Source organism: Nothobranchius furzeri, chromosome 1, assembly GCF_043380555.1.
Source record: "Nothobranchius furzeri strain GRZ-AD chromosome 1, NfurGRZ-RIMD1, whole genome shotgun sequence".
Classification (NCBI taxonomy): domain Eukaryota; kingdom Metazoa; phylum Chordata; class Actinopteri; order Cyprinodontiformes; family Nothobranchiidae; genus Nothobranchius; species Nothobranchius furzeri.
The window spans coordinates 93,644,710-93,705,657 of NC_091741.1; the positions used below are offsets into that span (position 1 = coordinate 93,644,710).

Sequence of the window (60,948 nt, forward strand, 5' to 3'; positions counted from 1 at the left end):
ACAGTTACATTCATATAAAATATACATGATACACAGTTACATTCCTATACGGCATACATGATACACAGTTACATTTATATAGGGTAAACATGATACACAGTTACATTCATATAAAATATACATGATACACATTTACATTCACATAAAATAAACATTATACACAGGTACATTCACACAAAATATACATGATATATATACAGTTACATTCATATAAAGTATACAAGATGCACGGATGTATTCATATACAATATACATGATACACAGTTACACTCATATTTGGTATACATGATACACAGTTATATTCATATAAAATATACATGATACACAGTAACATTCATACACGGTATACATGATACACAGTTACATTCATATAAAATAAACATTATACACAGGTACATTCATAAAAAGTATACATGATATACAGTTACATTCATATAAAATATACTTGATACACAGTTACATTCATATAAAGTACACACATGATACACAGTTATATTCATATGCGGTATACATGATAGACAGTTACATTCATATTCAGTATACATGACAGACAGTTACATTCATATTCGGTATACATGATATACAGTTACATTCATATAAAATATACTTGATACACAGTTACATTCATATAAAGTAGACATGATACATAGTTATATTCATATATGGTATACATGATAAACAGTTTCATTCATATTTTGTATACATGATTTACAGTTACATTCATATAACGTATACATGAAACACATTTACATTCATATAAAATATACATGATACACAATGACATTCATATGCGGTATACAAGATTTAAGAGTTACATTCATATAAAATATACATTATAGACAATTACATTCATATAAATTAGACATGATATACAGTCACATTTATATAAAATATACATGATACACAGTTAAATTCATATACGGTATACATGATATACAGTTACATCCATATTCGGTATACATGATATACAGTTACAGTCATATAAAATATACTTGATACACAGTTATATTCATATAAAGTAGACATGATACATAGTTATATTCATATATGGTATACATGTTAAACAGTTTCATTCATATTTTGTATACATGATGTACAGTTACAATTCATATAACGTGTACATGAAACACATTTACATTCATATAAAATATACATGATACACAATGACATTCATATGCGGTACACAAGATTTAAGAGTTACATTCATATAAAATATACATTATAGACAGTTACATTCATATGAATTAGACATGATATACAGTTACATTTATATAAAGTATACATGATACACAGTTAAATTCATATACGGTATACATGATATACAGTTACATTCATATAAAATATGCATGATACAGTTACATTCATATAAAATATACATGATACACAGCTACATTCATATAAAGTATACAATGTACACATTTACACTCATAAAATTTACATCATACACTTTTACATTCTTATGTGTATACATGATATTAAGTTACATTCATATAAAATATACATGATACACAGTTACATTCATATCAAATATACTTGATACACGGTTACATTCATACACGGTATACTTGATACACAGTTACATTCATATAAAATATACATGATGCACAGTTACATTCATATATGAAATACATGATATACAGTTGCATTCATATAAAATATAAATGATACACATGTTCATTCATATATGGTATAAATGAAACACAGTTACATTCATATAAAATATTCATTATTCACAGTTACATTCATATAAAATATACATGATACACAGTTACAATCATATAAAATAAACATTGTACACAGGTACATTAATATAAAGTGTACATGATATACAGTTACATTCATATACTGTATACATGATGTACAGTTACATTCATATGCAACATACATAATACTCAGTTACATTCATATAAAATATACATGATACACAGTTACATTCATATAAAATATACATGATACACAGTTACATTCATATAAAATATACATGATACACAGTTACATTCATATAAACTATACATGCTATACAGAGTGCTATGCTGGTATTTATTTTTTTACATTTTTCAAACAGGGTTTAAGGTTACTGCTGAAACGTTGTCTTTGTTCTTGGCACTACTTTCCCAGTCTCCATAGTATTTCTGATGAATGTATGACAGACAATAACATCATCCTGTTGAACAGTCAATTAAAAATGGTTCGCAAACACCAAATGCTATTTTTGTTTTTTGTGTTTAGGAACTATATTTAAGGCCATCATAAAAAGCAGTTGTTCCCAAACTTATTTAGCCGCGCACCCCCTTCTATGTCCCGACCATGTTGACTCACCCCCCAGCCCCACATCAGGGCATATATATATATATATATATATATATACATATATATGTGTGTGTGTGTGTGTGTGTGTGTGTGTGTGTGTGTGTGTGTGTGTGTGTATCAGACGTCACGCTAAACCAGGGGTCGGCAACCTGTTCCCATCAAAGAGCCATTATTACCTGTTTCCCACATTAAAGAAAACACCGCAGCAGCCGCGGCGTTGTGGGCGGGGCCTACCCTCAGACAGCAGAGCGCTGCTCACAACAGGTGACAGCAGCCGGTACCGGTCGCTCGTGTACATCAAATCTATCTTTCATAAGAAGATAATCAATAAAACGATTCATATAAATTGGATCCAGAAGTTGTAGCCCGTCTCTGCCTACAGTATTTTGATATTTTTCACCCTGTTGGTGGTTTTACTGAGCAGGTGCCACTTTTGTCATATGTTTCTTTTTAAAACATGTTTAGACTGTTCAGAATACAAATGCAGGCTCTGTCACGTTTGATTGTTGTAGTTAAACTTTGTAGGTGGGGAAGGTCAGAAAAGGATCCGATCAATTTGTTTTTCCCTCATTTACAGTGACGGAGACAACGGCGCAGTGCGCCTGGCTCTGGTGTTAATCAAGTTTAATTTGTAACAATTTTCACAAGAAAACAGAACAGTTAAAAGCAGGGCTTGTGTTGACCGGACAGTTCCCGTATTTGGCAGTTTATTTTAACGGAGAATGAATAGAAAGAATTACCCCGACGCATGCAGACGAACTGACACTTTATTCGTTTCGCACATCGCAGATGTAGCTAAATCACTCAAGAAAAGACTTCCTTCTGAACATCTGAGCTGGACACTGCTCAGCGCAGCTCACTGTCAGCACGTACATAAGGTGCACAGCGAGCTGAAGATGTGGAGAGGGGCTTGGAGCGCGTCGCAGAACCAGAGTGCATGCGGGAAGATTCCTTCCACTGAAGCAAGAGTTTTCCAAACCTTAGAAAATGTTCCCTGATGATGAAACTTTGGCTGAATAGTGCTTGTTCCTGTCTCCAATGTGGCGTCTGAAGAAAGTCCCAGAATCTCACATCATCTTCAGCTCAGAAAGCGCCTATATGATTACGCACAAGCGTGACGCGTCAACCCGGTCTCACAGTAGACCGGGTTGGAACTGTTCAGGTTTATGCAGACAATCTTTACATTTAGAATTGGCATACAGATGTAAAATTAATGCAGTAAAATATAAAGCATTTTATTTAAATATCCATTCATTATTTTACAAGCACAGAGAGCCGCATCAGATGGATGGAAGAGCCGCATGCGGCTCCAGAGCCGCGGATTGCCGACCCCTGAGCTAGGGCATATGCGGAGGACACACACACACACAAGCAAAATAGATTTGTTTTCAATTACATTTATTGGGCCCACTTACATTTTCTTAGGCCCACCCACAAATGAGTTTCTGGCTACGCTAATGGTGACTTTTGACAGACTTCTCTGAGCTCCGCAGCCATTACACTTTTCACCTCGCGCACCCCCTAGCGGCAGCTCGCGCACCCCCAGGGGTGCACGCACCACACTTTGGGAATCCCTGAAAAGCATTCATCTACAAATGAACAGGTTCAGCAACTGAAAGTTTAAAAAAAATATACAATTAGAAAAAATTAGATAAACATTTGATCAAGACCAAAAATATGAAAGTCTTACTTCTTAAAAGAAATTTAAAAACAATTAAAGACTGACTCACAACTGTTGCACACTGTTCATCCCTAGCCTGTTTCGTTTGCAACACCCTTTTTCCAAAGTATCACTATTTAATCCACCTTTCCACTTCCTCAAGGTCTGTTCCTTTTAGCCTTGTTTTACTAAACCATCAGCCGCTCATTTCAGACGCTTTTTTCCTCCTCTCCTCCCCATCTTATCCCAAGGCTCTTTGTCTGTCTTTGGGTGTATGGCACTTGTGCATTTTTTCTGGAAACTGGAAATTATTAAAATGGACCTGGTCAGTTGGTCTCTCAACGCGATTGACAAAATTTTTTCAGCGATGAGAACGGGAGAAGGGGCTCCCGGATGCCCCTCTGGGACAGAGCCATCTGGGCATATCATGGACTCCTGGAAACAGTGGAATCTGATCTGCCTCTCTCAACTGTCTGCAGAGGATTCTGAAGACGTCTGGATATTCGTGGTGTTGGTGTCAGGTTTTGTGCTGTTTGGCCTGAGCGGTTACCTGGTTTATCGGAAAATTAATGAGCTGTCGAGGAATATTGGCTCAATCCCGGAGCTCAGGGAGGGATTACACCGCTCTGTGAATGCACAGACTCATATAATTGTCGAGATGAGTCGTAAGCTTGGAACTTTGGCTGAGATTCAGACTCTGGCACAGAAGGCTGATGCCATCAAGGATACAGTTGACGGATCAGCACGGATTGGGATAGATTAATTACGCCATTATTGCATTCAGAGGGGTTGGAGACTACCAGAACTTAAAGGCAGAGAGGAAATTATCTCTGTCTGGCCCCAAAACAAGTTCTTATCTGAAACTGGTGCCCTTGAGCCTGTGAGGCTGAAGTGAAAACTCCCCCTCAGAAGAAATGTGGAATGCTGCAGTCACCATGGTAACTCTGTCTCCCTATCCCAGCCTGGGTGGGACTGCGACCGGTGAAGGCCGTTGAATCGTTTATAGGAGTCACTGTGCTCTCTAACCCAAATACCTCCTTCCCCTGTCCAAACGGAGGTGACGAGCGCTGCTTATCGCAGCTGCATGCGCTGATGTGAGGATAGTCCCCAACCCTACCTCCCCACCTAGTGGACACGTATGTTGTGTAATGTCTGAAATCTGTTGCACTTCTGTCTGAGGTGTTTTTTGCAGAGCAAAGCTGCCCTTCCTGTAGAGGGTAACTCTGAAGTGCCTTTTTATCCTCCATTTGACCCAATCCTCATGTAAACCCTCTGATCTCTATTAAGGTAGAGCGACTCGTGTTGCGAATGACCACAGTCACCAATTCTTGTCATGTGTCTATGCCTATGTAAGCATGTCTGATCAGAATTGTGTGTGCTGAAACTCTAATTTCCCTCTGGGATTAATAAAGTATCTTTGAATTCAATTTGAATTGAATCACCATTTAGCAACTTTAAAGCAAGGAACAGGTTTGCACATAAACACATTGGTCAGCTTACAGAGAGCTGCACAGGCACAACATGAGCAGTAATCAAGAAAACATGCAAGAAGGGGGGAAAGGTCCGCTGTGACGAAAGCTGTTTGCAGAAATTATTAATTTCCCCTTATTTTTATGTTTTCCTTGTGCTCACTGTAAACACCCCCCTTCACTCCCAGTCTTTTTCCTCTTGCACATTCCACTCCATTGTGCATATCTCTGACTCCCAACAACCTAACCCACACACACCTCACTTTAAATACCCTCCTTTTCACTTGCTCTCTCCCTCTCTTCTTGATTTTGTCATCCCCCTCACTACCTGATGTTGTGGCTCGATGCCCAATGAGTCACACCTCTGCTAAAACCATCAGAGAGATGGAGGGAGGAGGGAGAAAAAGAAAGAAATCATCAGGCGGAGAGAAAAAGCATGAGAGTGACAGAGAGAAAAATATAGAAAATAAAAATGGGAGGAGAGAAAAGTTAGGGAGGCAGAAAGAGAGAGAGTCTCTGGGGAGAGAAAAGAGCATGGAGTGCATTTAACTTTTTGACTCCGGTAGTCAGTGTGTGTGTGTGTGTGTGTGTGTGTGTGTGTGTGTGTGTGTGTGTGTGTGTGTGTGTGTGTGTGTGTGTGTGTGTGTGTGTGTGTGTGTGTGTGTGTGTGTGTGTGTGTGTGTGTGTGTGTGTGTGTGTGTGTGTGTGTGTGTGTGTGTGTGTGTGTGTGCATGCGTGCACAGGAACATTTGAACAGAAAGGGAAACAGATTATGCATATACACAACAGTTTATGGATGAAGCAGCTACACATGCAACTGCTTACAAACTCGTGGGGCTTTGGGAGGTGTGTGACCCATGTACGTCCTCTCCTGACTCCCAGTGTTGCCCAACAGGGAGTGTTTGTATGGTTTCCAAGGGCAACGGTTAGAGAGCATGGGGGAGGCTGACTGATGCAGAGGGGCAGGGCTGCAGCAATGCTCGGGGTTGTTTGCACATTTGATTGCTGTGTGTGTGTGTGTGTGTGTGTGTGTGTGTGTGTGTGTGTGTGTGTGTGTGTGTGTGTGTTTATTGAGGATACAGGTGGACTCACTGCACAATGTCACTGATTAGCTATATGTTTATGCGTGTGCTTGTGTATTTGTACATGCAGCGTTGAATATGTTGTTGTCAACTGGCCAACTGTTACTGACACACACACACACACACACACGCACACACACACACACACTGGTAAAGAAAAAAAAAGTGAAGGCAGTGCTCATTTCCCAAAATGATGGATGAAACATGTGTGATGAAGAAGTCACAAGAGTGTGTGAAAAGTTCAAGAAACGAGGACTCAAAGAGATAAAAGCTGTCTCACCAAGAACAAAAAAATAAATCTTAACGAGGCTGGTGATGAGGAGGAGAAGTGTTGTTTACTACAGAGAGTCTCTGTGATTTTACTCATGATGTCCCTCACCCCCTGAACTGTGAACTTGGCATGCAAATTGCAGCGGGGGCGCTGGCTTTAACGAGGCTTATGTTTTATGAACCCTGAGGGATCGTAGCAGGCTGTGTGGATGCTGCAGCATGCCACGTGCCTGTCATCATTCAGCAGTGTTGTTTTTGAACACATCTCTGCATCTTCTGACAAAACACTTTCTCCCTCCTATCCTGTAAATCAAGAGGCTTTCTGAAAAATTGACGACTCAACCGATGAATGATTCCTCTGTGTTTTAGATCCTCAGGTTATGTTATCACCACACACCCAGATGGAAGCTGGTTTCATGGGTCTTTTATTGTTCTTGTTTTTCTCTGAGGGATTTGCTCAGATTTTAAGGAGACTCTTAGCACATGTACAGAAAACACAATCCACTCCTGTTTGATGGGGTCAATCCTGACTGAAGCTCTGGGCTTAGGAAGCGGAACAGACGTCTAAACTTTAGCTGTAATGTTTTCAAAGCCATACCAGCCAGCCACAAAGCTCATTCTGCCCTTTGTGCTGAACACACCAGACAAAACCCTGGAAGCCATCCACTGCAAAGCACATTCCCAGAGTATTTCTTTTTCTCTTCTTCTTTTTTTTTACAAGTGTGGGATGGGGTCGAACAACAATTACGGTAAAATGTGACTAATATGTCACAGACATGTGTGTTTTTTTCTGACCTGCTCCCCCTCTTTCAGTCTTTCTCTCTTGTTTCCATCAACTTCTCTCTTCTTGAAAATTCTTCCCTTTCACTTCAAAACTCTGTAATCACAAACAAGAGCTCTTACTTTTCTCCAGCTGAAACAATGACAATGATGGAGAGTCGTATGTGTGTGTGTTCATAAAAGCAGCGTTGACGTTGATGGGTGCTCAGAAATGTGCGGAGGACAGTAAGGATTAACACAACCCGGCCATGAAGCTGCGTGTATGTGCATCTGTTGACTGTGTCCAGATAGCAACGATCCAACGTGCAGCTGCTTTCTGAGCTTGGCATGTAAATGAGGCAAACAGACACTTTGGGAAAACGGAATGCAGACCAAGGTGGTGACAACACATCGAAAAGATTTAAGGACAAGCTGCAAACTTGAGAACAGGTTGCACTTAAACATGAGCTACAACGATTGTAAGGAACAAAAAATGGATGTTTTTGGAGACGCTGATTTTATTTGTGAACTTTCAGTTAGAAGTAACAACAAATATCTTGTTTCTGTGTGCTGAGTCGAGAACAGAATGTGCGTGGAGTTGTATCTAGGCCACATGTATGGATGGTTGCGAGGTAGAGTGTGTACCGCCTGGTTGTGTTTGGATTCGGCCCAGGCCAGAGGAGCTCAAAGCGTTGAATGTCATCATCAGGGCTGTCGAAGAGCCAAGCAGTAATCACACCCAGATCACCTACACACTCACGCCAACTTACAACACCAGTCACTCCAGAGTGGTGTGTGTTTGTGCAGAAAAAAAGTGATGGAGAAAATGAAGAAAAAAGACAAGAAGTACATGTCCATGCATGAAGAATGCAAAGACTGTGCATGGACAACCACTGGGTCATAGAGAAAGCAGAGGGAGGGAGTGAAGGCTCCAAATGTGTGGAGAAGAGAGGGTGTATTTTTTCTCTCTTCTTTCTTCCTCCCTCTCTCCGTGTCAGTCTCATATCCCACCCCTCTATTTTCCATTTTTACATGCAGCTCCAGATGTGAAGGGAGTGAAATATTAAATTACCAAAATGGGCTTGTTTCTGCACTTTGGCTACATCAAAAACAACCCAGCCTCTGCACCTTTCTGACCTTAAACACACACACACACACACACACACACACACACACATGCACGCACGCACACACGCACGCACACACACACACACACACACGCACACACACACTTGTAAATGACTATCAGTTCCTCACAGGTAACTTGACAAAAGCTAATCTCCTCGCTGGTGTTTTAACTTTTTCTGGACTGCAGTTTGTTTAAACACAGGTTCTTTATGGCCATATTTTTCTTAAATGAGAGTCACGTTTCTGTTGTGATGATAAGAAAAAACTTTAACCTGTTGTGGTTTCTATATCTGCACTTGGTGGCAGTGGCAAAAACACATGGAACCATCTCAAACATATACTCATTGGCCACTTTATTGTGTATACCAGCTCATATCTTATAAAAGATCTCAAATTATATTAAAAACATTAGCAGTGATCTTTGGTTTACATGTATTTATTTATTTTATTTAACCATAATTTACCCAGATGAGTCGATTGAGAGATTGGCGCGGAGGTGTTAACACTCCTCTCTCTCTCCTCGGTCCAGATGTTAAAGTCTTTGTTCGAAACCTAAGTGGTCTTGTTTTGTTACTTGAGTGGTATTTGTACTTGCAGTAGTTCGTGTGTCCTCATTTCCTAAGAGACTAAGCTCACCCTTTTGGTGCAGTTTTTGTGTTAATTCGTTTAGCTTTATTCCCAGCCCTTTTTCGCTGCACCTTTTGTTTATCAGAATTCATTTAGTTATTTAGAGACCCCTTTGTTTACTAATTCCCAGTAACTGGATGACCTTTTTGTTTCTTATTTCAGCCCAGAGCGCTGTTTTGTTTAATAAACTTCCTTCTAAGAGTTTAAATTTGGTTTGTTTCATTCACAGACATCTTTTCTTTACTCCCTTAAATTAAATCGTGCTCCTAGCGAAGCCAAGGGACGTAAAAGAGCACATGTGGCTAGTGATGTGCAGTGATGCTTACGCTGAGTCGATCTGTCGTAGTGAAGAGGGAGCTGAGCCAGAAAGCCAGGTTCTCGATTTACCGGTCGATCTACGTCCCAATCCTCACCTATGGTCATGAGCTTTGGGTAATGACCGAAAGAACGAGATCGCGGATACAAGCGGCCAAAATGAGTTTCCTACGTAGGGTGGCCGGGCTCAGCCTTAGAGGTTGAGGAGCTCGGACATTCGGGAGGGACTCAGAGTAGAACTGCTGCTCCTCCGGATCGAAAGGAGCCACTTGAGGTGGTTTGGGCATCTGGTCAGGATGCCTCCTGGACACCTCCCCGGGGAGGTGTTTCGGGCATGTCCTGCTGGCAGGAGGCCCCCGGGTTGACCCAGGACACGTTGGAGAGGTTACATCTCCAATCTGGTCCGGGAACACCTTGGGGTCCTGCTGGAGGAGCTGGTGGAGAAGGCCGGGAGAGGACAGTCTGGAGCTCCCTAGTTGGGATGCTGCCCCCATGACCCGGACCCGGATAAGCGGAGGAAGACGACGACGACGAGTCGATTGAGAACTCATTAACATTCACAATTACGATCTGTCCAAGAGGCAGCAGCAACAGACACAGTTATCTTTACATCAAAGTAAAACAGGTAAGATAAAAACAAACACGATCAAAATAAGATAAAACAATTAGACATAAAGATACGTTCTTCTTTACAATATGTACACGCAATCAAAACAGACTCAAAACAGTCTTTAAGTACTCAGAAGCACATTGATTAGAACTATTGATCGTAATGAACTACTGAAGTTAGATAATGGAATGTAGGTTTTTGAGCTTCAGTGATGTTTGCAGCTCATTCCAGTCGTTGGAAGCAGCAAACTTGAATGAGGCGCAGCTAAAGGAGGTGCGAGCTTTGGGAACATCCATAGAGATTAAGTTACTGGAACGTAAATTGCACTGGTTGTTGGAAGTGATGAGTAACGAGCGAAGATAAGACGGGGTTCTACTGATGATTGTTTTGTGAATGAACTGATACCAATGAAACAACCTGTGGGAATGGAGTGATGGCCAGTTAACGAGTGAGTACAGATCACAATGATGAGTAGTGAAAGGGCACCAGTGACGAAACAGATTGCTGAGTGATGAATGACATAGAGTTTATGGAGAAGTTTTTGGGAAGCAGTCCTATAAATGATGTCACCGTAATCTAAGTTGGGAAGGATTGTCATTTTGACCAAGGTATGCTTTGCACAATGAGTAAAGGATGACCTGGTGTGGTGTAGAAACCTAATTCTTGACTTAAGAAAGTTATGAATTCAATGCATGTGAATGTCAAATGAAAATGTGCTGTCAAGCCAGATACCCAGATACTTAAAAGAACTGACAAGTTGTAGTTCAGTACCCTCCAGGGAAACAATACTAGGGTGGCATGTTGATTGTGGTGAGTTACGGTTGAAGATCATGAACTGTGTTTAAGGCTGAGAGAAGGCATGTTGAAGACGATTAAAGTTGTGTTGCAAGGAGGACAAAGCTGCAATCAAGGAAGAACTGCATGCATATAAAATGGTGTTGTCTGCATATAAATGTATATGAGAACTGTCAACAGCATGAACAATGTTATTAATATAGATTTTGAATAAGGTTAGGCCCAGTATCGACCCTTGAGGAACGCCCATAGATAGAGGTAGAGGAGCAGATTGGTTACCCTCTCTTCTCACTGTTTGCACATGACCTATGATAAAACTTCTAAACCATGCCACGGATGCCTGAGAAAGTCATATATGTTTGAGTCTGCTATGTTAAGCAATGTCTAGTGAGGCAATCTCTGTGGGGAAAAAGTTCTAGCGCTCCTGTTTCAGATCATAGAAGTGAGCCAGAAGAGAGGAGCAGTAAACGGCAGGATTTCCTGATATTCTGTCATCTCCCCTCTGATTGGGTAATGGCAATGTGACTCTACCACTGACTCCATTTGCTTTGCAATGTTGATGTTTTATCTCTACAAATAACACAAGCTGGAAGGAGTTCTATCATGTTGTGGAGTTGCTAATGCTAACATTTAATCAATTTCCCTCTGGGATTAATAAAGTATTTTGGAATTGAACTGAATTTAGCTTCTACTAGCTGACAAGTGCTCTGCTCTCTCCTGGATGCTAAATCAACAACAGCCTTGCCTGACATGAGCCAAGATGGATGAGTCTATGAATTTTAATTTTCAATGTGATGTAGACCTGACTGACGTTTTCCAACTGTTTACTATCAGCGGCTAATTCTGGAAACAGTGGTAGAAGGCCATTTTCACATTCAGTTTGCATGTTAAACTGAGAGTGGTCAATCGTATTTTGAAAATAACAAGTAAAAAACAGTTTCTTTTTTAACTTGAACTTCAACACAAAGGGCTGGTCAACCAATAATATGGCAGCAACTCACTGATTCAGAAACTGTTGATCTACTGGGATTTGGGAGAGTGGTCTGGCATTTGTCTGGACAAAATGCCTTGTTGATGTCAAGGATCAGAGGTTAATAGTGGTGGAACATGACCACGAGTTCACTGGACTCACCATTGTTAATCACCATTAATTAAGTTCTTCTAGATCATTTTAATTTGTCCATAAAAGACTGATTTATTTGTCCAATAATGATGTTTACAAACAAATAAATATAGTGTTCTACCTTTTTAAAATATCGTTCTGAGGCACAAAAAATGCTAGAGCAGCAACACGCTAATGTCTAAAAATGGATCTACATGTCCAATAAAACTGTAGGATATTTTATCACTTTTTAGAGGTGTTGCACCTTTACATATACATTTTTCAAATCAAAATTAGTGTTTAGATACCTATGAATGTCTCTAAAGCTTACAATAAAGCTGAACTAACAGTTGATGGGCATTTAATAGTAATCAGCAACTTTTCACACTTTTATTAACTCAAACTAAACTTCATTCAGATTCAGAACTACAGTGGTTAATAGAGATGTTCCAAATTGTCTTTTTTAACCATTATCCGATATACCAACATAGCCTAACGCTTAACTTCCTTTATAAGCCCATACTCATATATGATATACCAATATCAGATATCTCTTATACGTTTAAACTTTGAACATTAGCTGTGCAAAATATGACAACTACTTAAATTTAAGTTTGGCCAGTTGTGCCAAACAAGCAAAAATAAACTACTAGATCTGTCCTATTCTGACATTTTGAATGAGAGGAGACAAAGCTGAAACGTTTGATGTGTGTTGGATATGTACATGGTATGGAAAATTTATGTATTTCAAACATTCAAACTCATCACTAAAAATTTCCAGTATTACGTTTTATTGCCAATGTTGGTCGATAATAGCCAGGCAAGCATCCTATGAGTCTTGCCACGACCCCTAGACATAGCTCAGGCGTAGTGCTGAATCTACAGTTGTCTTTCAAACTGACTCTGCATGCAATTGAACAACAGGACCAATCAGATTAATTAACAACGTATTTATCTTTATGGTAATCAGTCAACGCGGCAGTCCACCATCCAAAGAAAAAGATGAAGTCACTATAATCTTTTTTTTAAATAAAGTGCTTAAGTACCTCTATCTGCTCGAGTTTCAAAGAAAACCAAAAGTCCTAATAACCAAAAATAAATTCCAAAGCCAATTCAAATGAGCACCGTTCCTGAGCAGATGCCATCTTTGTAGTTTTTCTCCCACACAGCTCTGGTGCTGAGCTCGCCCAATGAGTCTCTTCAAACATGAGCCCTTATTACAAGGCACACCATGCGTAATATTACCGTAACAGTGTGTCTTATAAACACGCCATGCTGGCATGGAGATGTGCGAATTTTGCGGCATTCGTTCTGGCTCGCTTGGTAGAAATATAGCAGTAATTGTCTGTCTTATCAACGGCAATTGCACCTTGGCACAACAGAGGGAGGTGTCATGATGATGAAGGGAGTTACTGTCATACTGGCAACTATTTTGAAAATGAAAGTAAACACAGCCATAAATGTTGCTTTTGTAAACAGAATCAACTGAGACGGCAAGCTGGAGCAACGCAGTGCTCCTGGAGCTTCTTTCTGTTAGAGCTACAGCTCCGATCACCAGAGACTGCAGAGGGAATGTGGAGGACAGACACCTTCAGGAGTGGCTTGTCAAAAAACACTTAAGGAGCACGGCTTTGATGGCAATAAAAATCAAGTTATGTCCAAGATAAACGGAAGCCCCATAACCCCTTTAACCCTAACCCTAGACTAATAATAACAGCTCTCTTTTGTATTTAAATGTGTTTCAAACAAACATTCACCTCTATAGGTGTCATGGAAATGGAAGAGCTGGCAGCTATGACATTATGTCACTGAGAATGTGTTCCTGTTCCATAAAAACCAGAATAGATTTTTCCAAATGTGACTAAAGAGAAAACATATTATGACATCACAGATCATGTTATACCTACATACATTTCATTACATCAATATTCATATTGAAATGGAAGTGATCTATAACACAGATCCTAAAATAAATTGGTTCAAATCCAGCATTATTGTTTTTGCCTTTTTTCACATAACAGCGCAGTTCAAAAACAATTGCTTGAAAGTTTCTGATAAAAACAAAAACTGTTACCGGTAAGTCATGGGTGGTAAGCAACCGTGTGTGAATTTAATGACGTTACATCAGAGGCAAACATGATCTTGTTAGCCACCATTAAAACCTTACAACAGCCTCAAAAATCTCCTTCTGCACATATTGTTCTGGAGGCGAAGACCCCCTGCCCACCTCCTTCATAAACCCTGAGAAATCCAGGGGATACGCTTGACTTACTGATTGAGTGTAGACAACCTGAGAGCAGTTTAGGATCACAGCAGAGTTAACACACTGTCAAATGCCCGGCAATGTACACCCTGACAGGGGGACCGATGAGAGTAATATGTGAGCGTATGTTGGGCGTGTGTATGCTATATGTAAAGAGTAAGCATGAAACGAGTGTGTATGGGAATGGAGTGTTTCATATGTGTGTGTGTGTGTGTGTGTGAGGGCTACCCTGCTCAGGGCATTGACTGAATTGTTTCCACATGTGTCTTAACACAGAGTTCTGGGCGGGTTTGCAGGACAAGAGAGAAGAGGGGGTGCTGCTATATAGTTGGTGTTGAGGAGTGTGTTGGTGGGGTGGAGGGGGGGGGGGGGGGGTCGGATTTCATAGCACCGTGCAACACATCTGGGCTGCAAGAGGAGAATTAGAGTTCCCACGACAAGAAATATATAGTCTATGTTAACTCATGTGCCTTCACACACCTTAACAGACCACTGTTGGTGCACACATCTGTCAACGTGTGCACATCCTCCATCAAAAACACAAAAGGTGTGTGCACACACGGTCAGCTACCACACACATTGCACAACAAGTGACTTAGTTTATCATTTGAAGCTGCACAAGTGCTGCTTATTATCACTACATCATGCCCTGCTGCCTTTTAATTCTGTTACACACTGTCATGCATGCCCAAACAAACATACTAACATACACACACAAACTCAAAACACCACTTCTTCACCAGCACAGCTGTCCCAAATGCTGTGGGCACACGGCGTTTCACTGGCACTGGTGCTACACGTGGAAGGAAAAATTGAATGCATTCTTACTAATCAGTCCCCTATTCCACCCAGAGAGAGAGAGAGAGAGAGAGAGAGAGAGAGAGAGAGGGCAAGGGACGTGAAGGAAGAGGGTCAGAGCTCAACATGTGCAGCAGGTGTTGAAAGGTGAGCAGGCAGGAGACAATTTGAGCACCAGAGTGAAAATGTGAGAAGACAGACTGAGTGACAGGCTGAGATAAAAGCAGGTTAGAGGTGAATAGATATGGAAAAAAGGGCCATGGAGAGGAGAAGTCAGAGTGAGATGGGATGAATGGGGCCATGCCAGTTCCATAAATGTTTAATTGCCAGCAGGTTTATTCATGTTAAGCAAGAAAGAGAGAGAGCAGAGAACGAGCGAGAGCCTAAACTGTACAAAATCTGTCTAGTGCCCCTTAAATCTAATTTACACAACAAACAGAGAGAAGGGAGAGAGGGAGGGCAGGGGAGAAAAGGAGAGAGAAAGAAAAGGAGAAGGAGAAAAATGCTAATTGGCTACAGTTGGGTACATCTGGCCAGAGATGAAAGAGGAAAAGGACAGAATGAGGGAGGAAGGAGAAGGCAAGAGTTAGGGGAGAGCATGAAGGAATGGAAGGACGGATCATCTTTACCACCTAATGTGTTTCTGCTGTTTCATCTTTGTTTGCTTGTTTGTTTGTTTGTTTTTATCTCTTTTGTGGCAAAGCTGGCTTAAAGACTTCAGGAAGTCTTTCTTTCACATCAACATTTTAGAGTGGGTGCTGAGACTTGCTTCAGGGGACTGGAGAAGAGTACCGCTCAGATTTTCTTAAGTACACGAGACACTGAACTGTCACCACTTATAAACACATAAGAAACTGTCAATCTAGATTCAAATGAAAGTCATGTGTTTGTGATGGAGAGCAATGCTTCCCATGGATGAGGTTTGAAACGTAAGTGTCTACATCAAAGTCTGACTTCAGCCTTCATTTCTAGTCTCACATGTTCATGCGTTTCACAGACGCCTTGTCCAAAGCGACTTACACGTGACAATCAAGCCAGCAGGTTTCCCTTGAGGCTAACAACAAACCCTATTCAGTCATATAGGTGGCAGTGAGGCAGCATAATGAATCATAGAGGGAAGCGAACATGGAGTGTGCAGTAGAGTGAGGGACGAGTGCTGGGGGTGCTAGTTTAGAAGATGCTCTCTGAAGAGATGGATCTTCAGGAGTTTCTTGAAAATGGACAAGTACGCCCCAGTTCTGGTAGTGCTTGGTAGATCATTCCACATCTGTGGGCCGACACATGGAAAGAGTCTGGATTGTGCTGAGCGTGGTGTAGGCGCTGCTAGCCGACGATCCTTTGGTGACCGGAGCGGCCGGGCCGAGACGTAAGCAAGAGGATTCAGGCAGATGGGAGCTGTACCATCCAGGACTTTGTATGCTACTGTTAGTGATTTGAATTTGATACGTGCAGCTAGCGGTAGCCAGTGGAGCTCAATGAAGAGGGGTGACGTGCTCTTTTAGGCTGATTGAAGGCCAGATGCGCCGCTTCGTTCTGGACCATTTGAAGAGGTCTCACAGTACAGGCTGGAAGAGCAGTTAGAAGAGCTCATTCAGCTCACTTCCACATGGGTAACATCTTACTTCTCAGTCCCAGCAGTTCTACGCAGGTCAACAATCAGGATTACTTGTAGTAGCTTCCTTTTCGGCTTGCCTCCAGTCACACCACACCTGTCAAATATACCACATCATTTATTAAATGTTCCCTCTCACCTTCAAGGCTGATATCCCCGTGTGTTTTCTTAGGTCCTCCTCGTTGCACCCCACCAAGCAATCAGACACTAATGAGCGTCGAGATAAAACAATTAAAAATAAGGAGGGATGAAAAGGTGGGTTTATTACTGATAATGTGGTGAAAATATTCAACCACATTGTCACAAATGCATATTACTGTAGTACTTCTGATATAGTTTAATTAGCTTTAGCCAAAGTTGCAACTTTTAATTTATGCGGCTGTGAAGTTCAAGAGCATGGTTCTATATTGTAGACAAGAGCTAATGTAAAAGTCATCGGACGACAGGATGTCTGTTAAATTACATCACTGGGAGAAAAAGATGCTGCATGATGTTTCATTTCTTCATTCAAACTAGACTGTTTTCATCTGAATGAAGCCCAGAAAATGGCCTTACATGCTTTACAGCAGATTTCTAGGTAAAAATCCAAGAAGTGCTTCACAAGCACAATGAAAAAAATAAAGATGATTAAAAATGGTCATTAAAAAAAGAGAAAGTGATAAGGAAAAAAATAAGAATACAAATGAAAAAAAGTAAACAAAAGAGCCCAAAAATGCAAAGAATCTAGTGAGAAAGAAGGGGGGTCTTCCTCAGCCCTGCAGAGCTTTGGGTTTTCTGATTTGATAAATATTGGTTTCACCGTCCTTCTGATCACACCTGGATTCCCTCTGTCTTGACCCATTTTTTGTATGTTCTCTCCTTTTTCTTTTTTCTTCCTCTGTTCCATTAAAGTTGTCACTTCCTCTTCTCTGTCTCCTGTGTGTTTCTCTAATCTCAATAGTAGTTTAGTCCTCCAGCTATAGAGTAAGGTCGGAGTGCCCCTTCAGCATCACCCAGAGAAGATCCTGAGTTTTGCTGCTGAACAAGAGGTGGGGGCATTCTTAAAGAAAAGTCTGTCTCCATGTCTCGCTCCCTCTGTAACACAGATGTCTTGGGGCTAATAGAGCATCTGTGCTTTGTTATACATATTACTCTTACGAAAGAATCTGGAGCATAGCACAACAAGCCTAGCTAAACATGTTGTTTATTGACATTAAAAACGCATTCAACTGCAGTCATAAATTCTGCATGAAAACCATTTAATTCTGATTAATTGTGAAAACAAATCAAAGGTAAACAGAGGGTGGTGGAATGGGGTGGGGTACCAGAGGAGGTTTGGATCAGAATCAGGCCAGAAAAGCAGGTCAGAGGGTGTTCTTCAGCTAGGGATCTGCTGAAAGCCTATGTGTGTGTGTGTGTGGTTTTATATTTAGGGTGATTTAGTCGGTGTCTGATTTGCAAACATTTAACCTCACCGCTGCACCGCTTCATTTTTCATTTAGTTGCTGCCCAAGGCCATGTCCCAGATTGGAGACAGCTACACAACACACCGCTGCCGTCTGCTCCACGCCAAGTCACTTCCCTCCTCATTGTCTGGTCTGGTTGGGCGGAGATGAAGACCTGCCTCTGACCCCAGAGCACCAAACACCCACACGCTTGCACACACACACACACACACACACACACACACACACACACACACACACACACACACACACACACTCTTGTATATTTCTATATGCACATCCACATACAAACTCATGATGTAAGCCCAAATTGTTTTGCTCCTGTGTGTGCACACAAAACACACATAAACCAGAAATGCAGACAGAACACACATGTGCAGAAAGCATGTGAAACAAGCCATCTAATGCCACTAATGCCAAAAAATCTGCAAAGGCAGACAGGTACAACACAAACACAAAGACAACACACACACACATACACACACACACACACATACTCTCTCTCTCTCTCTCTCTCTCTCTCTCTCTCTCTCTCTCTCTCTCTCTCTCTCGAGCAAAGCTATGAATTTAAATATTTAACTGAAACACACGGACACACACATAAACACACACACACACACACACACACACACACACGTTTGTTTTTCTATCCTTATTACAGGGTATCCGCGGGTCCTTAAAAAGTCTTAAATTTGCTTTTCCAAATTTAAGGCATTAAAAATCCTTAAAAATGACAAATAATCCTTAAATGCAGTTTCCAGAGGTCTTAAATTACCAAAGATCCAATAAACAAGATTATTTTATTTCTATAAAATTTTTGTGAATTTCTAGTTAGTGTTCAGCATTTTTTGTGTATGATGTTGCCATAAGCGGAACCATACACATTCAGTTGGTTGTGACAGGGGGTTAATTTTAGATGAGCACATTAGCTGGTTAAGCTAGTGGGAGCTTGCGCCATGGGGAAGTGCAAGTTTAATGGTAGCAGGATGGTTAATCCCACGTTCGCGACGTGGTTAGCACCGGTTCCAGGCAATAGCTGGAAATTATAGCTTCAATTTAATTTTTAAAAACAGCTTAAATTTGGTCAAAGTGACCTTACAAAAGGTCGTAAAAGTCTTAAATTTGGCTCCCTTAAACCTGCAGATACCCTGTTATTAGGACTTTGTGTTGACTTCTATTTATTTTAGCAACGACATGTATGCCTAACCCTTACCCTAACCCTTACCAATGTATTCCTAAACATACCTGTAACAAAAATTGAATTCACATCTCACCTCTAAACCTCACCCCTAAGCCTATAACAGGGGGTTCATGAGTTTTGGTCCTAATTAGGCTAATCAGTCTTCAGAAGATTAGTGAATATGCCAGTTTTGGTCCTAAGTAGGCTAGTTAAACAAGTACACACACACACACACATGTTTGTGTAAGAACATACAAACCAGCACAACCATCACATCCCAAATTGTTCATGGCAAAAACTTCACCAAAAGTATTTACACACTCACACACACTACAAATATAGGAGTGTGTGATGCACATGCGCACACACACACACACACACACACACACACACACACACACACACACACACACACGCACGCACACAAGCACACACGCACGCACACAAGCACACAAGCACACACGCACACACACACACGCACACACACACACACACACACACACACACACACACACACACACACACGCACCTGTGGTTTCAGGCCAGGACACACGAACTCTTTAGTCTTCAAGCTGTCTGTCCCACTAAAAATGAGTGGTGCTTGTGAAGAGGACCTGACAGACAGAGAGAACACATTAGTACTCTCTTTCTCACACACACACGCACACACACATACACACACACACACACACACACACACACACACACACTGCAATGAGTACAGCGATGCAGCAGAAGACCTGACTAAGGTGAATTTCACTCTGCTCCCCTTTCCTATTTTCCATCTGCTTCAGCATCGGAGAACCTGCCTGGGGGAAAATATTACCCACCATGCACAGATCTCTCTTTGCTGTCTCTCCTGTGACATTTAGACATTTTCACACACACACACATTTACACACACATATGTGCAAATATATCACTGTGCAGATATAGTCCTAGCCTGTGCTGCCAATCTCTCTAGTTTCCCTCTGCTTCTTTATCATTTGTTTCTCTCAGTATTTGTTCTCTATGGGTGCCTTTTACTCCCGTAACGGAGTACTGGTCCCCACCGTATCTCCTCTGTCTCTTTATTGTTTACATGCTGCGGTGTGGTTGACCAACATCCAGGGAGAGACAAGTGCAGGAGTCTTGGCCAAAATTTCCTGCTTCTCTGCCCAAATTACATGGGACAGTTCCAATTACCCTGTGGCCAACCAAGGCATTTCCTGGGTTAGAATTGGTGACGAGCTCCCCCCAGCACCCCCACCATTTTGCTGTGGTTACAGGGGGTGTCATTAGACGCTTGTTTTACTGCAACCCCAAGAACGTGCCCGCCGGCCGCATCCACGCCACGGGAAGCACAACTGCAACGTTCCAATAACTTTGCCGGGCTTGATGGATGACAAACGGGAGAACGGTTGGCAAAACACTGAAGTTAGTAGCAAAATTCCTGCTGGCCAAGAGGGATATTGATGCTGGGAAAATAAGGAATTTAAGACTGACTTCTGTGACTTTTAGAAAAAAAAATATCCATGAGATACTTTGTTGGATTAAACTTCAGGATTAAGTAGAATGTTACAAGTGGTTGAAGGAATAAATCAATATATTCTGAGAAGTTTGGTTTGAACAGTTAGGCTTCCCACCGGAGAAAAAGAAAATGCAGTGTAACACGTGTGTGTGTGGACACTAAATAAGAAAAAGTGACAAAGTCAGAAAAGTTAAAGTGATCCATTTTAGACTTTATTTTTAGGCAAACATCCTGTGTTTCGCCACTAAGGCAAATGTGTAAATGTAAAATGTCGCCGTACTTGAACGTCTCTTTCATGTGTGTAAAAAGTACTAAACATAAAATACAATCATCAGCAAAACCAAGCTTCATAAAGTGACTTCAAATGTGTTTCATATGTGTCTATCTTAACTTTACATTAAAAAAAACTTTAAAATGTTTCATCCCAGGCACAAAAAGGGTAAAAATAAATAAATAAAATGGAAGATTTTCATGGAATCTTTATATTTGGTTTAAAAAACAGCATCACATCGAGACGGGGTCAGTCAAGGACACGTTTAAAGAAGAAGTCAAGATTTACGAATAAACAAAGAGTTATGATTGTCAGTTTCCTGAGTAGTCAAAGTCAGAAAACATTGCTTAGAGTCAGAATGTCTACCAGTGTTCTGAAAACATGTTTGTTTAGGATGATATCTGTTACCTTTATCTGCAGCCACAGAAATTAATTAAATAAAAGAACGACTCAATCTTAGATAAATCCAGATTAGCTCTTCAAGATGTCAGCCTTTTGGTCACTTGTTATAACCTGATAAGCTATCCTATGTGTGAACAAGTACGTACTCACCGCTACAGATGCCAGTCAGCGGGGCAGGCTGCCATACATTGTCAAAGAAGATGCACATCCTTTTTATAAATAAAGTACCTCTATCCACTTTTGACTCAAAGAAAAGCCCAAGTCTAAATAGTCCAAAGTTGATGCCAACGCTGTTTAAAACGAGGCGTCATCATCTTTGTCCATTTGCTCCATCGCTCTAACATCCTGCCCACTAAACCAATAGAGTGCTGTGAATGGACACGACTGCTCAGGCCTGCTGAGGCTCCAGTGTAAGTAAGTAAATTGTATTTATATAGCAAAGTGCTTCACATAGATCAAAACAAAATTAAACATAAAGTCATAAAATCATAATGATATTAAAAGAGTAACAAATTAAAATCAGAAAAATAAGCCCAAAGCCCAAAGCCCAAAGTCGGGATGCGACAGTCTGGATGGAGTGATCACCTTGACTTTTATATCTGGTCCTTGGAACTAGAAGGTTCTGGTGTGTGGACCTGAGGGTTCGGGTTGGGGCGTAAGGCTTCAACAGTTCAGTAATATAGGGAGGAGCTTGACCATAGAGCCCTGGACCGTGGCACGACCGACCTGCCTAGGTTTCTACCCTACACTCGTTATCAAGTTTAAACACCCACTACAGGGTCATCACTCCCTTCGCCGCAGCAGCGAAACTGTTAAACTCAATCTTTGTCCAGAAATGAATAAATAAGCAAAAACAATTGAATAAGCAATTAAATTCTCAAGAATCACTCTTCTACATGTTTTCCAGCTTCTACTCACCTGATCCAAAGGTTTAATTACCTGCTGAGCGTTTCCTCAAGTTCAGCGGAAATCTGTTATTCATCCCTTTCCAAAGGCAGAGAAACATCTAAAGCGTACAGGGTATGGGAGACAAGGACCAGAAATCACCGCTGTAGGTGATTAAGCTAACAGCAGTCATATTGTGGTGTTTATTAATCCCAGTTGCCTCCAATCAAAAATGTAGACAAGATGAAAGAAGCAGAGATAAGATAAGATAAGATAAGATAAGATAAGATAAGATAAGATAAGATACGATAAGATAAGATAAGATAAGATAAGATAAGATAAGATAAGATAAGATAAGATAAGATAAGATAAGATGAGATGAGATGAGATGAGATGAGATGAGATGAGATGAGGTGAGGTGAGGTGAGGTGAGGTGAGGTGAGGTGAGGTGAGGTGAGGTGAGGTGAGATGAGATGAGATGAGATGAGATGAGATGAGATGAGGTGAGGTGAGGTGAGGTGAGGTGAGGTGAGGTGAGGTGAGGTGAGATGAGATGAGATGAGATGAGATAGGATAAGATAAGATAAGATAAGATAAGATAAGATAAGAAAAGATAAGATAAGATAAGATGAGATGAGATGAGATGAGATGAGATGAGATGAGATGAGGTGAGGTGAGGTGAGGTGAGGTGAGGTGAGGTGAGGTGAAGTGAGGTGAGGTGAGGTGAGGTGAGGTGAGGTGAGGTGAGGTGAGGTGAGGTGAGGTGAGGTGAGGTGAGGTGAGATGAGATGAGATGAGATGAGATGAGATGAGATAAGATAAGATAAGATAAGACTTTATTGATCCCACAGAGGGGACATTTTTCCAGTGCTACCGCTCAGACAGATAACAAAACAGTACAAAGTGACCAAGAATGCAAAAAAATAAATAAAAAATTAAAAAAATGACAAGACACTATATACAGCAGTAGTTCCTATGTAGACACATACACAGTAAGCATTATGGATAGGGGTGTGTGAAACATTGTGGAAGTAATAATAAATAAAAAGTTTCTGCTATTCTGTTGCAACAACTTTTAACATGTAAGCACACATGTACAAATGTACACATACCAGGTGCTTTATGCATGGAGTACTGACTGTACAGTTAAAGTGGCTATAAGTTATAAATCCTAACTGCTGTCAGAATGAATGCTCTACAGAAGCACTCCTTCCTGCAGCGATTCCATCCTCCCACCGACTCGTACAGAGGGCGATGCGGGTTGTTCATGATGGACGTCAGCTTGGCTTTTCTCTCGCCCACCACAAACTCCAGAAGGCATCCCAGTACAGAGCTAGACCTCCACACCAGTTTGTTAATCCTGATCCTGTCCCTGTCTGTACATCCACTCCCCCAACAGGCTCCTGCATAGAAAAGGGCAGATGCTACCACCAGATCATAAAAAGTCCATTACAGAGTTCTGCATACTCCGAAGGACCTCAGTCTCCTCAGCAGTTGGAGGTGATTTTGGCTCTTCATATGCAAGGCATCTGCATGTTTAGACCAGTCCAGTTTATTGTTGAGGTGAGCACTCAGTGAGCTCAATTTTTTTTCCCTGGTGGTGGGTGTAGATCATAATTCTCAGCTATAGCTTCATTAATTTAATCTTACACTTACCCTATTCTTCAGTAGCATTTATATTAATTCATCACAAACGTCTTAATGACTGAGATTTCAAGGCTGCAATTGGTTCAGAACTTGGCAGCTAGATTTTTTAGCAGGACCAGGAAATATGAACACATTTCCCCAGTTCTGGCGCAGCTCCGTTAGCGTCCCATCCAGCAGAGGATCATCTTTAGGATTTTAGACTACGTTCTTAAAGCTCTTGCTGGTACAGCTCCCTTATTGTGGGTATACATGTTCTTATGTGTTTTTAGGTATTTTTATTCTCATTTATTGTGGTTGTTGTATGTTTTAGAGAGCGAACATCTACCAAAGCCAAATTCCTTGTAAATGTAATTTTACTTGGTCAAATAAATCTGAAATCTAAATCTGAAATCTTATACAGGTATTGCTCAGATTTGTTGCAGAAATACCAGTAAGGTTTCTCCGCTCTGCAGGTAATTCTAGTCCGGCGGTCCCAAGGTTGACGTGTAGCACTGGTGTGGCCATGCTTTTGCTGTGTTGGCACCAAGAGTATGGAGCAAGCTCCCACTGGATGTTAGGCTGGCCATCTCCTTACAAGGATTTTAAACTTCATCTGAAGTTGTACTTCTTTGCACTCTCTTTTAACTGGTAAGCATTTGTCTAGTGTGTGTTTTCATTGACTTTTATTGCTTCTTATTGATGTTTATATTGTCTTGGGCCGCCTTAACTGTAAATAAATAAATAGATATTCTGTTTTGGTTTGCTCGAATGTTTCAAATCAAAAAACAGCATCCAATATTAAACAACTTGCAGGTTTTGAATGATGGTCGTGTTATGTCAAAGAGAAAACTGAAGACCACTTTTGTTTCTCGTTTCTCAAATTCAACTGATTTTAATTATTTTTCCTCAGGAATACAACATAACAATAAAAAGGTTCTTCTCACAGTCTACTTTTCTTAAAGGAAATTGCGCTCTTGTTTTCTTAGATAACTGAAAAACCTCTAAAGTTTAATTTATTATTGGATCAAAGTTATCCAAATCAGTCTGGCCCAACACGACAAAGGCATTGCCCTCTAGACCTAATGAATGTTAGATGTTGTTAGAAATAACTGCAGCTAATCAAAAGTCAGACACCTTTATTTAGGATTTCCTGAGAACAGAATTAATGTTTACAGACAATCACACTACCACCACCGTGTTTAACTGTTGACCTGAACCAAATCAAGCCTATGGGGTACAAATCTTCTGGATTCTTTGGTTCTTTAATTTCTTTAGAATGGGTCCAGGCGGTTTGCTTTTTGAGATCCTTTTGCCTTCTTCATGTTTTCAGACAGGTTCTTTCATTTTTATTCCACACATGTATCAGTACTCATGTCTGGGTGTCGACATTAAAACTGCTCTTTCCAAATATTGTGGTTAATAACAGGTAGATAGCGATTTAAAGGAGCTATTAATTTTAGATAGCCTTTAAAACAATTATATTTAGCTACACAGGTTATCTTTGATATTAAAACTTGCTTACTAATCAAAACATTTATAAGTGTGACAAAGTGAGCAAAACTTGAAAAAAAAAATCTAGGTTTCAAAAAATGTTCACAGCTCAGTACATCCCCGTCACTACCGTCTTGGGGACTAAACTCATTAAAAAAAGTTAAGGTGGAAAGTGAAGATTAAGGTGGTCAGAAGATGAATCAAAATTTAAATTTTTGGATGCAAATTATAAATATAACTTCTTACAGTTTAATGATGAGCAGGAGCAACAGAAAGGAACAGCCCAAAAGTCAGCATCTGTGACGATTTTAAGTAACATTACTGCACAAAGCATGAGTAAGCTGCACATCTGTGAATACTGAAGAAAATGTACAGGTTTCAAAGGAACATATTACATATTTTTCACGTAAGGCTTTGCTTATTTCATCAACACAAAGCCAAACCACACTCTGCAGATATTACCACAGCATGACTCCTTAGAGGAAAAGTTTGCGTGCTAAGTATCAGAGAGTCACAACGGTTACACTCACAGGTGTTCATCAAGAGAGGAGAAAACATTTCATATGAATGAAAATCTGATTAAAAGTTGAGAAAAATAAATAAATAAGCTAAAGATTTGCTTTGTAATTGAAGATTGCATGCCAATATTGACCAGTGTTTACAAATGTACCACTTGTACTAGTAATGTTTGTTTACAGAAATCATGTTTCCTATTTAAAAATTGCAGCAGCAGAAATATTGGTAAAGGATAAAGAAATAAGGGGATGAAACTTGTAGCGAAACTACAAAAACAGGGACGGAAAAGAGTTAGCGACTGACGCACAGTGAGATGGTGGGTTGGCGAGAGGTAGCGTGACGTAATGGGTGACAGAAGAGAGGGATTAGCTGAATGACAGAGATGAAGGGATGCTCTTTTGTGTCATCCATCCTCACCCTCACGCTGTCCATCATCCATCTGGAGCGCATGGCAGCTGTGGGTGCCAGCTGTGTGCACATGTGTGAGTGTGTAATCAATTTGTATACATTTCAAAGTCTGTTTATGCACAAGTGTCTATTGTAGGTATTAATATTCCTTCTGTCAGTCTGTTTGCATTAATGTGCACCATGTGTCGATGTGTAAAGTGTGTGCATGCATGCATGAAGTCTTCATATTGTGAGTTTACTTCTGGTTGCCCATCTGGTGCTGCTATGCTGCGCCACTCAGCCAGCTCTCTAATAGCTCCAATAAGCCTGTGGTTTGCTGCTTTGTACACACATACATGCACAGTTATGTACACACTGGCATGTGAATGCACACACACACACACACACACACACACACACACACACACACACACACACACACTTAAACAATTGACTCAAACCTTTGCACACATACTCATCTCACGGTTTTTCTTCTTCCAGTTCGAAAGAGGCCGAAAAATGACCACTTATTTACTTTGAGCTGTGGGGCTGCAGTCCTGCCAGGTCCAGGAAAGAAATGAAAGAGGAGTCAAAGTGCAAAACAGAGTAGAGAGTACTAAAATTAGGTAAGGATCAGAAGAAAATAGACGGAGAACTGGAGGTGTTTGGTCCATTTAGGGCTATCTGTGTCAGTGAAAACCAGGAAAACAAACTCAAGAGAATTAGCTGAAAACTATCCAAGATCTTGAATAGTCATTAGAACGTATCTTTTAGGTGATTTTCAGTGGTTGCATCTGATAAGACAACATCAGTACTCACCTCACTCCATTTGAGGCATATTTATGTTTTTCCAGGTCCGATGGAGCAATGGGTCTGCCCGCCACAGCCTGCTCCTGGCCCAGCTGTTCAGCTGCGCTCAGTAACAGAGTGTTTCCAGCTCGCAGGGCCACGCTGGGTCCAGATCCAACAAACTGGGAACTTATTTACATTCTGGGGGGAAAAATATGCCTTTTCAAACATGCCTAAAAAAGCCTTTTCTAGCCACGGAAATATTCCTACACATGTAAACAGGACAAATTGTCAACTTTACTTTGACGTGATTTCTCTGGATGTGGTGGATTACGCTCCGATTCAAAGCCGAGCTGTTCCAGTTTATCCAATAAAACAGGTCTTTCTTCGACAAGATGTTTATTTGAATCCTACTGGGAAAAGCCAGGTGTTGCCAGTATACACAGACCTAATGCGGTTTAGGGAGTTTACCTCGAAGTGAGACTACAGGTGCTTGGAGGAGTGCACAGCAGCACATGGACGATAAGATACTGATACCGGGAGGCAAGTATGTGCTCCAAAATGCAACATATTGCAATCGACCCAATGCACTGACAAACAGACACACACACACACACACACGCACACACAAACACACACACACTGGTAGGCAGGCCGCCTGTCTGGTCTCAAGGTCGAGGTTGCCACAGTTACCTGCTTTCTCCTCCTGCTCTTTTTCATCCCTCTTTTTCCCTCCCCTGTCTTCTGGTAATCTGTTCCAGAGCATTGTGATCACATGGAAAAAAAACATAGCAAGTGCACATATTTCCCCCTCAGCCAAGAGAGAAAAACACAGAGCGGAGAGGGCTGCAAGAGGAGAGGGGGGTCTGGGTGTGTGATGGGAGAGGAGAGAGAAAAAAAGTGAAATAAACTGTTTATTCAAAGGCAGCGCTGAGCCCTTTTGTTGTGGTGGGGACCTGTCTTTTATTAGCAGCTAGAAAAGCCTTCAAAGGTTGGAAAGACAGAGGACATGCCAACAGACGAGTATATACAAGGCAGAAAGGGGGTGTAGAGAAAAAAGGGGACACCGTGAAAAGGTTTGGAGAAAGGCTAAACGAATGGGGTCTGGGGACATGAACGGTCTCGTAGAGGAGTTGATAGAACAACGAGAGAGAGGAACAGATCCAGATTTGGAGAAACTCAGTTCAAGTTCAGATGTCTGCAGCTTTTTACACAGTCAGAGCCTTTGATGATGACGATGCTGCATGTGTGTCTGAAGCAGAGGCTGAGAGCGGACTGGTGTTTTTTATCAAATCTTGATCTCTCCTAAAATGCCTTGGCTAATCGTTTGTTGTGTGTTTGGAGTGAAACCCATGTGAGATTGGTTTGTCAGTGTGCTGCGTGGTTGCTGCGTGAGGGAGAGGCATGTATTTGGGATTACTTGTAGAGAAAAAGGCGGTATTCCCTCATTGCGTAATTTCATCTCTGTTATCTGTGCTCTCGCAGCAAACTGTTCCCACCATCTTCCCCACTCTCCTTCCTTCTTTTCATCTCTTTTTGTCAAATATGAGTCTTCAGGGTTGCAAACTTTCTGCTTTCCCACTCTGATTTCTATGCATACAGTCTGCAAAGGTCTACTCAGTTAGACTGTGGTCATTGCAATCCATCCTTAAGCTGCACTGTGTCAATGTGTGTGTCATGCCAAATATGCTAACGATATAAGCTGTGTGTGTGCGTGTGTGTGTAGTCTATTTTAGTGCTTGATTCTTGCACACAGTGATCGCTCTTGAAGTGAATCAAAGTGTTCTGCTTTCAATAAGAGTCACAATCAGCAAAGTGGCAGCAAGTAATGACATCACTGCAGCTGGGTCCCCAGCTGGAGCACAGAACGGATTTTGATGAGTGTATGTATGTGTGTGTGTGTGTGTCTGCATAGACATTTGCGTGCTATAGTTTATTTGTAATATGCATTTTTCAGGACATTCGTAACTCGTGTGGCTGAGCAAAATGCAAGCAGGTTCAGAGCAAAGTGGAACCTTTCCACGCAGGAATTGTGAATGTACTTGAGTGTGTACGTGCATGCATGAGAGTGTGTGTGCATGCATGTGTGTTTTTCTGTCTAGGTATATAGTAGCTGGGTGTATAAGAGAGATTTCCAACCTCAGTCTTCTCCATCAGCCTCTGCACATTCTGTGCCTTGTTTCTATTGGAGCAGACGGTGCTGCGGTGAGAAAAACAACATGAATGTCATCTGTCATTGATTAAGCCCATAAACGATGGTGTCTGATGTCTTTTATACTTTTTACACTCATTACACACACACACACACACACACACACACACATGCAGCTGCACTTACAAATACACCCAGTCACACACACCCTTTCTCCCCCCCACAACTCGGCATTGCTACCAAGACTACCACACAGTAAAAGACACAACATGGAAAATGATCAAAATCCACACCATTTGGGTGTGTGTGTGTGTGTGTGTGTGTGTGTGTGTGTGTGTGTGTGTGTGAGTCCCTGCGCGCGCATATACATGCGTGCTCATGTGTGTATATGTGTGTTTTTGTTGGGTGTGAATGGATTTTCACACACTAAGTCATGCAAGCCGGAAAATACTGATCATAAACTTCTAACCAGCATGACAACCCGACAACCCCACAAAGAGTCAATGTGTACACACACACACACAATGCCAGAGAACACTAAAGCTACCAACTTGATCTGTTAACATGCACGTGCACACACTCACAAGAACGAATGTCCTTTTCAATCTCACTCGCACAATGTGGAGAAGAAACAATGGCTGAACTGGTGTGCAGCCAGACACAAAACACACCAAACAAATGTCTGATGTTGTCACTCTGGTATTTACCGCTGCACCGCTGTCGTTTAAGAGCCAGTCTCACTGCTTTGAATGAGGGAGCATTGTGATTTTAGCTGCGTGTTGAAAGCGCGGCTCACATAAAGTGACAGTTGTTGGCTGTAAAACAAAAAGTGCAAAGATGGTTTCACACAAAAAAATTTTTTGCATGCTTTCAGTTTTTAAACCAGTCTGAAGTGCATTGTTATGGATAAAAATTGTATAATTATTATCTTACAAGTGATGTTCATTTGGATATTCACTTATTCCATTGAAGTCAGCGCAAACAGGAGTCACATTCTTATCATTTAAAACTGTTAGTCATATTGTGACTAGAAAAGAGAAGAGGTCTTCCTCCTGTGGAGGAGTTCAAGTATCTCAGGAGCTTGTTCATGGGGGAAGGAGGGAGTAGAAGACCAACAGTTTGGCCGTGCAACATCTGCAGTTATGTGAGTGACCATTGAAGTATTAACATCAAGATGGATGTTAAGTGACAGTGTGAGGTAGCTCTGTCATCAGCACTTGTATTTGGCACTGGAAGTTTTGGAATCTGCCATCTCACTCTTGGTGGTTGCCTGGTGGAGTCCCGGCCCCTGGGCTCTGTCAGCTCCAGGCTCTGCCAGGATTGGGTGTTCTTAGGTCCCAGGCCACTGAGCTCTGAGTTCGGCGTCCCCTGGGGTGGGCGGTTGCTGGCGAGCTTGGGTGCTAGCCCTTATTGTCTCCTGGGCTACTGGCACGGATGCTTGTTGCCCTCCCCAGGTTGATCCTCTGCGCCTATTGGAAGGGCCTCTCGAGGGGTAGTGCTGCTTCAGTGGCCTCTCCCTGGGGTCTCTGCGCTCCGGAAGAACCTCTGGGATGCCTGGGACCTGGATCTACTCCATCTTTTGTGGTATTTGTGGGCCCTCACTCTCACTATTAGGCACTCCTATAAATGCACCTTACATACACAAGAGCATGTACACACACAGGTGCTCACATTGTGCTCTCACAAGTATGGATTCGGGCATTTTTGACAGATAACCTAGGGAAGCGTTTGCCACTAAATGCACTATAATTTCTAATAGTGCACTTTTCAGCAAAAATTGTTACTGTTAAGTATCCTGATGTGGTTGGTGCAGTGATATCTCAGTTCTGTTGTGCCTCATGGTGGCTGACCCAGGAGATGCTGGACAGTTACGTCTCTAGCATGACTCAGGAGCACCTGAGATCAAAATCGGAATCAGAATCAGAATCAGAACCAGAAGGGTTTTACTGCCATGTGTGCGAGAAATTACAACATTAGGAAATGGCTGAGGTATTTGGTGCAAAACTAAAGATAGAAGAAGAGTGAAGTAGATATAAAAATAGTATAATCATAATAAAATAATAATATAAAGTGGCAATGATAAGAGAAGTGATCAGAGAGGATCAGTTCAGGTGCAAACACAACCCAGGGTCATGTGACTGAAACCAAGCAACTGGAGTGGACAACGATTGTCATTAATGAGTCCATCAGCAGACGGGAAGAAACTGCTTCTGTGGCAAGAGGTTCTGGTCCGAGTGGATCTGAGCCTCCTGCCAGATGGGAGCGAGTCAAAAAGACTGTGTCCAGGGTGACATGGGTCAGCTGCGATCTGACTTGCATGCCTCAATGTCCCAGAGGTGCACAGGTCCTGTATGGAGGTGAGTTTTCAGCCAATGACCTCAGCAGTACAACGTACAACATGCTGCAGCCTCTTCTTGTCCCTGATGGTGGCTCCAGCCACATGGTAATTGAAGCAGTGAGGATGCACCCGATGACTGTGGTGTAGAACTGACTGGCAACTGTACTGGCAGTTTGAATTTTTTTCAACTGCCTCAGGAAGTACTCCGGGCCTTTTTTGTTACGGAGGTGATGATGTTGCCCAGGAAGCAACAAGAGTCCACCATCGGGATGGGAATGTCAGACAGGGTTATGGGGGGAATGGGGCTGTGTGCTTCTTAAGATGAGTCCAATGATGGTGGTGTCATCTGCAAAAAGCTTGACAGACTCGTGGTTGGAGGTGCAGCTGTTGGTGTACAGGGAGAAGAGCGGAAAGGAGAGAGCCCAACCCTGAGGGGAACCGATGCTGATGGTCAGCAGGTGCGAGAGATTCTTATCCAGCCTGACTTGTTGCTTCCAGTTCATCAGGAGGTCAGTGATCCACTTGCAGATCGGGTCAGGCACGTTCATCTGGGACAGTTTGTCTTGGAGGAGGTCTGGGAGGATTGCGAGAGGATCCTACTGAATTAACCAGCTTAAGTGGCTGGGGAGAAGACAGTCTGGGCTTCCTTGCAAGGGTTTCTGACCAAGCGAATCAGATACACAGAAGATGATGAGACAGGATTGGTTGAGAAGATGATGCAATGTCAAACTATTTACTAAAAATGATGTCATCAGGCATAAAATATTAAGCTCTAAATGTTTTAGTAGACACATTCAGCTGTGTGTAATTGTGTCAGAATTTAAATCAATATAAAGATTGTTTGGCTTTGTAAAAATAATCGTGTATATGTAATGAGCAACAACCCAAAGGAATTGTTTAACAGAAGAAATTAATGAGGCAATTGGTGGAAAAATGGTTCATTGTTCTCAGTTTAGCAAAAGGTTGGTGGCAAAGAGTGAACAAAATATCTCAGTTTCATTAAGATGGGTTGAGATTTGTTGTTCATAATTTTTACAATGTGTCACAGTTTACCCTGAAGACCTGGAAATTCAGCTACAAAATATAAATGAGTCCGTCTTTCCATTTTCTTCACTTTATCAGTCATCACATGGGCAGCAGCCAAGAGGGCCAGACTTCCCTCTCCCCAACCACTTGGGCCAGCTTTTCTGGAGGAATCCCAAGGTGTTCCCTGGCCAGCCAAGAGACATGGTCCCTACAAGTTGGCCTTGGTCTTCCTTAGGTCTCCTCTCGGTTGGACATGTCTGAAAAAACTCACCATGGAGGCATCTAGAAGGCATCCTAACTAGATGTACGAGCCACCTCAACTGGCTCCTCTCATTGTGGAGAAACAGCAGATCTACTCCGAGCCCATCTTGAATGATCTAGCTTCTCACTCTATCTTTAAGGGAGAGCGCAAACACCCTGCGGAGAAAATTCATTTTGACCACTTGTATCCACGATCTTGTTCTTTCGGTCACTATCCTAGACTCGTGACCATAGGTGAAGGAACCTAACAGCTCGCATCAGAGGGCTTGGTACCCCATGCTGCTAAGGTATCTCCCAAAGGACCTCCTGAGAGAAATGGTCGAAAGCTTTCTCCAAATCCACAAAGCACATATAGATTGGGTGAACTCCCATGCACCCTCCAGGACCCCTCTAAGGATATAGATCTGGTCCAGTGTTCCACAGCTAGGACGAAAACCACATTGCTCCTTCTGAATCTGAAGTTCAACTATCTGTTGGACCCTCCTATCCAGGTCCACTGAGTAGAACTTATGAGGGAGGCTCAGGAGTGTCATCCCCCAGTAGTTGGAACACACCCTGCTATCCCCCTTTTTAAGAAGGGGAACCACCACCCCAGTGGAACTGCCCCAATGCCCATGCGATATTGCAGAGCCATGTAAGCCAACACAGCTCTACAACATCCAGAGCCTTAAGGAACTCCGAGCGGATCTCATCCACCCGTTAGCTTTGCCACCAAGGAGCTTTTCGTCCACCTCAGTGACCTCATCCCCAGAGATTGGATAGTCCAACCCAGAGCTATAGAAAGAGAGAGTTGCGACATGCTTTGAACTCGCTGACTCGCGGTCACGTGGTTCATGGAGCTCTCAATAGTTCCAAACATCCCAGTACCGTACATCAGTTTGAACGGCGTATGGTGGGACAAATCACAACATTTAAAAAAAAATCACTTTCGTGCGGCAATTTTTGATAATTATTGAATAATATAATATATTATATTATATATTATGTCCTAATTCCTTCACAAAGTAGCCTATTTGTTTATTTCCGAGCATTTGCAGGAAGACAGACACCCGTGACTGTTCTACATTACAGGAATACGACAGTCCTAACACACTGTAGAATACATTTAGACCACATACATTACTATAATATATTATAGAAATACATTTGATGTAGTAATGCAACACACTGCTCTAATATGAGCATATTTAATAACTTTAAGTCCTACAAGAAGCCCTAAATTCGAGTTGTAATATCCATTTCAAAGTGGTTTATTCTGCTCCAACTTACCTTGAAGAAAATATGTAGCTGTTTATGCTTTGAATGATGATCTATTATGTTCAGTAGAATACATTTTATAATCATTACTTTATAATTTTATGTGAAGACAGTACATGCATCTATAACTAGGGATGCACCGATGGATCGGCATTCGATCCCAATCGGCCGATAGCGCCCCTATCGGTTTTGATCGGAGTTTTCAAAATAGATCAAAGCAGACCATTAGGTAGGGTTGTCACGGTAACCGGTGTAGCAGTAAACACAGGTTAAAAAGTTGACAATAATAATAACCTTCTTGTTTTTAAAAAATATATATTATCTCGGTGGATTACTGTGGCTGCGGCGTAGGCGCGGTGACCCTTACCAGCCACCGTATCATCTGCTGAAGTTGCCGGCGGCACATGCGCGCTTTGTTGTTTACAACCAAAACTTTCTTGAAGCTAAAGCTGAAATAACGGCCAAAGGAGGAGACGGCAGCACTCAGGAGGACATTTTTTATCCCTCAAAGAAGACAAAGTCGGAAGTACGGGCATATTTTGGATATTTGAAGAATACAGAGGGACAGTAGATAGAAGACGGCTATCCTGTTTGCAGCACGTGAAGAAAAAGTGTCTGTGAAAGGCAGCAACGCTTCAAATCTCATGACACATCTGCGTGACCATCACCCACAACTCTACAGTAAACGCAAGGCAAGCTAACGTTAGCGTTTTAGCTGAAATGCGTGATCGGAGGATTTGGGTTGAGGGAGAATGCAACGAGTCGCTATATAAAGCAGCCGCAGCGCCGCTACCTGCATATAAACCGTGTCGTGGACTCCCCCATGTTGAAATGACGCTATGCATTACGGGGCTCCCAGGGGCAGATAAGAGTTGGTCTCTCTCCGAGAATAATTATGAATTTAACAACGATTACTGCCTGATGACATTTTCCCACATCTGCAAAGCTCACTGGAAGGACACAAACCGAGGACAATATTTTCCTGATATAGGGTTTATTACTCAAGTAAGGGTAAAAAAGTATCTGATTAGAAGGCTACTTGAGTACTGAGTATCATCTGGTCTAATATTTTTAAAATGATGACATCAAACAGACATAAAATAAGGAGTTATGGGCAAATATTGGTATTTTAAAGAGTAAAGGGAAAAAATGTAAACAAATAAACAACATCATTACAAAATATCACATTTTAGGCAAAAGTTAGGCACAAACTGAGGACAATATTTCCTGACATACAGGGTTTATTTAATTGTGTGAAAATGTAGCACGTTTAAAAAAAATACCGCAAATATACCGAAAACTGTGGTAATTTTGGTCACAGTAACCGTGAGGTTAAATTTTCACACCGTGACAACCCTAATACAGACCATTGTAGATTAGGTTACATTTCCTTTATTCCCAGATTATGTAGTATGTAGCACTCATTATAATGTTGTAGAAAATTTCTGGCCAATCCACTTGATCGGTATCGGTGATCAGCATTCTTTGATATCGGTGATCGGTGATCTGCAGCAAAAAACCTAATTGGTGCATCCCTATCTATAACCCAGTTTATCTGGCTTCTATAGCCTGACTAATAGCAACTAATTAAAAAGAAATTTTCAATAAAGCTGTACGGTCAAACACAGTAGATAAAAAAGTGTTAATTGTGAAAAAATGAACACCAAACTTGTACAACATGTATAACAGCATTTTAATAAACCATTTTACCAACATTATGTTTAGTCATTACATATGCACAAATAAGCTGAATCATTGATTATGAGCAATGTACTCAAGACCTAATGAAACTCTTTTGAATAACTTTATTTTGATTATTATTAAAATAAAATGTGTCCGTGGGTTAAAATTTGAAATAAAATATTTTAGGGTTGGATAAATTTTTAAAATGTAAATGTTTTACATCTCTATATTTGTGGTTTAGTTCAATATTTCTATATGTACAAAAATAGTATTTTAACAATACCTTTATAGGTTGATTATCTTACCATGGTTGGCTGCATATGGATGTAGCCATCGGTCTGAGGGAGGAATCAGAATTATGGCTTCCCCAAAGATGCAGAGAGAAGAAGAAAATGGTTGGCTCAAGTCAGCAGGAGCAACCGCACCATGACCAGAGATCACAATAACAAAAAGCTGTGTGCAGCGAGCTTAATGTGCACTCTCAAATGTTTTCTATCAAGGCACTACATGTTCTGCTCTCAACTGCACAAGACTGCAATTAAACTGTTAAATGTGGCAGGAAATAAACTAATACACCACTCTACGGGCACTTTATGAGGAGGGACAGTTTACTAAGACTAGGCAAGGCAAGGTGAGACTCAGGGCTGATGCTGTTTGTTCATCGCCCTGAACCAAGGAGGAGGAGGAATCCCGCAGTGAAGTACAGCAGAACCACTGCATGTTGATCCACTGACCAGTGACCACACATGTTGTACTCAAGTAAACTGTGGTATGAACCTTTAGAAATATTAGACATTTGAATTTATTTTATTTAAAAATGATTCTTTATTCTAACAGTAGCATTATAATTTCAGAGAATGAGGAAAGCAGCAGCAGCAGTGAGGCAAATGAGATGAGGGAAAGTGAGGGGGGACATGAGATGGTATCAGGAGAGAGGGACATCCCAGGAAGCCATGAGGAGCCGACGTCAGGGCCAGGAGGAGAAAGGAACAGGCTATGCAACCAGGGAACCCAGCTGGAAAACCTAAGGGAGGAGACAGAAAATCAAAAAGGCATGAAAAACACAAGAGGCATTAAATGGAGTAAACAGACAATCAAAAAGGCGGTACAACTCTGTTTTTCAGTGGGTTCAACAGGCTACAGGTTTCTTCAGGACATGAGTGTCCCTCTGCCTGATGTTAGAACCTGCAAAGACAAATGCAGCCCATTAACTGGAACCAGGTTTGTTAGGAGAGGTGTGTGACATGCTCAGTTTGAAGGTTAAAAATCTGACAGAGATGGAAAGAGAGTGTGAGCTTACTGTGGATGCGATGGCAATCACTCAAGGCGTGCATCACTCCATCACAGACCCAACTGGGATTTGCCACCACCGTTGTTCCTGGTCAGCTCTCCGCTCAGCCACTATGAAAACATGAAGATGGACACACAACACAGTTTAACCTTTAATGGTTACATAAGATTTTTGCTTTATTAACTCTTTGACATTTATTTACTGATAGTTGTATTATTGTTGATCCTTATTTCTTGTCATTCCTTACTTAATAACAAAATTGCAAATGCTAATATTATAAAGCAAGTAGAAATGAGCAGTTTTATGGAAAATGTCTAATTTTTAAGTTATTGTGTTTGGCTACTGTTCTTGAAATATTGTAATTTTATTCTTATTACTTGAGTACACAAAATAAAACAACATTTCTTCTCTCGTCTCTCGTCTCGTCTTCCTCCGCTTATCCGGGTCCGGGTCGCGGGGGCAGCATCCCAACTAGGGAGCTCCAGGCCGTCCTCTCCCCGGCCTTGTCCACCAGCTCCTCCGGCAGGACCCCAAGGCGTTCCCGGACCAGATTGGAGATGTAACTTCTCCAACGTGTCCTGGGTCGACCCGGGGGCCTTCTGCCGGCAGGACATGCCCGAAACACCTCCCCAGGGAGGCGTCCAGGAGGCATCCTGACCAGATGCCCAAACCACCTCAACTGGCTCCTTTCGATCCGGAGGAGCAGCGGTTCTACTCCGAGTCCCTCCCGAATGTCCGAGCTCCTCACCCTATCTCTAAGGCTGAGCCCGGCCACCCTACGGAGGAAACTCATTTCGGCCGCTTGTATCCGCGATCTCGTTCTTTCGGTCATTACCCAAAGCTCATGACCATAGGTGAGGATTGGGACGTAGATCGACCGGTAAATCGAGAGCCTGGCTTTCTGGCTCAGCTCCCTCTTCCCCACGACAGATCGGCTCAGCGTCCGCATCACTGCAGACGCCGAACCAATCCGCCTGTCGATCTCCCGATCCCTCCTACCCTCACTCGTGAACAAGACCCCGAGATACTTAAACTCCTCCACTTGAGGTAGGACCTCTCCCCCGACCCGGAGGTGGCAAGCCACCCTTTTCCGGTCGAGAACCATGGTCTCAGATTTGGAGGTGCTGATCCTCATCCCAGCCGCTTCACATTCGGCCGCGAACCTACCCAGCAAGAGCTGAAGGTCAGAGATGGATGAAGCTAGGAGGACCACATCATCCGCAAAAAGCAGAGACGAGATTCTCCTGCCACCAAACTCGACACACTCCACACCACGGCTGCGTCTAGAAATTCTGTCCATAAATATGATGAACAGAACCGGTGACAAAGGGCAGCCCTGGCGGAGTCCAACCCTCACTGGGAACAGGTCCGACTTACTACCGGCTATGCGGACCAAACTCACGCTCCTCTGGTAAAGGGACTGAATGGCCCTTAACAGAAAGCCACCCACCCCATACTCCTGGAGCGTCCCCCACAGGGTGCCCCTGGGGACACGGTCATAAGCCTTCTCCAAATCCACAAAGCACATGTGGATTGGTTGGGCAAACTCCCATGCCCCCTCCATCACCCTTGCAAGGGTATAGAGCTGGTCCACAGTTCCACGGCCAGGACGAAAACCACATTGCTCCTCCTCTATCTGAGATTCAACTATCGATCGGACCCTCCTCTCCAGTACCTTGGAGTAGACCTTTCCAGGGAGGCTGAGGAGTGTGATCCCCCTATAGTTGGAACACACCCTCAGGTCACCCTTCTTAAAGATGGGGACCACCACCCCGGTCTGCCACTCCCTAGGAACTGCCCCCAATGACCACGCAATGTTGTAGAGACGTGTCAACCATGACAGCCCTACAACATCCATAGCCTTGAGATACCCAGGACGAACCTCATCCGCCCCCGGGGCTCCGCCGCTGTGTAGTTGTTTGACTACCTCAGCAACTTCTGCCCCCGAGATCGGACAGTCCATCCCCAGGCCTCCCAGCTCTGGTTCCTCCTCGGAATGCGCATTGGTGGGATTGAGGAGCTCCTCAAAGTATTCCTTCCACCGTCCGACTATAGCCTCAGTTGACGTCAGCAGCTCCCCATCCCCACTGTAAACAGTGTGAGCGAGTTGCTGCCTTCCTCTCCTGAGGCGCCGGACAGTTTGCCAGAACCTCTTTGGAGCCGATCGATAGTCTTTCTCCATGGCCTCACCAAACTCCTCCCACGCCCGAGATTTTGCCTCGGCAACTGCCACTGCTGCACCCCGCTTGGCTATCCGGTACCTGTCTGCTGCCTCCGGAGACCCACAGACCAGCCACGCCCTGTAGGCCTCCTTCTTCAGCCTGACGGCTCCCCGAACCTCTGGTGTCCACCAGCGGGTACGGGGGTTGCCACCACGACTGGCACCGGCCACCTTACGACCACAGCTAGCAACAGCCGCCTCGACAATCGCAGAGTGGAACAAGGCCCACTCGGACTCAATGTCCCCCACTGCTCTCGGGACGTGGTCAAAGCTCTGCCGGAGGTGGGAGTTGAAGACCGTCTTGACAGGTTCTTCTGCCAGGCGTTCCCAGCAGACCCTCACTATGCGTTTGGGTCTGCCAGGTCTACGCGGCATGTTCCCTTGCCATCTGATCCAACTCACCACCAGGTGGTGATCAGTTGACAGCTCCGCCCCTCTCTTCACTCGGGTGTCCAAAACATACGGTCGCAGGTCAGATGATACGACTACAAAATCAATCATCGACCTGTGACCTAGGCTGCCCTGGTACCAAGTGTACCGGTGGGCATCCTTATGTTCGAACATGGTGTTCGTTATGGCCAAACTGCGGCTTGCACAGAAGTCCAATAACAAAACACCGCTCGAGTTCTGATCAGGTGGGCCGTTCCTCCCAATCACACCCCTCCAGGTCAAGCTGTCATTGCCCACGTGAGCATTGAAGTCCCCCAGCAGGACAATGGAGTCCCCTGATGGAGCACTATCTAGCACTCGTCCCAGGGACTCCAAAAAGGGTGGGTACTCTGAACTGATATTTGGCCCATACGCACAAACAACAGTCAGGACCCGTTCCCCGACCCGAAGGCGCAAGGAAGCTACCCTCTTGTCCCCCGGGGTAAACCCCAACACACAGGCAGAGAGTCTCGGGGCTAACAAAAAGCCAACCCCAGCCCTCCGCCTCTCACCCGGAGCAACTCCAGCAAAGTAGAGTGTCCAACCCCTCTCCAGGTCTCGGGTTCCAGAGCCAATGCAATGTGTCGAGGTGAGTCCGACTATATCTAGCCGGTACCGCTCAACCTCTGCCACAAGCTCCGGCTCCTTCCCCGCCAGCGAGGTGACGTTCCATGTCCCAAAAACTAGTTTCCTTGTCCGGGGATTGGACCGCCAAGGCTCCCGCCTTGGTCTGCCACCCGATTCACATTGCACCGGACCCTTCATGTTCCTCCTGCGGGTGGTGGGTCCACAGTTGGACGAGCCCATGTATCCGGTTCGGGCTGGGCCCGGCCGGGCCCCATGGGCGAAAGCCCGGCCACCAGGCGCTCGCTCACGGGCCCCAACCCCAGGCCTGGCTCCAGGGTGGGACCCCGGTAACCCTCCGGGCCGGGTACTCCGACTCTTCGTTTTCACCGCCATGAAAGATCCTTCGAACCGTTCTTTGTCTCACCCTTCACCTAAGACCAATTTGCCATGGGAGACCCTACCAGGGGCACTAAGTGCCCCAGGCAACATAGCTCCTAGGATCATTAGGGCACTCAAACTCCTCCACCACGATAAGGTGACGGTTCATTTCTTCTTCCATTCGTAATCCTGTTTGTCTCATGCTTCAGCAGTTTGTTGCAGTCAGTGTTGTTGACTGAAAAATATTCAATAATTACTTGTCTTCACAATCACGTTTTTCTTTATTATTGGTCTTTCCATTTGTGCTTCCATTTCTGATGCATGTTTGTGTTGATACAGCAACCAGCAACGTATTGTACAAATATTCCCAAATAAAACTAATAATTTAAAAAGTTTATAACCTATTTCAAACTGTGGGGAATATTTTTAAAACATAGAATCAAACTGAAATAAACCCGTCTGCAGCTCATCAAGCTTGTCTAAACCCTCCGGCTCACAATCAACAAGCTGCACACAATTAGCTCATTAAAGGTTATCTAGCTAAAACTGGCAACATAAAAGATCATCGTTGGCTTATTTTGGTACCGCTTTTGCTGACGCTTCACAATGCAAAAAAATGATGACATTTCATCAACTTGGGAGAAAATCCTTTCGAAACACTGAAAATGAACTGCTGTCAATGCAACAGCGGGGGCTGTTTGGAACTATTCGAAGCTCCATGAACCACGTGACTTCCGCATTCCATTCTTTCCATTGAAGTCTAATGGAGTGTCATAACTCTTTCTATAGCTCTAGTCCAACCCAAAGTCCTCGAACTCTGTTTCCTTGCTGGAAGACGTTCCGGTGGGATTGAGAAGGTCTTCAAAGTATTCCATCCAGCAGCATTCTGTCCTCACTATAAACAATGCTTGTAGTGCACTGGTTTCACTTCCTGAGGCACCGGATGGTGGACCAGAATCTCTTCAAAGCTGTGCAGAAGGCTTGCTCCATGGTCTCACTGAACTCCTCCCACATCCGGGTTTTTTCCTCTGCACCCACCTGAGCTGCATTTTGCTTGGACTGCCGGTATCTGCGGTAGCTGCCTCTAGAGTTCCACAGGTCAGAAACACTTGATTGGACTCTTTCTTCAGTTTGACGACATCCCCAACCGCCGGTATCCACTGACAAGTTTGAGGGTTGCCGCCATGAAAGGCACCAATGACCCTGTGGGCAACCTATCCGGCACAGAACTGGGCCCACTCAAACTCAATGTCCCGCGCCTCCCCCAGAACATTCTGGAAGTTCTGTCGGAGGTGGGAATTGAAACACCTTCTGATAGGAGACTGTGCCATACATTCCATGTTTACTCTCACAATACTTTGGGGCCTGCCAGATCTGACCGGCCTTCTCCCCCACCATCTGAGCCAACTCACCACCAGGTAGTGGTCAGCTGACAGCTCCACACTTCTCTTCACCAGAGTGTCTAAGACATGCAGCCGCAGATCAGAAGTGACAAAAAGAAAGTTGATCGTCGAGCACATGTGGACACCTTTATGTCTGAACATGGTGTTCATTATGGAATATCCATGACTAGCACAGAAGTCCAATAACAAACACTGCTAGAATTTAGACCAGATGGGCCGTTTGTCCCAACCACACCTCTTTAGGTCTCACTGCCAATGCCCATATGAGCGTTAAAGTCCTCTAGGAGAGTGAGGGAGTCACCGGAAGGAGCACTCTCCAGCACCCTGTCCAAGGACTCCAAAAAGGGTGGGTAGTCTGAGCTGTAGTTTGGTGCATAAGCACAGTCAACAGTACAGACCCATTTCCCTGCATGTAGGCGGAGGGAAGCTACCCTCTCGCTCACGGGGGTAAACCCCAATGTACAGGCACCAAGATGGGGGGAAACACGTGTGCCCACCCCTGCTCAGCGCATCTCAGTGGGAGCAACTCCAGAGAGGTGGAGTGTCCAACACCTCTCAAGGAAACTGGTTCCAGAGCCAGATCCATGTGTTGAGGTGACTCTGACTGTATCTAGCCAGAACCTCTCAACCTCACACAACAACTCAGGCTCCTTCCCTACCATAGATGTGACATTCCACATGCTGAGAGCCAGCTTCTGTAGCTGAGGATCAGACAGCCAAGGTCTCTGCCTTCTGCTGCCACCCAACGCTTATGGCCCTTTCCACAAGTGGTGAGCCCATGGACCCACGTTTTCTGTTTGGGCTGTTTCCGGCCGGGCTCCATGGGTGAAAGGCCACCGGCCACCAGGTGCTTGCCAACGTGCCCCATCTCGAGGTCTGGCTCCAAAAGGGGGCTCCAGTGACTCACATCTGGGCGAGGGAACGTTATTTCCATGTATATTTTTTTCATAAAGGGTCATTGGGCTGCACTTTGTCTGTTCCGTCACCTAGGACCTGTTTGCCATGTGTGACCCTATCAGAGGCATAACGCCTCAGACAGCTTAGCTCCTAGGGTCATGGGGACACTCAGCATCCTCCACCATGCAAGATGGCAGCCCAGGGAGCTACACACATGCACACACACACACACACACACACACACATGCACGCGTGTGTGTGTGTGTGTCTGTGTGTGTGTGTTTGTGTGTGTTGGGGACAAACTCTGAACATCATCAATAAAGTAGTATCGAAATGTCTCAAATTTGAGAGGGTTTAAAGTTTTTCTGGCTTGAGTCACAGGGTTGCTCGTGTAGCTAGAAGTTTAAACGGGTTACAATATATCTATCAATATTTCTCTGAAATTAGTTGCAGACTTGCTGAGTGTGTCTGGAAATCATCTCAGTTTAGTTTTGGTGAGTCAGAAAGTTCAAGAAATGTGCAACAACCTTTGATTTGGATCTGTGACCCAACTGCAAAGAAATTGAGACATTCTTGAGACAATTTCTGATTAAATGTGGATAACAGTTTGTAGTTAGCAGCATTAGCTCAGGAGGCAGATCTCTTTATCCACTAATCTGAGGGTTGTTGGATCAATCCCTGCTCCCTGATTCTAGTGTTGTGTCCTCATGCAAGACATTTCAACCTACTTGCCTATGTCTGCTGTTGTATCCGTGGGCAAGACAGTTAACCCACCTTGCCTACTGGTGGTGGTCGGAGGGACCAGTGGCACCTGTGCTCGGCAGCCTCGCCTCCGTCAGTGCGCCCCAGGGCAGCTGTGGCAACATCGTAGCTCATCATCACCATCAGTGTGTGAATGGATTAATGATACACCGTAGTGTAAAGTGCTTTGGAGTCCTTACTCTGAGAGGCGCTATCCAAGTGTGGGTCATTTATCATTTATCATGTTGCTCATGGTCTGAAGGCTAGATGGTGCCAAATGAAAACCTCACCTCTGTCGGTTGTGGCTTACCGTCACCAGCAGTGTGTGAATAAGGGAAAAAGCTTTGGGTGCCTTGAAAAGGGCTATATAATTCTAATCCTTTATTATTATTCATGCCAAGTTAAGCTATTGACCTGGTCAATTATAAAACTTCTTGCAAAAGTGTCAAAAGTACCAATTTAGTTTAATTCCAACAGGAAATTTGAATATTTTCTTGTATTTTCTCCTCTCCAACTTGTTGCCAGCAGTTGCAGCGATGTACTGGCTTCAGTTGCCTTTTACATGAAATTTACTTTTTTCATCCAGTTTTCAGTCCAACATCACACAGTTCTACTACCTGGTTTACCGATCCGTTATCCAGGTCTACTGTTATCAATATTTTAAGCAAAATAAAGCCTTTGTAATAAAAGTGATTGTTCTCCAACCGAGCTGCATACAAGCTACCAAACTGAAAAGAATAACTCCACCAAGTGGTTGTCCACCAGCTGTCACCACTTGATTTATATGTTGCTTTTAGTGTAGAAGTAATGTGAAGTTATGTAGAAATGGGGCTTTCAAAACTAATCTATCATAACTGCAATTCGATCCAACATCAATACGGCTTTGAGTTTACACCAAAAAATACACAATTCATCTGAGAAAAAACATGCACAATAAGCAATTAGAATAGAATAGAATAGAATAGAATAGAATAGAATAGAATAGAATAGAATAGAATAGAATAGAATAGAATAGAATAGAATAGAAAGCTGGCAGCAGATCAGGAGAGTGAAGCCAGCAGCGAGGACCCAAGGGAACGGGGCAGCGATGAGTGAAGGCAACCAGAAACTGCAGATCCAATGGGCGTGCAACGTAACCAACACACACAGCCATACGGATACACAAACCAAGACACGTTCAAACACACACACACACACACACACACACACACTGCTCCCAACCTACCCAAAAATGAAACTATACAAAAATCACCCAAAACCAATCTTTGTCTCAGACTGCTCACCCCGGCAAATGACCATTAATCTTTTCTTATCTTCATATCTTCTTTAATCTTCTTTCTCTGTGTTTCTTTCTTCATCTTCCTCCTCCATCAAATTCCAAAGATTCGTCACATTCCACATTTCCATCAGGGGAGACATCACCACATCCCCGCTGTTATCCAGTGGTCCTGCCCAAGTCAAAGTATCGCTCCAGAATCCTGTCAGTTACATCCCATCTGACTGTCACATCTTATTTTTCACCGTCGTTCCGCTCTGTGGTTCAGTCAGAGGGAAAGGCTTGTGGCTCTCTGATCAGAGGTGAGATCAGAATCTCATCTAAATCTGAACACTAACAGAAACTCACGAACAAATCAAACCTGGGCATGACAGAGAGCAGGGGGGTAAGGCAGGTGGGCAACAGGAGTGTCAACAAGGGGAAAGAGTGTAAGAGAGGAAGATGAAAAGAAAAGAAAAGAAAAGAAAAGAAAAGAAAAGAAAAGAAAAGAAAAGAAAAGAAAGAATAAAACCACAGGAAATGTGGGAGAAAAAAGAAGAAGAAATCCTCCAGAGTGCCTTTCTTGCTCCGGCGGGACAAAAGGATACAGCATGAAGGGGTGGGTGTCAGGTGATGTGTGACAAGTCCAAATTAGAGAAGACAAAATGGTGGGGGCGCAGATAGGATCTGAACTGGGGTTTGAGTGAGAGTAAGGGCGGTGGCAGGCCCTGGTGGTGGAGTCGGGATGGGCCACCCTAGGCCAGGCCGAGCTGGGCTGGGGCTGGGCAGCAGGGGGCTACCCTGCTGGCTCCTCCATATGGAACGTGTTAGCCTAGCGATTGCTAATGAAATGCAGGCTGACGTCAGGCAGACACCCACCCGTTGTTTTGCTGCTTAATGTGTTATAATATTTGTCTTACAAATGAGGGTTTTGCCTGGTCACAGAGCAATGATTTTTAGTGGGGAAAACTGCAGCAGGAGCCTAAAGATGAGACTTCAGACAGGGTTTTGGCTTTACTGCATAAGTCAGGAAAGGCTATGGGCCTTAGCATGAGACCAGAACACAAGAAGAGCCAAGGCCTCTGCTGTAAGTGGAAGTAAGTAGCGCAGCTGGGTGCTTTGTGAAGGGAGGGACCGTTGCATGAGCATCTGTTATCTGCCTGTGGAGGTTTTCAGCGTCAACAAACATTTCTGCAATATTTGTTTAAGGAATGCATCGTTCAAATGTACTACTGCTTCTGATAGTCTGTTTAATGCATCTTCATTTAAAAACATGCAAAGAGCATCACAAACATCTGTTTGCTTTCCAACACATGCAGAGAGACCTGTGCAAAATGGGCACATCAAGTTTAGGAATGCTTTTGTTATAGGAGTTGTGATGCAATTGACCACCTGGGCATCTGGCAGGAGTCGGAGGGAAAGTGGGTAAAGACAGGAATGCTGTAGGTGTGAGTGGAAAGAATGAAAGAAACAACTAAACAAAACAAATAAATAGAAGAAATGCAAGAAAAAAATGGAGAAAAGTAATGAATGGTGGAAAAGTTTGAGCTACGCCTCCATTCTTTCACTTTGACATGTCAATTCTAAGGCACTTTACTGGCATGAGTAATGATGGGAGGTGTTGCCAGGGTAATTACATAGCACTTTAAAGGGTTTCATAAACATTACAGTTCCTCCTCTGCTCGGTGGCAAGGCTAAAGGGGAGAGGAAGAGGGAAAAAACCTGAATGGGCGAACCGGACATGGTGAGAAGGAGCAGAAGCAGCACAACAAGGAGCAGAAAGGAAGATGAGATGGTAAAGGGCACTTACCAGGGAAGAGGTGAAGGAGGAGGGGGAGGAGAAAAGGGATGACAGTAGTGAAAGTTACCATGCTCATGGATTCCATCGCTGAGCTCCTGAACATAAAACAGGAAGACTAAAAACAACGTGCCGGACAAGCGTCCAACACAAACCCCAGCTGCGATTCACATTGCAGTGCATGGAAAGTGACAGGATAGCTCTCCCTCTCTCTCTCTCTCACACACACACACACACATGCACACACACACACACACACACACACACACACACACACACACACACACACACACGAGTCTGTGCATACTTTTGTTGACACGATCTTTGCACATACCCAGGAACTGTTTGCTCTGCTGCCACATATCCCCCACACTCAGCTGCACACGGTCTGTCGCTAAGAATCCCAACACACACACACACACACACACACACACACTCACACTCAAACAAACACACACAACCACAAAGGTCCATAATTAAACAAACATCCACCCAGTTGCTGAGCATTGCATATTTAAGTACAACCTCATTGGTCAAAAGCAATTAACTTATACATGCTCGCCGTGCCGAAAAACCCAGCCCCGCAGCGCCACGCCTGCTCCTGATCGGCATCACGCAGGTTTTTCTGTGTTTACCCTGTAGCGTTGCAACATCTGTCTTCAGTTTTGCACATCTACATGTCAAAAGTAATATTCACATTGTCCCTGTTGTTGATGAAACTCGTGTCTGTCTCTGCTTTAGCTTCGTTGGGATGTTCAGAGGGTCTCGAATAGTTGGCCACGGTCACGAGGTCCTGTCAGGAGTTCTTGATGAGATTGATTTATGTACCAGGTGCAGAAGGATAGTGCCTTCCAAGTTTGACGTCTTTATGATTTTAGCACACGGCTTTATTGATGTAAAATGTCCAAAGTTCCAACTAATGGTCTTGCTAGGGGGGCCAGAGGCAAAGATGAGACAGTGCTGCTGCTGGATGACATACACTTTTGGATGTTAGCGAAGGATTTTGCTTTTTGTGCTCAAATGAAAGCAGCAGATGTTTAGTATTATTAAGCACTTTAGCAAAGCTCACCCACAACAATGACAATAAACTGCCGCAGTTGCTGAATAAATTACATTTTGAAGTCGTACGGGCTCCGTTAAGAATGCAGGTGTAGACGGAGGAGGCACGGTTGACTCTAAAAGAGGGATTTGGCTCAAGCTAGATTGCTTGAATAATCACCCTGACGTGTATCCAAAGCTACATCAAACCCTCCAACATGAAAGTGTCAAAGTAAAGTTATTCCAGTGCTTTAGCTGGACTATGTATAGAGACAACAGCTGCAACAGATTCCGGGATGAAGCAGAGTAAATGTTCACATTAGCTGGATTAATCTTGCAAAGCGAAAGAAGGGAGCTGGCTGTGAACCACCAACGCCGCCGCTAATAAAAACAATATTTTGCCTTTCTCTTCATCTCATCCAAGGCTCACTGTTGCTCTCTGTTAATTGATTCCTGCCCTCACTTAGCTGCAGCTGTCGATTCTCTCATCTTGCAGACGCGAACAAGTGGCAAACAGGTTCTCATTTCAAAGTCGAGCACACTGTACACATTCCTTGACTTTGCATGGGCCCCCCCTGTCATCAAAGGGGCTTTATTAAGTGTCTCATACATTTACACATTGGGTAACAGTTTAAACTTGGCCCGTGATTAACGGAGCAGGGCTATCTATCCCAGAAAACAGTGTTAGGCTGACATCTCAACATCTGATGTGGACTTTAGGGGTTCGTGTCTGCAGGTATTAATCAAAACCTGGAGCCTCTCACTCCACCCAGAGGTCCCACATACACACAGGTTCCTGGTCCCAACACCCATCCAAACAACTCACGGCATATACACAAACCTGACTGGATACGATCCACTGCACTTGACACATCTGAAAGGGCCAAATCTGAACTTGGTGTCACCAGAATGATGGATTGCATTTAGGCTGCTGAAAGTTTTCGGAATATCAAACACTTTGGAGGACACAGCGGGTGGGGGTGGGGGGGGGTGTTCCCTGTCTGACATCTTATCTCCGACAGCATCTGAAACAAGCCATTTTTAAACTTGACATCTTATCCACACCCCCACGTGCATGCACAACTGTGTTAATGAGTCAACAACTGGCCTGCAGCTCAAACTCTCTGGGCTGGTCGTTGGGTTGTTCTCCAGTCACCCATAGCACAGAGTCATGCATGATGACCTCGGGGTCAGGCTATAATGCCCTCTCATAATGAGAGTGTCGTTTGGGGATTTGTTGAGGCTCTGATGGAGAAAAGGGCGGGCACACGCAATGCATCCTGGGTCTTTGTCTGGGTGCTGACGGTATTGACAAGCACTGATCGATGTTAATTGCTAAACCGAATGACCATATTGACCCAGCTCCCGGGATGAAGACGGCCCGGTCAAAGAGGAAGAAATACAAAAAGGAAAAGCGAGTGGCCCAGACCCACAGCAGATGCAGGGCTGCACACACACACACGCACACACACACACACACACACACACACACACACACACACACACACACACACACACACTCACACACACTCACACACGTGCCTCATTCACTAAATGAGTCAATGCACATAAAGGCATCACGTCTATCAATGCCAAGTCTATTCTATGTAAAAGGGTGTGTGTGTGTGTGTGTGTGTGTGTGTGTGTGTGTGTGTGTGTGTGTGTGTGTGTGTGTGTGTGTGTGTGTGTGTGTGTGTGTGTGTGTGTGTGTGTGTGCGTGTGTGTGTGTGTTCTTTAGGTGAGGATCAATAGGCTGAAGCTGCAGAGGCAAAGACATGAGTAATCAATATGCTGGCTGCAAACAGAGGGCAGAACAGAGGCAGCAGATAAAAAGGCAAACCGGGTGGATGTGAAATAAATGGGCAGTGAAGAGTTGTATGTGTTCCATCTAAAAGAACTGAAAGATGGAATGAAAAGTTGTACAGGTTCCTTTTTTAAAAATGTATACATTTCTATTTCTAATAGATAAGATTCACATCTTTATGTCAGCACAAAGCACAAAAAATCAGTTTTACAGATGAAATGAGAAATACGTCTCACTCTTACTTCTCAGTCTCAAAGATGCTGCAGACATTTGAGGATGAAGGTGTTTGAAAACTTTCTAAGAGGTTTTGTCAGCTGCACAATCATGATGTGAATCTCTTGTTCCCACCACATCCTAAAGGTTCTGGTCTGGTTTGAGGTCTGGTGACTGTGGAGGTCGTGGGAGTCCAGCAGACTCATGGTCATGATCTAGAAACCAGTTAGAGCTTTGTGACATGGTGCATCATCCTGCTGGAGGAGCCAGCAGAAGATGGATCCTGTGGTCATAAAGGAATAGGCTGTGGTGTTTAAACCAGGCTCAGGCGGTACTACGGATAGTCTTTCACATCATTCCACCAGCAGCAGTAGCCTGAAGAACTGAAACAGGGCAGGATGGATCCATGTTTTCATGACCCGACCTAAATGTTGAAGCTGAAACCCAGAAACATCAGGCCATACATCATTCTCTTGTGATGTAGTTCTGATGATCCTGTGAGAGGTTTATTCTCAGTTTCCTGCCGCTGGCAGGAGAGACAACAGGTGTGGTCTTCTGCAGCTGCAGTCCATCTGCTTCAAGGTCAGAGATGTTACTCTGCAGACCTTGGCTGTAACCAGTGGTTATCCGAGCTACTGTTGCCTTTTTATCATCCAGAACCAGTCTGCTGGTTCTTCTCTGACCTCCAACATCACATCCACAGAAATGCTGACAGGGTATTTACTCTTTTCTGACCATTCTCTGTAAATCCCAGGGGTGGTTGTGGGTGAAAATCCCAGATCGGCAGGTTCTGACACTGACACCCATAACCCAGAGTTGTGTAATTTCTACTCTGTTTGAATTCTCAATTTGAGCACCAACAGGTCACCTGTTAGATGACTAACTGATGTGATTGGCTTATTTAACAAACTACTGTAAACAAAGTGTGAATGTTGCTGCTTTAGAACTGAGCTAATCTCTCCAGATTACCTTGAACAAACACTCACCACACACTGATAACCCAAGCCCAGATCCTCTCCTCCTCTTTCTCTTTTTCACTCCAAGACGTGCACTAGTCCCCTTATTGACCCCTCACATGTGAGCTTTAAAAATACCAGACAGGCCCATACCTCATCACCAGAATGCGGTTCAAATCCCTCTCCACAACATTTACACTAATTCAATTCAATTCAGAAATACTTTAATGTCCCTTGCAGTGTTGCGGCGAGCACAGAGAAAGCACCCAGACACAGGTGCAAAGATGGAGACGGAGCCAGGAGAGGGGGAAGAAGGCCAGGGGCTTGTCTATAGTGCATGACTGGAAAGGCATTCAACCACAATGCTCTCCTACCCAGCCCTGCTCAACTCTGTCCAGTCGCAAAGCATGTGTGTGTGTGTGTGTGTGTGTGTGTGTGTGTGTGTGTGTGTGTGTGTGTGTGTGTGTGTGTGTGTGTGTGTGTGTGTGCGTGCGTGTGTGTGTGTGTGTGTGTGTGTGTGTGTGTGTGTGTGTTCTGATGTAAAAAGACTATAAGGACATATTCTAAATCTAGCACACTCACAGTTTACTCTCTATTCTTTTTCTGTGCATGTGTGTGTGTGTGTGTGTGTGTGTGTGTGTGTGTGTGTGTGTGTGTGTGTGTGTGTGTGTGTGTGTGTGTGTGTGTGTGTGTGTGTGTGTGTGTGTGTGTGTGTGTGTGTGTGTGTGTGTGAACGAAAGGTATGGCAGGAGTGCTGTGTTGGCTTGGCTGACCGTCTGCGGTTGTGCGGCGGTGAGAGGGAGATTTTTGGGAGCGCAGCGCAGGCGTTGCTGCCGAAATCCCTGAGAAATGTTCGTTTTGGATCCGTGTCCGTGCTTACATACCGCCCAGCCGATCGTCTCTCATTCTCTTTTTCATTCCTCCCTCTTAGGGTTCAACTGAAAAGTTATGAAATGCAGGAGGATGCTTCACTTGCAGGGTGTGAGCGCGCGCATGTGAGAGCGCAATGTCTTCCAGTTTTTCGCTTCCAGTCCTGATGCGGAGCTGCACAGGGAGGGAGGTTATCTTTAGAGGAGGATAGCAGAGCTTAATGGCATAAATTCACTTGACTCAACCAGGAGATTGTTTTTAGAAACAGTTCAGTTTTCAGCTGGTCTCACTCAAGAAATCATCTGTTCTTAAATGCACTTTCTTTCTGCAGCTGAGTTAATGTCGATGCCATGACATCACCCTCATTGTTTCCATGCATTCTCCTTGTTTCAGGAATTACCACAAACTCGAGCCAAAAACAAGACAGAAAAACACAGAACCTCCGAAAAAATGAGGAGTCTGACTTCCAGTAATTAATTAAACAAGTTAGTTTGCGTTGTGACATCATCGCACCTCATTAACAGATGTTTTCACATTCTGCAGCGCAAGTTTTGGTCAGCATCTTATAAATCACATGTTCATCCTGAGAGAGAGAGAGAGAGAGAGAGAGAGAGAGAGAGAGAGAGAGAGAGAGAGAGAGAGAGAGAGAGAGAGAGAGAGGAGAAGAAGCTGAGAGGGGAGGAGGAGGGAGGATTGATCCGCGTCTGTTAAAATCTTGTTCTGGTTTTTCTTGGAGTGAGGTCTGTGCCTGCCGACGCGCCTCTCCTGCGCAGCCCCCCTCAAGAAGAGCAGTTTTTTTCCTTTACAAAAAGAAAAAAGAAAAGAAACCTTGGATTTTTTTCTGAAAAGGAGACGGATCTGCATAATACCAGTGAAGTGGATAAAAGCGCACGGCTGGGTTCTTTTTGCGTTTTCTCCTCTGGTGTGTGAATGAAGCAGCTCTATGGGGGAGCAGACTCTGCTCCGGGGGTCGACTGTCAGCGTGACTTTGACTAAACACGTTTTGCTTTAACTTTTTATTGTTATTATTTCTCCACAATCTGCTGAGCTCCTCTCACTCTGCTACTCTTGCGCTGCACGGTTCGTTTTTCTCAGAACCAAGAGACTTTTTTTCTCCCCTGCTCTTTCAGGGAAATTGCCTAAACTTTCTACGTTAAAAAAATAAATACCAAGATCGGATTGCATTTTTCCCTTGAAACATTTTGGAGGTGATGTCATCGTGCTGTGTTTTGGCAGGTATTTTGTGCGGAGAGGGCGCAGCGAGGACTGCTGCAGCCAGGAACTAGACGCAGCCGCTTCGGGGGAGCGGGGGAGTCCGGAAAATCAGGTGCAAGGTGCGGCGTGTCATTTCCTCGCCGTGTCGCGGGTGGCTGAGTCTGCCACCCAGTCGCAGCTGTTCCCATCATCTCCAGTCACCCCTCCCTCCCACTCTCCCCCGTCATCATCCCCTCCTGTTACAAAATCAGCTCCTGAGCTGGACCGCTTCTGGACTTTATCACCCGCTCTCTCGAACACTGTTGGCCGGTGTCACCTGAGCCGCTGCCCCGTCGAGTGGAGGCGCAGACATGAACGAGGTCGTCTCGCGTCCTGCGCCCGCAAAGCCCCCATCTCCAGCTCGCGGTTTGATCCATCAGCTATTAGTTCTCCTACAGGGGCTCCTAACCACGCGCTGCTGGAACTAAACCTGTACTTCTTCGCCGGAACACATCCTATTTTATCATCCCAGAGTTTGTAATCCATCTGGAGCCACGACTGTTGCGCTGGAACGTTGCGCACTGGATTACGCACACGCCGCATCTGTTTGGTGGGGTTACGCATCACCCTGGGGGTCAGAAAGGTCGATTGGTATTGGCCATCAGTGAAGCGTGAACGCGCCTTCACCTGTTCCTCTCCCTCTCGGGCGCGCGCACCGCCAGCGTTTGGAGTCTGTGCTCCCCTCCGCCCACCCATCTGTCCCTCCAGCTGTTAAAGGTTGCCCGGCGGTCAGAGTGGCACAGTCACAGCCCCTTACAGCACATTCACCCACAACGGGAAGCTTGCGGGGACACGCCGATGCCAACAGGAGTGACCTCTGACTCTTTGGCAGCGGACTGCATCCATCAGATTCACCACTCAGAGCGGGACTCTCCGGACTGGCTCACACCGAGCGAGGAGACTGTCTCTGGGACAAGCTCCATAGTGGAGTGGGGAAGCAATGTGGCCCCTTCTTTCCACGTTGACCGTCTTGTAAGTCACAATTTTTCACTTTCTTTTCATGTAAGCTCACGTTTTCTCCTCGTTTGTTTAAAAATGTGTGCTGCAGATGAAGAAGCAGGAGGAGGTGGTTGCAGTGTCAGCCGATTACATCAGTTCCTACAGAAAACATGCAGTGGAAGGGCCTGTTATGATTGGCTAACAGTTCAGGGTCACTGGGTCAGAGTCGGGGCCATGTTACTCATAAAACCCACCATAAACATCTCCATCCTCATCTGCACTTGCATGGGGGTGGCTAAGAAATGGCCATTCTTCTGCTGCCAAAATAATTGTGCTTTTTGCTCATGAAAATATTTCAGAAGTTGAGTCAAATAGCAGTTTTTATCAAGTGGAAAAGGAAACTGAACGGGTGCCAAATGGAAGGGAGGAGGAGACAGATTCAGAGGTCTTGCCCAGTTGAGGTGTGTCTTCTCAAAAGCCAAAGGATTTATTTTTCTGTGTGTCGGTGGTTCTTCTCCCAGATGGCAGTCATCTCTAGATACTTCTCATTCCTCACACAACCTGAACAGGGTGTGTGCTGCTGCTGCTGCTTGTATCTTCCTGCCTTTCTCTCTTTTTCTCACCCTTTTTCCGTTTATCTGTCTTTATCCGTCTTTTCCTGCCCAAACACCACTCTTCTTTTATTCACATTTTCATACTTTCTCTGACATAAACAGCTGGATTAGTAACAGATGATTGATGGCACCCCTGGCATCTTCAGAAGACCACTCTGCCTGTTTAGTCTGCTGCTTTTACTTCAGGTTTCTCTGTGCCAATTAACTCAACACTTATTTCCATCTCATCTATCAGTGAAACCGCAGCAGCTTTTCTTCATCTTAAGCTGTTTAAGCATCACAATCGCAGGTTTTTTAGTATGCAAGGCAAAATACTTGGGCACTACGACTTGTTAACACCACATCCTGAAGTCGAAGTCCTCTGCTTTTCTAACCTTTGCTGCATCATGGGTTGTAGCGCTGCTCACAGCCCTGCTAGGCTCTAAAACAATGTCTGCTTGCAGAACATTTGAAACTCTTGAACTGTGCAGAAGCATTGGCGTACCACGGTAACCGCCGCTACACACGGCTGAAACCGCCGCTCCATGCCGAGTCCCACAGGTCGACCGCTCTCACTCCGCACTCTTGCCCAGTCCGCGGTGCTGAGGCCTGCTCGTCTAACCACAACCTCCATATGGTTGATCTTCAGGGATGCAGGTTTATGATGTCAGATGGCTGCTTGTTTTGGCAGCCTGCCCGGGCACACTGGGCTTTCCCTCTCTCCGTACCTCCTTCGGTCTTTATTCTCCCTGACTTTTTTACTTTGCACTCTCTTATTTTCTCATTTTCTCATCCCTCCCCCCTTCCTTCGCCACCACCGGCTGATCTGATCCCGTCTCCCTCTTTCCTCTCTCCTCCTTTTTCTCTCTGTAGCTGGCATAATATAGAGTGTCTGTGGTTTTTGTGGGAGCGGGGGAATCCAGTGCTGAGGCACTTTTCCTACAGCGTCCTCGGCAGCAGTGCAGCCGTGGTGTTTTAACAGCTGAGAGTCCTCACAATGCACAGGCGCTCTGGGTTCTTTTTTTCAGCTGCGCAGGCAAAATCCGAGGGCCAATGCTCTGCTGCATTTCCCAGGATGTCTGCATCTATTAGGACAAGCCAGGAGCCAACGCACCAGCTATGGAAGATAAATGTTGAGACAGGAGGAGAGAAAAATGAGAGGAAACAAGAAGGTTGTGGATGGCACACGTGTGTGAGTCAGTTAGACGGTGACATGTGTTACAATGTTCAGGAGTTAGACCCTTCCCCTTTCCATTATTTGTCTTCTCGTCTACTTCTCACGTCTCTCCTCGCTCCGTGGTTACACCTCTGTCTTTAATTTGACCGCTTTTTCTCCTCCGTCCTTTGAGAGGCATGACCCCGATGTTATTTTGACCCCGTCTCCTTCACCTCACATCTGTACATCTGCCGGCTCTTTCAGATTTTATCTCTCGCATCTTTTATTTTCTGTCAGCTCTCGTCTGCGTCATCTCTCCTCTGTTTGCTCAAAATCACCTTCTTTTTCTTCTTCGCTGTTCTGTACCTCTCAGTCCACCTTCCCTTTTTCTCGGCACATCTTTACCTCGACCCAGCTGTCAGCTGTCTGCTCCTCCCATGCACACACATTCACCCTGCACACATCCTCACATCTGTACCCACGACGGTGCGGAGGAGTCACCTCGCTAACCCTAAACATAAGGAAAGTTTGGAGGCGGGGGATGATAGGGGAAAGGTAGAGTGCACAGAAAGAGTGGAAGAGAGAGAGAGAGATAAGCTTGAGGAGCAACAGGGAGGACTGTGAGCCAGGGAAAGGAAGAGAGAGGCTTGCTGAAAGATAGCAAAAGATGAGGTGAAGAAAGACAAAATGCATAGAATTGCTTTTCAGCCCACACACTTGGTTCTGAACTTCATCAAGTGTTCAGCCACTAATTCAGAGCTGTTCAAGGACTGCCAAGGAAGATTTTGCGAGACAATCACTCCCTTACTAAAGCAGTAAATAACCTGTGATGCATTCAAGGTCAAGGTCTACATGTCAATTAAGCAGTGCAATAGAGAGATGAATGATCATTTTAAATGTAACCAGCTGGTTTCTCCCAAACCTCTCTCACAGGTTGACTCGAAGGACCAATACGCTCAAATATCTGCATCTTTTCATACAGAATGATTCATAATTCCGTTTACTGTGCCGCCACTGATGGATTCTTCCATAAACTGTTTTCCGTCACATCTTAGGAGCTCACTTTCCCGCTTATTCAGAGCATCTCTAAAAGCTAAACCACAATCCGCTGCTTTCAAAAGCCACATCACAGCTGAGTGAACACCTGTAGTCCAAGTCCAGCTGTCTACATACACGGAGCAGCCAAATGAGCCAGCCCATTTCCTCAGATGTCCAAACCAAAGCGTGTTCGACTTGTCTCGGCATATTTGCCATTTCTCCATGGTCCAGTCAGGTCATTTGCAGGCCAGATTGTGGTGTGGAAAATGTCAAAGGCAGGTCAGAGAGCGGGTTCAGACAGAAGGCTGGTGGCGTTACTATAAACACCGCTCTGGGTGTTGTCTGTCTTCCGATTCCTGGACATCTGCCGGCCTGTATGTCAAGTGGCTGTGCCAATCTGACGCCCAGCAGTGTGAAAAACCACCCAAAAAGGAAATGAGATGTAGAACAGAGAGAGAGAGAGAGCATGGAGAACAGAAAGAAATGGAAATGATGGTGTCATGCCCAACTCGTCCAACATTCAATAAGTCTACAGTCATCTCTTTCTGCTTTTTCCAGATGTATCCAGATGTTGCTGGTGATGTGCAATCCATTGCAGGTGAGGGCCTGAATGCATGCCAGTGGTTATTTAAGCATAAAAGACATGCTGTATATTGGTTTTACATGCCGTCCTTCAAATATGCTCACAAGCTGCGGATGTGCGTGGGTGTCCCAGCAGGTACTTGGCGTAGATGGAGTCAACTTCAGCGTGCATGTGGAGAACCAGACACAGGTGCGAGACACCATGAGTCGGAGACACCACCGGGTCTACCAGCTCTACAGCCGCACCAGCGGCAAGCACGTCCAGGTGTTGGGACGCAGGATCAGTGCCAGAGGAGAGGATGGGGACAAATATGGTAAGACACACAAACACACACGTCCAAATGGAAAGTACAACTTAAAGCCCTGATGTGTGAGAGGCTCACTAGTGCATGCATACACGCCATCTAACGGGAACAAAGACTTACAGGTTGACCAGATGCATGCATGAATGGAGGCAGAATGCAACCGTACACACACACACACACACACACACACACACACACACACACACACACAAAGCACAGGCCTCCCCAGGCTCTGGCAAAGGGGCAGTGGAGCTTGTCTGGGGAGTATAAAGACCTCATCGACTTGCTGCTGACTCAATGATTCACAAAAGATCAAAAAACAGAGACAGATAGAAAAGGTGGTCCTTAAAAAAGTGTGTAAGTTATAGGAAAAGCCTGGCAGGTAGAGTGTTAGAAACTCATCCTCTTCATCGATTCTTCCATTGATTTTTCATCCTTTCTGTTGTCTCTTCTGGATTTCAAACAGCAGGCGTCTTCTCCCTCCCTCCATCATCCTCGGTCCAACACTCTCCCTGTCCATCCCCCACTTCCTCCTCATGCTCAGAGTGTAACGGTGGCTAACCAGTCCTTAAACCACACTGGATTGTTGGGGAGGGGAAAAAGTAAAGCTGAAAATTTTCTGAATGTGGCAAATCTTTTCCATTTACAAGCCTCTCTGGTCACTGATGTGTCACTTCATGACAAACGCCAGACCACATCTACGAGGCTGATCCGATTTTAATCCCTTATTTAAAAAACAAGACAAATTCGCCTCAAAAATGACTTATTAAAATGGTTATTTTAACTATTTCTCATGAGGAAAGACAAAAAAGAACCGAAAGCAAGTGCAGGAGATGAGAAAAGAGTTGGGGGAAGAGAGATGAGGAGGGCAGGAGGGAGGGAGGTATTGATTTTTTCTGACCCCTTTGTTGACTAAGGTCATGTAGAAACCATTTTAGGGATTTATTTTTAAACAGGCACAACTGCTCTCTAAATGTGTGCAGTTAGTGAAGTGGAAGCCTTCTACCTGGAAGGATGAGCACTCAAAACACACACACACACACACGCATGCATGCACGCGCACACACACACACCTTAAAACAGCATGATCGCGAAGCTACTCCCTTCAGCCTGCCAAGCCACCTTTTATTTCTTTATTTTATTTTACAGGCTGGTCAGAAGACCTCACATCCATGTTTGTGATCAGCCTTATCCGACAGCCGTCTGTGTAACCGTGGACATTTCCATCTGCCTGTGATTTATTAGCGCAGTTAAAGAGCAGCTAGGAATCTTGAAGCTGTGTCTCCGTGTGTGGCTTATCTAGTTTAACAGAGCTGGTTTAAATTTAATCCTGGCTGGTAATCTGAGCTTTTAGCGTGACACTGCTTGGCTCGCTCGGTCAGCAAGAGCTTGCTCTTTGCTATTGTAAGAGATGCAAGCAACCTGGAGCTTGGTCAGACTGATAAATGTGTGGAATGAGAAGGGAAGCTTGCAGAGTCTGCATTCGGTTTCTTGTTGCGTTTCCCACCCAAACGTGTGGCTCTGATGTCTCTCTGTTCCTCTGTTTGTCCCTTCACAAGCCCAGCTCGTAGTGGAGGCAGATACCTTCGGTAGCCAGGTGAGAATCCGAGGCAAAGAGACCAACTTCTACCTGTGCATGAACCGCCGGGGCAAGCTGGTGGGAAAGGTAAGACCTCTTCTCCCACACATACATTGTATCTGACGGTTTCCTGACCTGTGGTTTCTCTGCTCTCTCAGAAGGCCAGTAACCGAAGCGCTGACTGCGTCTTTGTGGAAATGGTCTTGGAAAACCACTACACAGCTCTGATGTCAGCACGCTACGCTGGCTGGTATGTCGGCTTCACAAAACGAGGGCGTCCTCGCCGCGGCCCCCACACGCTGCCCAACCAGCAGGATGTGCACTTCATGAAGCGGTTCCCACCTGGGGAACAGCCGGACCTCACCACGCCCTTCCGCTTCACCACCGTCAGCAAGCGGGTCAAGAGGGTGCGTGCTACTGGGACCCGCTAGCTGTGGCTATCGCTAGCACCCACTGTCTTGTTCAAACCAAAGCCCACAACCTGAGCCTGCCAATGGCTAACCCAGTCTTCTCTTCTGTCGCACACGGCTGAACTTCTCCCTTTGATGGGACACATATTGACCAGTAAAGTGATGAATGATTCATGGGGTTTAACTCTATGTGCTCTAATTTGCCACTACAAGCCCCAAGTTAGTGATCATTCCTTTGTTCTTTTACTGGACCAACTGGACTATAACTGGACGCATGCTGGGAGCCGTTTGGACCTGCTCCGATTCCCTTAACGAGGCCAGAAATGGCTCAAAGGCCAGGTGCAGCAAAGGTATTGATTCCACTGGTCCGGAAAACACAAGGCCTTCATATCTTCTGTTTTGAGACAGTGGGACAGTGTCAATCACAGGATCTCAGCTGGACTACACAGAGAGAACATGGATGGAAGACCAGGAACAAGAGAGTGGGTGCTCAGCTCGAGGATGAAGGGAAAGCTGGGCAGATGCAGAAGGTGGTCTGCTCAGATCCACCAGACTCCAACAATGGACTCTTGATGTTTGACGCACTTAATTGTCTCACTGCTTAAAAGGTGGGAACACGTGAGACCTTTGGATGAAGGACGACGATGAAAGGATGAATGAGGGAGCATTAGAGTGAATGTCAAAGAATAAATACATGTTCCAAGGCGGAGGACAAAAAAAAAGTATGTGTGTGTGTTTGAGTGTGTGAAGCAAAATCACCAGGGGCTCTGGAAACGGTTCGCGCAGTCCAAGCGTAAAATCATGACAACTCACCACAGGGACCGAAGCTTTAAAGAACTGGAATGTACAAAATGAAACAAGCTGCACCAAAACCAGCCAGCCAATCAGCGCAAACCAAACCAACGGTGACCAAAGACAACCGAAGACCTTTCTGATTCCTCCTCATTCCCTTTCTCCCCTGAGGACACTGCATGCAGGGCTGAGCCCAGAGGGGAGGTTGCCTTCTCTAACTGCATCGCCATAGAAACGACCCAGGGGGGATGATGATGCTTCTGTGCTATAACATGGATACGGAGTGCTGCTACCAGGACTTACAGTGGAATGATCCAAAGTCTCATCCATACACACAGGAGGAAAAATTAAAGGGAGCAATTTATTGAAAGTTATATATATTATATATATAAATATATGAAGACAGAAACTTAAATAAGC

The 60,948-nt window shown here is 44.2% G+C and overlaps 1 protein-coding gene and 1 long non-coding RNA gene across 4 annotated transcripts; one reads left to right on the forward strand and one right to left on the reverse strand.

Annotated features, from left to right (window-relative positions):
- Window positions 1–36,820: 36,820 nt before the first annotated feature.
- On the reverse strand, window positions 36,821–47,235 carry LOC107376290 (uncharacterized). Of its 2 annotated transcripts, none has more exons than XR_008562845.2 (3): window positions 47,012–47,235; window positions 37,320–37,420; window positions 36,821–37,204 (listed from the first exon to the last, which is right to left on the reverse strand). It is a non-coding gene; the product is annotated as an uncharacterized lncRNA (long non-coding RNA). The 2 variants fall into 2 exon arrangements; XR_001571791.3 differs by having other exon boundaries at window positions 47,070–47,229.
- Window positions 47,236–53,860: 6,625 nt separating this feature from the next.
- On the forward strand, window positions 53,861–59,897 carry fgf18a (fibroblast growth factor 18a). 2 transcript variants are annotated; one of them, XM_015945299.3, is made up of 5 exons: window positions 53,861–54,106; window positions 57,419–57,458; window positions 57,576–57,756; window positions 59,307–59,413; window positions 59,485–59,897. In XM_015945299.3, the coding sequence occupies exons 1-5, from the start codon at window positions 54,075–54,077 to the stop codon at window positions 59,755–59,757; spliced, it is 633 nt and encodes a 210-aa protein (XP_015800785.1). In that variant the 5' UTR covers window positions 53,861–54,074; the 3' UTR covers window positions 59,758–59,897. The 2 variants fall into 2 exon arrangements, with proteins under 2 accessions (XP_015800785.1, XP_015800794.1); XM_015945308.3 differs by having other exon boundaries at window positions 57,579–57,756.
- Window positions 59,898–60,948: the final 1,051 nt, after the last annotated feature.

Coding starts and splice junctions, on each gene's coding strand:
- fgf18a (XM_015945299.3), top strand. CDS start 54,075: ATGTGGCCCCTTCTTTCCACGTTGACCGTCTT. Junction 54,107..57,418: donor CTTTCCACGTTGACCGTCTT/GTAAGTCACAAT, acceptor TGCTTTTTCCAG/ATGTATCCAGATGTTGCTGG. Junction 57,757..59,306: donor AGAGGATGGGGACAAATATG/GTAAGACACACA, acceptor TCCCTTCACAAG/CCCAGCTCGTAGTGGAGGCA.